The 72,089-nt window shown below is 34.1% G+C and overlaps 3 protein-coding genes across 4 annotated transcripts; 2 read left to right on the top strand and 1 right to left on the bottom strand.

The window, feature by feature from the left end:
* The first annotated feature begins 33,079 nt into the window (after positions 1-33,079).
* Positions 33,080-39,129, top strand: LOC133676701 (transcription factor-like protein DPB). Its single transcript, XM_062098423.1, has 9 exons — positions 33,080-33,486; positions 33,823-33,905; positions 34,045-34,088; positions 35,471-35,533; positions 35,657-35,803; positions 35,891-35,959; positions 36,075-36,173; positions 38,145-38,215; positions 38,534-39,129. Exons 1-9 carry the CDS (start codon positions 33,239-33,241, stop codon positions 38,772-38,774), a joined length of 1,065 nt encoding a protein of 354 aa, XP_061954407.1. The 5' UTR covers positions 33,080-33,238; the 3' UTR covers positions 38,775-39,129.
* Positions 39,130-49,118: 9,989 nt separating this feature from the next.
* Positions 49,119-50,234, top strand: LOC133676958 (uncharacterized). The gene is made up of 4 exons (XM_062098781.1): positions 49,119-49,277; positions 49,368-49,485; positions 49,573-49,635; positions 49,769-50,234. Exons 1-4 carry the CDS (start codon positions 49,193-49,195, stop codon positions 49,869-49,871), a joined length of 369 nt encoding a protein of 122 aa, XP_061954765.1. The 5' UTR covers positions 49,119-49,192; the 3' UTR covers positions 49,872-50,234.
* Positions 50,235-54,352: 4,118 nt separating this feature from the next.
* Positions 54,353-61,230, bottom strand: LOC133677242 (ABC transporter B family member 1). Of its 2 annotated transcripts, XM_062099155.1 has the most exons (10): positions 60,638-61,230; positions 60,468-60,522; positions 60,185-60,360; positions 59,872-60,072; positions 59,482-59,741; positions 59,069-59,385; positions 58,667-58,890; positions 57,069-57,442; positions 56,221-56,935; positions 54,353-55,843 (listed from the first exon to the last, which is right to left on the bottom strand). In XM_062099155.1, the coding sequence occupies exons 1-10, from the start codon at positions 61,121-61,123 to the stop codon at positions 54,593-54,595; spliced, it is 4,059 nt and encodes a 1,352-aa protein (XP_061955139.1). In that variant the 5' UTR covers positions 61,124-61,230; the 3' UTR covers positions 54,353-54,592. The 2 variants fall into 2 exon arrangements, with proteins under 2 accessions (XP_061955139.1, XP_061955140.1); XM_062099156.1 differs by lacking the exon at positions 60,638-61,230 and having other exon boundaries at positions 60,185-60,378; positions 60,468-60,496.
* Between the last annotated feature and the right edge of the window lie 10,859 nt (positions 61,231-72,089).

The raw sequence follows: 72,089 nt of genomic DNA, 5'->3' as shown, positions 1-72,089 counted from the left end.
GATTTCTAGGCCTCCCACGAGTAGCACTCGTCCCTGACTGGGTAGGCCTGATAGGACGATTGAGTGTCACCGATTGCTGCTGGCTCTGAACCTCAATCCTCTGACCATGGGCTCCCTCAGTAGTTCTACGAGGACAATCCTTCTTCCGGTGACTCGTGTCCCTACAATAGTAACAACCTCTTCCTACATGCGGGCACTCTCTCCATCGATGCCCCTCACTTCTATAAATATAACATCTCCCCAGCATAACAGAGCAATCTCCTGGGTGTCACTGCTCACACCTCTGACAAAATGGATATACTGGTCCCTTTTGCTCTGTAGACCCTCCAGCAGTTTTGACTCCATGTCTAGACTGTCCTCCTCAAGCTCCTCTTCCACTGACTTCTTTAGATCCTCCTAAGCTCCCTCCTGGGTTGAAACTCCCACCCCTTCTCTGGGACGGTCCTGATGATGGCCCGCTCTTCCCCTTCTTTGGGAGAGGAGGTCTTCCAATTATAAACTCAAAATCTCTCCTCTTAGCTCCCATTACCTGACTCTGCTCGACCACTGGTTTCGGGGTATCCTTTATTACCCTCTCCATACCCTGAGCAGCACGTACCAATTCCCGTACCGACTGAAACTGCATGGCTATCAATATCATCCTCAATTCCCGCCTCAGTCCATCACGGAACCTCTCGACCTTGTGGCGCTCTGTGGGAAGGTAAGTGGAGGAAAAAACTGCTAAATCCTGAAATCTCCTCTCATACTCCAGCACTGTCAAATCTCCCTGCTTCAATTCCAAAAACTCATGTTCTTTCTCCCTCTTATGCTCCCAAGAATAGTACCTCTCCTCAAACTCTTCACGAAAATCCCTCCATCTCAATACCTCCCCTGATCTCCTTTCTCTAATGGTCTCCCACCAAGAGTGGGCACTTTCAACCAATAGTTGAGTCACACAATCCACCCGTAGCTCCTCTGGCACCTGCATCTGATTTATAACTCTTTCCACTTTCCTCAGCCAATGCCCAGCAACCTCAACATCCTCTTCACCTCGGTAAGTCATACAACCCATCTCTCTCATACCCTTCACCCATTACACTATGGTGATTATTCCCCCTGATCTAGGAGTCGTATTGGAGGCCCTCGCTACCATTCCTGCTGTCACAGCTCTCACTATATGTTCCATAAGAGCAGGATCTGAAAATAGGTTTGATTCAGCTACCGGTGCCACTGGTGGAGGTATATTATATCCCCCATGTATGTCTGATCCCTCGGGCATGGATACATCTGCCTAATAGAACGATGAATCATCTCGAAGTCTCACTGACTCGCCCCCTTCTAAGTACACTGATGCTGCAGGTATATGAGAGGAGGTGTCTGCCAAAGGATCCTAGTCTGGATCACTTTCATTACGAATACTCTGGCCACTTCCCCGAACTGGGGATGGATTAGTCTTGGCTCCTTGCCTTGTTCTCACCATCCTGAAACACATTCCAAAACCATATAATCATTCCTATCCCCGGAATAGCAACCTGAGCTCTGATACCAAATTGTAACATCCTCCATTTCAGGGATAAAACCACAATCTCATGTTAATAGAAAAACAGAGTAGTAATATATATATATACATATTCATGGTCTTCGTGTTAACATCTACCGGAATTTCGACGGAGTCCCCCCTATACCGGAAGGTCCCAAATTACTGACATGTAACCTGTTTACATTTCTAACAGTTCGCATCTCATAACTTAATTCCTGACCCAATTAACCTGAGTTTCAATTCCACAATTATACTCACACCTATCAACCATAATATTTATGATATGCATGATATAACAAAAATATCATTATGGATGGATAATTTAAATAAATATAAATTCATAGACATGAAATATGGTTATATAAACTACAACGTTAAATTCATCCAATCAAGTTTAAACATTTATTATACAAATTAAGTTATACAACCATTTTTATGTTTACAAAATACAAGGGTATACTCCCTAGAACCTAGACTTCAAAAAGGGAACATAAGCTAGGATCTACTCCTGTCGTGCATGCGATGATCCTGAAACAAAATACATATTATTGCAAGGTGAATATCACCATAAATATAACAATATGAATATCTAATAATTTCAACAGGGTAACATGCATTCATATTTCATTTACTTCTCCCTTCTAGTTTTTTTTTTTAAAAAAATCTCTCTTCCTTATTCGAACTATTAATAATCGTTCCCTCTGCCACTATCAACCTTCATTCCAAACCTTATAAGATCAATGTGATTACTTTTGCTTATCACATTACCGATACCAATTACACTGGCATCGTCATCACCACCCCATAGGAGTCGATATAAGGCGATCCCTTTACCCGGAATCCTAACATACACTAAATGTATGTTGGCCATTCCATGGTGATCCCCTTACCCGGGATCCTAACATATATTGAATGTATGTTAGCCAATACGTGGAGATCCCCTTACCCGGGATCCTAACATACACTAAATGTATGTTAGTCCATTCGTGACGATCCCCTTACCCGGGATCCTAACATACACTAAATGTATGCTAGCCAATACAGGGTGATCCCCTTACCCAGGATCCTAACATACACTCAATGTATGCTAGTTTATGCCTCAAATCACACTTCTCATATTTTCTTTGTCAGTGATAATTTCATCACTTGGCAATTCACATAACAACTTTTCACCTTGAATACACATGCATTCAGTAATTCACATTTCACATCAAAATATATTAAATCATGGAATTTAACTAGGAAGTATAGGTGTGAATTACCTACCTGCAATAGAAGCTCTACTCGTGCTCCCCTGCTGCTGCTATTGCACCACGTCTGTGGTCCCTCCTGCGCAAATCACAGGTTTATCTCATAAATTTTCCTCACTCAAGAATATGTTTTATAATAACCATATCAACAACCAATAAGTCTTTCTTTCAGTAATTTCTTAGTACTTTATGTTTTTCTCATTTCTTTGTCCAATCCTAGTTATCATTCCTTTCTTTATATTTGGAGTATCACTGTCCAACTGTTACTGCCTCATTTTTGAACTGTTACTGTCTGACCTCTCCTTATATTTTTAACTATATCTGGAGTTATAGAACTTCGATTCAAGTGAAATTTATGGCGTTGGAAAGGTAAGACATGAGGCTACAAGTTTTATGTTTTGAGAATAACCCAGTTCTACCTCTAAGATAGTCAAAATTGCTCATTAACAAACACTTGGACTGTTATTGTCCATTTTTGAACTGTTACTGTCTGACCTCTCCTCAGATTTTTAACTATATCTGGAGTTATAGAACTCCGATTCAAGCGAAATTTCTGGAGTTGGAAAGGTAAGACATGGGGCTACAAGTTCTATGTTTTGGGAAGAACCCAATTCTACCTCTAAGGTAGTCAAAATCCCTCATTAATAAACATCCAAAACTACAATTTCTATGAAGGAACTTGATCCTAATTCCTTCATTCTCTTACCCAAAATCTCTTTGAAGGTCAATAGACGAAACTGTCCAGATTCATCAACCTTTCCATTTACACACAACACATGAAGTTCTTTACTTTAACAACTCTTTTTTTTTTCCTCAATTCAAGTCTAAGAACTCAATATATAAATTAACATCCAGGCATCAATTCATAATCGACTTGAAATGACTCATAAGACCAGGTTTAGAATATCTTACCTGATACGAATCAAGGGTTCGAACCCTCCTTTTCTTTCTAATGACAGCCGACCCTCCCCTCTTCTCTTCTTGTTCAATTTTTCTTGTTAATCCCTTTCCCACTAGGGTTTATTTTACCTATAACCCTCAATCTGGGATGGGTTTTTTTTGAAATTTTGGTGTTTCTCTCTTGATTTGTAAAAGTAGATATAAAAACTCCCTCTTTTCTTTCTTTACGTAGCTGCAGATCTGTTTTTGGTGAGAATATGAGTATTTATGCTCTATAATTATTCTTATTTGCATTTAGGCCCCATTTTCTTTAAGTGTATTCGTTCTTGCCCCCACTTCTTTTTATTTTAGTTTATTTTCTTTAATTTAATCTAGTTTTGGTTTTTTTTTCTCGGGATTTACAGTCGAAGTAATAAATAACCCGGCAAGACTGGGATCGAACCACAAGGAGGTGAACTATATAAATTATAAATAATAATAATGATGATGATGATGATTTAAAGAGGACTTGGAGATGTAAGATTAATGTGAAGACTAAACAATGATAAAAACAGTTGTCAATGTTAGAGGATTCACTAATGGTATTTCAAATAAGTATAATATAAACTCTTTTTATTACTCAACTGGAAACCACACACAAAGGAGGTTCGAATCAGATGATTTATCATTAATGACTCATTATAAAGTGTTAACATGATCTTATTAATTATCTTATTTAAGTAACACCAATATTTTTAAATATTGTCAAGTATTCATGATGCTAACTTATGTGAATAACAAATCAAGTTCTTCTCATAACAACGATGTCGGCCGAAGACTGTGAATGATCAAGTATTTGATGTACCAAGTGTTATACAACATAAACCTAGATAGTCATTTAACAAGCAAGGTATTAATAATTAGTAAGATAAAAAGATAAGACATGTTAATAGCAAACTTTCTTGGATATAAACATTGAAGTCCATATTGAGTTTATATTATACCTATTCTAACCATTAGTAAAACCTTTTCACCTTGAGATAATTAACTTAGTTAAACATAATAAAGAAGAAGAACATAAATAAACTAGAAAAGAACATAGTTATGATGAAAAGCATAAACAAGAGATTAATGAAAGCAAAACTTAAATATTACAAAAATACAAAGAAAGAAAGCAAGAATATGATCTTGATCTGAAAAACAAGATGATTAAATACATGGCAAATGCCTTCTTTTATAGGCTAAAATTCAGAACTATTGATTGGTTGAGAAACTATTTAGTTGGTGACCAACCATTTACATGTTGGCTGATTATTGATATTGTTGGCTGGCCAAAACGTCATTGTTAACATCAGAATTTGAGCACATAGTCCTCATGAAAGATGTGGGAAATTGTCTCAGCTTTTCAACCAAAAAGAAACCCAGAACTCATTTGAACTTTTAGAACTCGAGATAAGCTGAAAACCGAACAGTGTCCGAGCTGCAGGACAAATTCTGACTTCTCCATTGTTGCTAAGATTTGAACTTGAAAATGGCATAATTGAGTCTTGGACTCCACATGAAAGTTTTAGAGTTATGCATCTTCTCCTTATACAACTAGTCCATTTACCTAGACTCTCGTAGACTATTAGGTTTCCTAGTGACCATAATAGTAGATAACGACTCATGAACCCTCTAATTATAACTTTATGATTAAACTCATAACCCCATCAATTCTATGAGGCAAATCCGCCATTCATCACCATGCATGTCATGACAGGATGACGACTCCACTAGGGTCAATGTTTAGATTTGTGAAGCAACCAACTATAAGCTGAGAGTTTATTCAATAATGACGGTCACACTGTGCCCCCAACGATACCTTGTAAACCCCCATACTGCTTTCACGAAAGGTGATCTCTAGGCATATCATAGACCTTTTAAGGTCAGATAGTAAGCCTACCCCTCATGTAGTGAGTTAGAACTTGCGTTTAAGATATGAACTTCCTAATAATTCATTTTGCATCAAGGTAAACCTAATCAAAATCCCGAACACTGTAGGATTTTCTAATCTAAGACCATGACTTCAATGACTTTTTCCAAGTATAGGCCAAAAATGATGCAATTAATTAAAGGAAATCATTGCCCATGGACCAAAGTTGGGGAATTATTGCACATGACCAAAGTAAATTGCTTCATGGATAATATAAAGAAGCTTGCATTAGTATTGGATTATGTGTTGAGAGAAGGTATGGTAGAATTGCCCATCTAGAAAGGCTCCTAGTACAAATTTCTATAGTCAAGGCCAAGGTTGTTAGAAATGCATTTTTGATAGGCACAAAAATTGCAAAATAAATTTGGATTGTAAAAACGGATCGTAAAATCATAATGAATTTTTTCAATATATAATTTAAATAACTTTTCATTAACTGACAATTAACAAACTTAAAACAAACAATCTACTAGTGTGTCATGTAAACTAAAACTAGCTTCATTGTCTTCATCTTCCTCATTATTCCTCAGACATTCATCAATATTACTATCATCAAGAGGATTATTAATGTCACTATTAGTACCAACACTAATATCATGAACATAAGTGCTACTACTAGTACCAACACCAATATTGTCAATATTATTTAACTCAAAACTCCTTGAATTCTCTAGATTGTCATCAATTGGAATCTCCAAATCATCTCCAATACCATAACTCTCCATTTCAGCATCATTAGGAATTTTTTCTTCATCATTTTCATCTTCTTTACCATTTTTTCTCTATGTCAATGACACCAAGCAAATCAAAGTTTGATGAACCATCATGTTTTTCTCCCTCGGTTATCCAATCATCATTAGATGAAAGATCATCTAAAACTACACCAAAATCATCAGTTTGCCTTTTTTACTTGGTTATCATTCAATTTCATATTGCACATTACAAATACCAAGTCATTCATTTTTTTATGATACAAGTGATTTCTTCGTTTTGTATGAACCTACATAAACAATTCAAATTTATAAGATTTTGATCAAATATTTTAACATTTAATATAATAAGATAAAAAAAACTCATCATTTCAAATGCACTACAGTTATGTTCACATTTATATGAAGTACAAGTCAAGTTTAGAACTCAGATTGCAAACCTTTGTAATTTTGGACACTTATCCCTATAAGAATCCCACCATTGAGTTGGAGTTTTTTTTATCCCTTGCTGTTTTGACAGCCTTAATGCCAAACAACTCTTTTGCATCCTTGAATGATTCAAGTTGTAAGTCAATTTTGCATCTTTCAATTGTATCAAACACCATCCTTTCTAAGCATTGATATATTCAAATTTTAATGTTGGCATCAACCTTAAAATTGAGATTATAATGATAATGAGAATTCAAATAATAACCTGTTGCATGTAAAGGTCTATGGAGTGAAGTTCCATCTTGCATCAACAATATTCCATATAGGTATATAACTATAAAAAACAATAAAAATATCATTACAATCTAGGAAAATCTTAATTGAAAGTATCTCTCGAAAGATATTCATATTAATAGAGGACACCATATGAAATAAACAATTAGCAAGATATATACTTTTTTTTCACATAATAAAAATTCACTTGTACCTTTTTATTTGCTTGATCCGTTGCTTTATATATAAAATTCATAGATGGTTTCTCATCTGAATCAACTAATTAAAAAACTTTAATTAGAGGATATGCTGCCTTAATACATATAATAACATCGTGCCAAAACTTGTTATCCAAAACACAGTTTTGAATTCGTTTCCCTTCTTTTATTCTTGAAAACCTACATGACCTCCATTATGTGGAAGTAAACATAGTCATCAGTTGTATTTTATGATCATTCAAACATCCTAGATTCAAATATGTAGTAGCAAACCGAGTAGCAACAAGCCTAATCAAATCCATTCCTTTCATAAAGTGCCTTAGCATGGAAATAAGAATAGTTCTTGAATAAATATATGAGGTGATTCTCCTCCCTTTAGCAATAGTTACATGATAAACCTCTAGGTTCTTCTCAAAATCTTCCAATATCAAGTCAATACAATGGGTAGCACATGATGTCCAAAACAACGTCTTTTTTTTTCCATCAATAATTGTCTTGTTGCCTTATAATTTGCAACATTATTGGTGATTACTTGCACAACATTTTCCTCCACAATGACATCCAACATCTTAAATACCTTATTAGCAGTCTTTGACATATTTGAAGTATTCACCGATGACAAAAAAATTGTCCATTTAGGACTATTAACCAAAAAATTATAAATACAACGTCTTTTTTTTATTTGTCCATCCATTATACATTATTGAACAACTTGTTTTTTTTTCATTCTAGCTTGTAATCCTTAAGCAAGTTCATTGTTTGATCCACTTCTTGCTTCAAATACTTCTCTCTAATATAATGGTAAGATAGAGGCTTGAAACCTAACCCATGCTTTGCAACCAATTCAAGTGTCTTAAGAAAGTTATGGTTTTTTACACAATTAAATGGAATTGTACTAGTGTAGAAAAAGCTTGTAATTTGTAGACATGCTTCTTCTCTAATATCCTTTTTTAGTAATTGATTCAAGGTTTGTGTACTTCCACTCCCACTAATTGTTCCTTTTCCTTTATCCGTGGAGCTAATTTGTTTCATTTCATCATCATCATCTTTTCCAATATATTGATGAGCCTTTCTTTTCTTTTCAGTTGCCTCTAGATTTTTCACCAAAACACCCAAAATCATCTGCTTAACATTTTCTAGTACTTGTTGGCATTGATCAACATTCTTACGAGTGCAAGCCAAATGATACTTGAAACAAAAAATACCTCTACTGATAATTTTTTGACAATACTTGCACTGAACTTTTCTAAAATTCTTATCAATATCTATACCATGTTGCCATCTCACACCAAACCTATTACCAGAAGAATGTTTTTCTAGATGCCATATGTTTAATAAATCAAGAATCAACTCAAATCAGCCCTGTAATCAATCCAAACATTATATGATTATAATTAATTTTTTGTTAAAAAAGAAGTACCATAATACATGTGTTATACATAACAATTCATATAAATCAGAAACATGCATAAAGAACTCGCAAAACTAAAGCAATAAGATGATAAGATTATATAATAGATAGGAATATGGCAATATAAGCATGCATCCATACTGTGTTAAGCATGCTGAGGGTGATGATAATAGATCCACTAAAATCTGACTACTCTTTTGGGGACATGAAGTAGAGATCACAGCAGCATGACAACATTAAAGAATCTTACACTGGTAGATATGAATATGGCAAGGGCATTTTGATTTCATATGCAATTAAAAGTCATAATCTTGTGTCTTGCTTTGTATGTTAAGCACATGTATCATCAAGAAAATGAAAAGCAATTAGCTAAGAGCAACTCTGTAATAATGAGCCAAACCGATGAATCCCTATATTTATTGGTCAATTATGATAAGATCCCCTATATTTATTTATGTCTTCTTGATCAATGATTCCTAATATTAGTGAAGAAAGAGAGCTTTAAATTATTCCATATTTTAGCGAGAAAGAGTAGGGTAATTGATCAACAACCTATAGTCTGGACAGTGCTTTGAAATTTACAAGCTATATATATATATATATATATATATATATATATATATATATATATATATATATATATATATATATATATATATATATATTGAGTCTGATGTGTGGCATAAACAACATCCTTCTTAATAGTTTAAACTTAGCTAGTATGCAATCATTGTGATTTAAGAATGGAAGACCAACGATTGAGAAAGGACTAAATATGAAAAAAAAACCCTAGACTAAGGGGCATCAAAGAAAACATTTAGGAAAGCTATGTGAAAGCCAAAACATAGAAATCACCCACGCGTTTAAAAGTAAGTTAAGGCTAAAGGTAGGAAAATTCAAATCGAGTCTCGGAAGGGAAAAAAAAGTTTTAATTGAGAAATGGCACAACAAATACCAAAATTCGATGTCGAGGGCAAGAGTTCAAAAAAAAGAAAAAAGATATTAAACCCTGAGCATGTTTTTTGGTATATATGATAAAGCCTCTCATGTTTTCAAATGTTTAAATTGGTTATCCATTAAAGAAAAGTTGGATTTGTTTTATGGCCTTTGTTAAGATAATTTTAATCTTTTAGGTGAACATAGCATGTCATATTCTTCTACAAAGACAATAAGAGAAGGAGAGTTAATGAATAGTTGATGGTGATCATGTATTTGAAACCCTTAAACACTATTAAGCCTATGAATTTCCCTTTCTTTTGTAGCCATGAATCATAGTCTGCAATATGTGTTTTTAAAAGCTCTTTTTAATCAAGGAAGCAATTTGAACTCATAAATGACGCTCTCAAAACTTAAAGAGCTTTTCCATAAGAGTCATGGCTGCATGAACTAAGTAACTGATTATTATCCATGCTTATAAAATGGATGCTTAAAAGAGATAAATTTTCAATAGAACCTCTAGTCTTTGCTCAAACCTCCTACTGTTGAAATCCATAGATGGTCACCTCGTCACATACCATCAAATGACATATCCAAAATTAGAGATTAAAATTGACATAAAGAACCATAGGAAAACTATTTTAATCTTATAACGGATCAATTTATATTTTTAAAACACAAGATAATAAAATGATTACATGTGTTAAGTAGGGTATGTTGGGTATTTGACCAAAAAAGCTTTATTTTCAAAAATACTTTCAACATTGATATCTTTATGATTTCATTTCAACAATTAGACTTGAATAGACATGATCTTTGAAAGGTACGAGTTAAACAAGAGAAAATTCTTGAACAAAAAACCATGGATCGAGTTTACAAAATCCTTGACGAAAATGATATCAACACTTCTCGACACTCCTTGAGAAGTGGGCTCGCGTCACCAAGAACACATTCAGATTAACTGAAGACAATGCTACTCAAAGACTGTGATATCCCACATTGAAAGCGAGCGTCCAGAGCCAAGGCTTTATGAGTAGTGTTGGCCGCTGACCTATTGTACTCGTTTTGGGGTGTTAGGCTCAGAAGTGGGCTCGCGTCACCAAGAACAAAACCGTGAGGGCGGTAAGGCCCAAAGCGAACAATATACAGCAAGTTGGGTCGGGCTATTACATTTTGGTATTAAAGCTCAGGTTGTTATTCCGAGGACAAGAATAATTATATGGTGTTGAAATGTGTTTCAAGATGGTGAGAACAAGGCAAGGAGGTAGGACTGATCCATCCCCAGTTCGGGGAAGAGATTAGAGTCTTCATTATGAAAGTAATCTAGACTGGGATCCCTTGGCAGACACCTTCTTTCATGTACCTGCAGCATTAATATACTCTAAAAGGGTCGAGTTAGTGAGATTTGAAGATGATTCGGTGTCTCATCATGCAGAGGCATCAATGCCCGAGGTATCAGACAGATAGGGGGAGATAATATACCCCTACTAGTGGCATCGGCAGCTGCATCAAACCCATTTTCAGATCCTGCTTTTATGGATCATATAGTGAGAGTTGTGGCAGTAGGAATGGCAGCGAAAGTTTCTTGATTCTTGTTGGGTATTACAGGAGATTTATTGAGGGGTTCTCCACTATAACATCACCACATCACCTTTGACTAAGCTGACCCGCAAGGAAGTCAGGTTTGTTTGGAATGAAGAGTGTGAGGCAAGCTTTCAAGAACTGAAAGAAAGGCTCACTTGCTACTGTGCTAGCCCTTCCCTCAAGGACATAAAGGTTTGTTGTATATAGTGATGCCTGAAAAGGGGTCTAGGATGTGTTTTGATGCAACACGGGCGTGTGATTGCTTATGCATCGAGACAGCTAAAGTCGCATAAAGTGAATTACCCAGTTCATGACTTAGAACTTGCAGCGGTGGTGCTTGCCTTAAAAGTATGACGACATTATTTGTATGGGTCACAAGTTCAAATCTTCACGGACCATAAGAGTTTAAAGTATTTGATGTTAGAGAAGGAGCTATATATGCGACAAAGGAGATGGGTAGAGTTGATAAAAGATTATGATTGTGTGATTGACTACCATCCTAGTAAGGCTAATGTAGTAGCTGATGCCTTGAGTAGGAAGGGAAAAATACAAGGGTATACTCCCTAGAACCTAAATTACAAAACATAAGCTAGGATCTACTCCTATCATGCATGCGATGGTCCTGAAATAAAATACATATTATTGAAACATGAATATCACAAAAATATACCAACACAAATATCCAACAATTTAAAAAGGCAAACATGCATTCATATTTTATTCACTTCTCCCTTCTGGTTTTCATTGGAAATTCTTTCTCATTTAACTACTAAAATCGTTTCTTCTTCTATTATCAACCTCCATTCAAGATTTCATAAGATCAACCATTATTATTTTAGCTTAACACATCACCGATACTAATTTCACTAGTATCGTTATCACCCTATAGGAGTCAATGCAAGGTGATCCCCTTACCCAGGATTCTAACATACACTAAATGGATGCTAGCAAATACATAGTGATCCCCTTCTTCAGGATCCTCACATACACTAAATGCATTCTAGTTCACGCCCTATATCACACTTCTCATATTTCCTTTGTCAGTGATAATTTCATCACTTGACAATTCACACAACATCCTTTCACTTTGAATATTATTCAAAATATCGACATCATTACGCAAAATTTCCTTCCTTCCCATAATATCCAACATTCGGTGATTCACATATCACATCAATAACATATTAAATTATGGAATTTAACTTGAAAGTATAGGTGTGGATCACCTACCTATAGTAGAAACTCTACTCGTGCTACTCTGTTGCTGCTGTTGCACCACATCGATGATCCCTCCTGCAATCACAGGCTCATCTCATAAATTTTTCTCATTCAATGATATGTTTTATAATAATCATATCAACAACTAATAAGTCTTTCTTTCAATAATTTCTTTCTTTATATTTTATGTTTTTCTCATTTCACCCATTAATGTTGTCATTCTTTATCCAACTATAGTTATCATTCATTTCTTTACATTTGAACTGTTACTGTTTAAATCTTGAACTGTTATTGTCCAACTGTTACTATCTAGACATTGAACTGTTACTGTCTTGAACTGTTACTGTCTAGACATTAAACTGTTACTGTCCAACCGTTACTGTCTGAACTCTCTTCAGATTTTTAACTATATCCAGAGTTCTAGAACTTTGTTTCTAGCAAGATGAGTCTTGTTGGAAAAATAAGACACGAGGATACAAGTTCTCTACAGGAAGGAGAACCCAGTTATGCCCTTAAGACATTCAAAATTGTTCATCAACAAGTCAGACTTACTACCCTATAGAGTTTGTCATGACCCAGTCTCAGTTGATAACCCATAACTAGAGTTCTATAGCTTAAAATTGAGCAAGACCAATTTCCTTAGCTAACTAACATCAAAAACTACAATTTCTATGAAGGAACCTGGTCCTAATTCACTCATCCTCCTATCTGAAATCTTACCAAAAGTTAGGAGACGAGTCTGTCCAGATTCGTCACCCCCTTCCCTTCACACATAAGTTTCACAAACTACCTTTTCTAGGTAAATTATCATGGTTTCACGTTCCCAATCACATACCACACATGAATTAACTTAATTTTAACAACAAATATTAATTTCTCCAATTCAAGTCTAAGAACCCTAATCTATAATTCAACATCAAGGCATCAATTCATTATCGAATTTGAAATGAATTATAAGATCATGTTTAGAACACCTTACCTGGTACGAATTAAGGTTTTGATCTTCAACTAGTTGAAGATTTTCAACTCCTTTCTCTTTTTTTCTAATGATAGTCGGCTCTCATTCTTCTCTTTTTGTTCAATTTTCTTATTAATCTCTTGTCCACAAGTGTTTATTCCATCTATAAACCCTTAATCTTGGATGAGTTTTTGAAATTTTGGTGTTTCTCTCTTGATTTACAAGAATGGATACAAAAACTCCCTCTTTTCTTTCCTTATGGTTGCTACAGATTTTTGGTGAGAAGAGGAGTATTTATGCTCTCAATACTTCATCTCTTAAAGTTTTATCCTCGTGCAAATAAATTCACCTACCCATAACTATAAGCCCATTAAATAACATTTGAAATGTTGTCTCTATACCCTTATTTACCCTCTCCTTGATCTCCTTTACTTTCCCATCTGCCTGTTGAGCCACCAAGACCTTGTCTCGAAGCATAGATCGGATCTTTAACTGAGCTATAGTGATCCCTCAGGATCTACACTTAACCGCAAGCCCATCTTCTTCAATTCCACTATACTTCCTTGTTCTTTTATCTTCATGTCATGCATTACTGTTTTTCCCTTTCTACTCAAGGCATCAATTATTACATTAGCCTTGTCAGGATGGTAGTCAATCACACAATCATAATCTTTTATCAATTCTACCCATCTCTTTTGTCGCATGTTCAGGTCCTTATGTGACATCAAATACTTTGAACTCTTATAGTCCGTGAAGATTTGAACTTGTGACCCATACAAATAATGTTGCCATAATCTTAGGGCAAACACCACCGCTGCAAGTTCTAAGTCAAGAACTGGGTAATTCACTTCATGTGACTTTAATTGTCTTGATGCATAAGCAATCACATGCCCATGTTGCATCAACACACATCCTAGACCCCTTTTTGAGGCATCACTATATACCGGGCTAGCACAGGAGCAGAAGTGAGCCTCTCCTTCAGTTCTCGAAAGCTTGCCTCACATTTTTCTGACCAAACAAACCTAACTTCCTTGCGGGTCAGCTTAGTCAAAGGTGATGCTATAGTGAAGAACCCCTCAATAAACCTTTTGTAATACCCTGCAAGACCAAAGAAACTCTGGATTTATGTCACATTAGTAGGTCTCTCCCATTTCAACACGACTTCAACCTTTCTTGGATCCACAAATATTCCTTCTGTTGAAATTACATGGCCCCAAAATACTATTTCTTTGAGCCAGAACTCACACTTATCCAGCTTTGCATATAATCAGTTCTCCCTCAAAGTCTGTAGCACAACCTTTAGATGTTGTTCATGCTCCAAATAAGAGTTTGAATACACCAAGATATCGTCAATAAATACCACCACATATTGGTCCAGGTAAGGCCGAAACACCCGATTCATCAAGTCCATAAATATAGTTGGAGCATTGGTTAACCCAAAAGGCATCACTAAAAACTCATAATGCCCATAACAGGTTCTGAAAGCAGTCTTCTGTATGTCTTGCACCTTGATTCTCAACTGGTAGTACCCAAACCTCAAATCTATCTTAGAGAACACCCTAACACCCTTTAACTGATCAAACAAATCATCTATTCGTGGAAGTGGATATTTGTTCTTCACCATCACTTTATTCAATTGACAATAATCGATGCACAAACGAAGCGTTCCATCCTTTTTCTTTTAAAAAAATTATGAAGCTCCCTAAGGCAAGTACTAGGATGGATAAAGCCTTTATCTAACAATTCCTGAAGTTGGACCTTCAGTTCAGCCAATTCCATAGGTGCAATACTGTAAGGAGACTGGGCTATAGGAGAAATTCCTGGAATAGTTTCTATGGAAACTTTAATTTCTCTAATTGGAGGTAATCCAGGCAACTCTTCTGGGAACACATCTCGAAACTCCCTCATAATAGGAATACTAGCCAAATGCATGCTACCCTTTTCTAAATCTCTTACATGGGCTAACCAAGCAAAACAACCCTTTTCTCATTAACTTTCCAGCCACCAAGACTGAGATTACACAACTTGGAATTACTTTTCTTTCCCTTTTAAACACTACTCTTTTATCACCTATTCCTTGGATTGTCACCGTTTTGGTGAAACAATCCACTTGTGCCTTATGTTAAGGCCAATCCATACCCAAAATCAAGTCAAATCATATAACTCTAACGGTATAAGATCTACCCTTAATTCTAACCCTTCAATATATAGTTTTACCCCTCTATATGTATATTCTCTCCTAGAGGTGTACTAACTGTCACTCCTACACCCAACTTAATAGATAACACATGCAGGTTATTCATAATTCTATGAGCTACAAAGGAATGACTAGCTCCAGGATCAATTAAAGCATAAACTTGTATTGTATCTAACTGTAAATTACCTGCCACCACATCAGGTACAGCACATCAGGTATAACTCCCACATCCTCATGGGTCATGTGATATACCGACCCTGAGTCCTCCCCTCCTTGCTCTAGGCCTCCCCCAAGTAGCACTAGTCCTTGACTAGGTACTAGAACGATCGACTATAATTGATTGTTGCTAGCTCTGAACCTCAGTCCTCTAACCATGGGCTCCCCTGGTTGTTCTACGGGGACAATCCTTCTTCCTGCGACTCGTGTCCCTACAATAGTAACAGCCTCTACCTACATATGGGCACTCTCTCCATTGATGCCCCTCTCCTCTACAAATATAACCTCTCCAGCATTGGGATGCAATCTCCAGGATGTCACTACTCACAACTTTGACAGAATGGATACACTGGTCCCTTCTGCTCTGTAGACCCTCCAGCAGTCGTGACTCCATATCTAGCCTGTCCTCCCCAGGATCCTCTTCCATCAATCTGTCTAGATCCTCTGGAGCTACCTCCTAGGTGAAACTCCCACTTCTCCTTTGGAACTATCCTAATGACTGCCCATTTTTCCCTTTCTTTGAGAGAGGTCTCCCAGTCAAAAACCTAAAATCTCTCATCTGAGCTCTAGTTGCCTGACTCTGCTCGACCACTAGCTTCAGAGCATCCTTTATTACCCTCTTCATACCCTAAGCAACCCGAACAGACTGGAACTACATGGATGGCTATTAATATCATTTTCAGCTCCTACCTCAGCCCTTCACGAAACCTCTTCACCCTATGGCGCTATGTGAGAAGGTAAGTGGAGGCAAAAGTTGTTAAGTCCTAGAATCTCCTTTCATACTCCAGAACTATCAAATCTCCCTTCCTCAAATCCAAAAACTTTTGTTCCTTCTCCCTCCTATGCTCCCAAGAATAGTACCTCTCCTCAAACTCTTCACGAAAGTCCCTCAATCTCAATACCTCCCCCGATCTCCTTTCTAATGGTCTCCCACCAAGAGTGGGCACTTTCAATCAATAAGTGAGTCACGCAATCCACCTGTAGCTCCTTTGGCACCTGCATCTGATTTATAACTCTTTCCACTTTCCTCAGCTAGTGCCCAACAACCTCAGCATCCTCTTCGCCACGGTAAGTCATACAACTCATCTTTCTCATACCCTTCACCCACTATACTATGGTGATTACTCCCCCTAATCTAGGAGTTGTACTAAAGGCTCCTGCTGCCACAACTCTCACTATATGATCTGTAAAAGCAGGATCTGAAAATGGGTTTGATGCAGCTGTCGGTGCCACTAGGGGGTATATTATCTCCCCCTATCTGTCTGATACCTCGGGCATGGATACCTCTGCCTGATGAGACATCGAATCATTTTGAAATCTCACTAACTTGCCTCTTTTAGAGTATATTGATGTTGCAGGTACATGAGATGAGGTGTTTGCCAAGGGATCCCAGTCTGGATCACTTTCATTATGAAGACTTTGATCGCTTCCCCGAACTGGGGATGGATCAGTCCTGGCTCATTGCCTTATTCTCACCATCCTGAAACACATTTTAACACCATATAATTATTCTTGTCCCCAGAATAGCAACTTGAGCTCTGATACCAAAATATAATAGCGCGGCCCAACCTGCTGTATATTGTCCGTTTTTTGCCTTACCACCCTCACAATTTTGTTATTCGTGACGCAAGCCTACTTCTGAGCCTGATGCCCCAAAATGTGTACAACAGGTCAGCGACCATCACTACTCATAAAGCCCTGGCTCTGGACGGTGCCTTCCAATATGGGATATCACAGTCTTTGAGCAATATTGTCTTCAGTTGATCTGAATGTGTTCGTTCTACTGTCTATCAAAAAGAGGCATTTGTTATTGCCAGATTCTAAACATACCTTCGATGGATTTCATTGGATCATCATTTGATTATGTTTCTTTGCCCCTAAGCTGATTTGAATATTGTTTGCATTCCCTCCCAGGATCCACTGCAATGCCTCGGACTGCTCAATTGTTCAAAGAGTGTCGAGAGTGTTGATGTTATTTTCGTCAAGGATTTTGCAAACTCGGTCCATGGTTTTTTGTTCAAGATTTTTCTCTTGTTTAACTCGTACCTTTCAAAGATCATGTCTATTCAAGTCTAATTGTTGAAATGAAATCATAAAGATATCAATGTTGAAAGTATTTTTGAAAATCAAGCTTTTTTGGTCAAAGACCCAACATACCCTACTTAACACATGTAATCATTTTATTATCTTGTGTTTTAAAAATATAAATTGATCCGTTATAAGATTAAAATAGTTTTCCTATGGTTCTTTATGTCAATTTTAATCTCTAATTTTGGATATGTCATTTGATGGTATGTGACGAGGTGACCATCTATGGATTTCAACAGCAAGAGGTTTGAGCAAAGACTAGAGGTTCTATTGAAAATTTATCTCTTTTAAGCATCCATTTTATAAGCATGCATAATAACTAGTAACTTAGTTCATGCAGCCATGACTCTTATGGAAAAGCTCTTCAAGTTTTGAGAGCGTCATTTATCAGTTTCTCGATCGTTGGGTGGTAAAGGGGAATATCAGTGATGATGACAATCCATTTCTTTTCACGATCTGATTAGACGATCTAAAAGGAATTTTTAGAGAAGAATATTGAGAATACAACGATGAGATTTTATGTATGTTTGGATGACTTAATAGTTCTAAGAAGTTTGATATAATTGAAGAGTATGGTTCAATTGAAGGCAACATCATAATTGATTAACAATCTAAGATGAGGCTAACACTAGAAAGCCTTTTGATGATTGTTGGCAGGATGCACACAACCTATCAGAGGACAGTTCTTGAGAGAATCAAAAAAGTAAAATGATTATTTCAAACTCCTTTATAATGAATCAAGTAACACCACACTTTGAGACATAATCAGGCTTGATGAACAACGAGAGCGATAATCGTTGTGGATAGCCCAAGATGGGCACTACACTTGCATTTAAGTAGGGAATTGGCATTGGTAGACTCAAATGAGCCACTGAATTAGAAAAACTGAGAAGGCTTTGGATAGCAAACGACACCTTATGACGGTGGAGCATATAAAAGGGGGCGTATATTTCAATCCAGGTAGGGATACATGCATGTCATGTAACCCCAAAGCATTACATAAATTTTTTTGAATCTTTTAGAAAAAAAATCCTCGATAAAATCCAGCAAGTTTTTAAATCTTAGAAAGAGTAGGTCACTCATGAAAATAGTTCAGCTTTTGAATTTTAAAAAGGGGAGGTCGCCTAAAAGAATAGTTAATTTTCTGAAAAATGGGCAGGTCGCCCGTGAAAATAAAGTAGTTTTAGAAACTTAGAAAGGGCAGGTCGCCTGCAAAAATAAACTATTTTTTTCTCAAAAAAGAGGCAAGTCACCCATGAAAATAGACCAGCATTTGAATTTCAAAATGGACAGGTCACCCTAGATAATGAGATCAATTTCAAGGAAGCATGAATGTTTGCTGATTTTTTTTAATCTAAAAGGGGCATGTTGCCTGTGAAAATAGACTAGTGTTTGGATTTTAAAATGAGCCGGTCACTCGAGATAATAAGACCAATTTTAGGGAAGCATGGACGCTTGCTGAAGTTCTTTTGGAATTTAAATGGGCAGGTGGCCTAGGATAATGAGACCAATTTCAGAAAAGTATGGACATTTGCTAAAGTTCTTTTAGAATTTAAAGGGATAGGTTGCTCATGAAAGTAGACCGGTGTTTGGATTTTAAAATGGGCAGGTCACCCGAGATAATGAGACCAATTTCAAAAAAGTATGAACACTTGCTGAAATTCTTTTGGAATTTAAAAGGGAAGGTCACCTGTAAAAATAGACCAGTGTTTGGATTTTAAAATGGGCAGGTCACTCGAGATAATAAGACCAATTTCAGGGAAGCAAAAACACTTGCTGAAATTCTTTTGGAATTTAAAGGGGCAGGTCGCCCGTGAAAATAGACTAGTGTTTGAATTTTAAAATGGACAGGTCACCCGAGATAATGAGACCAATTTCAGAAATGCATAGACATTTGCTGAAGTTCTTTTGGAATTTAAATGGGTAGGTCGCTTGTGAAAATAGACTAGTGTTTAGATTTCAAAAATGGGTATGTTGCATGGGATAACGAGACTAATTTCAAGGAATCATGGATGTTGCTGAAGTTCTTTTGAATTTTAAAATGGGTAGGTCTCCCATGAAAATAGAGCACTATTTGAATTTCAAAATGAGCAAGTCACTTGAGATAATGAGATTAATTTCAAGGATGCATGGACATTTGCTGAAGTTTTTTTGGAATTTAAATGGGTAGGTCGCTTGTGAAAATAAACCAGTGTTTAGATTTCAAAAATGGCTAAGTCACTTGGGATAATGAGACCAATTTCAGGGAAGCATGAACACTTGCTGAAGTTCTTTTGAATTTTAAAATGGGCAGGTCATCCGTGAAATAAACCAGTGTGAATGTGTATGGGTAGGTCACCCATGAAAATAGATCAGTGTTTGGAGTTCAAAATGAGCAGGTTGTCTAGGATAATGAGACTAATTTCTGGGAAGCATAGACGCTTGCTGAAGTTTTATTGAATTTCAAAATGGGTAGGTCGCCCGTGAAAATAGACTAGTTTGAGTGTGTATGGGCAGGTCGCCTATGAAAATAGAACAATGTTTGAATTTCAAAAAAGGTTGGTCGCCCGTAAAAATAGACTAGTGTGAGTATGTGTAGGCAGGTTGTCCGAGAAAACAGACTAGTTTTGTAACTTTAAAAAGGACAAGTCACCTATGATAATGAGATCATTTTCTTTTAAAAAGCAAAATCTTTAGAAGAGTGGATCGCTTAATAAGCCCGAGAGACAAATTTTTTCTTTACAAGCTCATTATGCAAATCATTGATGAGGTTTTGTTCTGTAAGCATTCTTTAGAAGAACTCCCCATTACCATTTGCCACCAGCCTCCAGCAACCCCACAGATCCCATACTTCCTTTTCTTTCTGCTTCACGCCATCAACACTGTTGGAACCAAGAGAACAACTTATACCTTTTTTAGCTTCTTCATCCCCAGCAAACCACACTTACAGACCAAGCAAACTATTGTCACAGTAGACCATCCCCAACATCAGGATCAACCCCAAGGTTCCTTCTTGTTGTTGCCACATACAATTGTGACAACAACACCACTATAATTTTTCCCTTAACCACTGTTACTACCAACAGGAGTGAAGATCATCAACGCATTAACCACCACATGTGATAGCCCAACATAGCTAGTAACTCTTTTTTTTTCCATGTTAGCCGCTTGTAGAAAGGAAGAAGAAAAAGGAACTAAAAATCAATCTGTAGAAATTTTAAAGTGAAATAAACTACTTTGTAAGATTTGAAGCTTTTGCAGTTAGCGGTGACACTCTTCGCCAGTGCCGGAAGAAAATGAAGAAGAAGACATTCCTAATCCACATGTTTTTCTTGTCTTCACCAGCGACGACATGTGGGCTTACGCACCTCCAATGGTGGTGGTGCGTGAGATCCACCTGTTGTCATTGTTCCTGCAACTTAGAGGCCTCCCAATACTATTCCAGAATTCATAGCAAATTGATTTGTCAATTTTTGCAATTGTTTAACGTGTTGTTTGGTTTATTTTGAATTTTGGTGATTTGTAAATTGATAATTGTGGGTGTGTGAGTAAAATATAGTAAAAAGATAAGGATGTGTATGTTTATATTTTTTATATATATGTTTTTGAATGTTCAAAACAAAAAAGACATAAAGAATTAAATGTTTTAATTCCATACGACCAAGTGTCTTAAAAATACCAAAAAAATCATATTGCGTAATATGTCCATACAAAAATTCAAAATATGTATTTTGCATGCATTTTAGGATTTGATAACCAAATTATTAAATTCATGAGCATCTGACCAATATTTCAATAAATCACCATTTTTTTAATTCATGAGAATTAATTGTTAAAAATCCTGGTATAGAATACTAGACCTACAAGTAAGGCTGGAATTTGAAATATTATAATTGACCAGAAAATTCTCAAAATTATTCTAAATATTCATCAATTTTAATTGGGAGTAGTTTTCACCGTAATACACAAATTACAAAGAACTTTTTTCTAAGAATTCATTTGGATACACAAGTCCATAATAAATTCTTAAACATCGAATTTATTCATACGAGTAAATCTCAATCTTAAACTACAAATAGACTAGCGACCAAAAAACCATCAAAACCTCTAAACTACATTAAACCACAAAGCAGCTTATTTCAGGTAGGGTGTGCTAGGGGTGCTAATATATTCCCTAAACACAACCAGTCCTTTACCCCCGAATCTTTGACAAGACTAGTACACCCGGGTTTTCTAGCAACCCTGAACCAAATAACTAGGTGGCGACTCCAAATGACTCCTGGTGCCGCACATCCACGTGCAACAAAAAGTATGCATTCCAAGCAAAAAAAAAAAAAAAGGTTGTCTTCCAATTAGAAGATTGAGTTTGGGTGTATATGCGTTAAGAAAGGTTTCCTAGACATAAAAAATCAAAGTTAATGCTTAGAGGAGTGATTAGTACTTAAAAGTGCATTTTTATCAAGGTTTTATATCATCATTTTGCACTTGAAGTATCAATAACTCCTTAACTAAAGCGTGTTTTATAATAACATATCTAATTATATAAGATACCTTTAATTTATGGTAAATGTTCATCTTAAATGCAGGCCTATCACATAAATGAAAGAATTGATTGATGAGTTGAAGTACTGAAATTGAAAGGACAAAAAGATGGCCAAAGAGATGCTGGTGCAGTCCAAACTGGAACATAGTTCGGTAATTGGGTCATATCTGGAGCTGTAGATCTTGGATTTAGGTCCATTTTATATGGATGGAAAGCTAAGACATAGGCCTACAACGTTCATGTGGAGCCCAAGATTTAACAAGGCCATTTTCAAGTCCAAATTGTAGCAACAAAGAAGAAGTCCGAATCTGTCCTGCAGCCCAGACACTGTTCAGTGTTCAGCCCATATCTCGAGTTCTAGAAGTCCAAATGATCTCAAATTTTTACCCTGGAAAGATGAGACAATTTCCTAGAACTTTCATGATTCAAGTTTGTTCAAATTATGACGTCATCAATGACGTTTTTGGCAGACAAGAAGATAAGAATTGTCACCAAGTCAAGATGTGGCCACCTACTCATCAATTAGTCAACAAATCAATAGTTCCGAATTTTGGCCTATAAAAGGAGGCATTTGCCATGTATTTAGGCATCTTGGTTTTGAGATCAAGATCATGCTCTTGCTTTCTCTCTTTGTATTGCTTATGATTTGCTTTCATTAATATCAAGTTTATGCTTTTCATTTCCTTTCCTTGTTTATTTATGTTTCTTTCTTTCATCATGTCTAGCTAAGTTAATTATGTCAAGGTGAAAAGGGTACACTAATGGTGTAAGAATAAGTATAATATAAACTTAACATGGACCTTAATGTTAACAATTTATAATCTGATTGGAACCTCCTTGTGTGTGGTTTCCAATTGAATAATAAGGGTTTATATTATACTTGTTTGAAATACCATTAGTAGATCCTCTAACCTTGACATTTGTTGTTATCATTGTTTAATCCTTACGTTAATCTTTCATCTCAAAGTTCTCATCAACTTCTTCCTCTTCTTCTTCACTATTATTATTAACACTATTATTGTTGTTGTTGTTGTTATTATTATTGTTGTTGTTATTGTTACTTTTGTATTATTGTTATCTATAATTTATACAATTAACCTCCTTGTGGTTCGACCCCGGTCTTGCCGGGTTATTTATTACTTCGACACTCCTGCACTTGGGAGAAGACATCAATCTTTTGGTCGTGTCAAGTTCTTGGCGCCGTTGCCGGGGAGGTAAATTCTTGTACAAATTATAGTATTTATTTTATTTTCTCTTTTCTCTTTTCTTGTATCTAACTTTGTTTCTTTTGTTTTGTTTCTCTTTCTTTTATTTTCTTCTTCCTTTTATTCTTCTTACACGTGCATGAGAGTGTGGTCACGTACATTAAGTGGTAGACTTTGTAGGGTATCCTCATCATTTTCAAAAAATATGGCTGAAGAAGATAACCAATCACTTCATAATGAGAATAATGAGAATATTCGGGTTAGAACTCTTAGAGACCACATGAATCCCACAAGGACAAGTGCACCCTCATGCATAGTTTTTCCTCCTGATGCATCTCATTTTAATTTTAAGACCGGCATTATTCAACTTTTACCATCTTTTCATGGCTTAGATTTAGAAAATCCATACTTGCATTTAAGGGAATTTGAGGAGGTTTGCAACACGTATAATGACTCAAATTGTAGCATGAACACCATTAGATTGAAGCTTTTTCCTTTTTCATTAAAAGATAAAGCTAAAACATGGCTACAAAATTTGAGACCTGGATCCATTCGTGCTTGGGATGAAATGCAGCAACAATTTTTAAAGAAGTTTTTTCCATCTCACAGAACGAACTCTTTCAAAAGACAAATCATTACTTTTTCTCAAAAACCAGGAGAAACATTTTACCAATGTTGGGATAGGTATCGAGACTTACTTAATACTTGCCCCCATCATGGTTTTGAAACATGGAGATTAGTTTCACATTTTTATGAAGGGTTAACTCCTAGAGATAGGCAAATGGTTGAATTGATGTGCAATGGAACTTTTGAGGATAAAGACCCTAACGAAGCAATGGAATACCTAGACTTGCTAGCTGAAAATGCACAAAATTGGGACACCACAGGTACTTATGAGGCACCAAGTAAAACCCAGCCTCATACATCTAGTGGGGGTATGTACAACCTTAGGGAAGATCATGACCTCCAAGCCAAGTTTGCATCTTTAGCTAGAAAGGTTGAGGCACTAGAATTAAAAAAGAGTGGTCAACTAAAATCTGTTCAAGATATTGCATGTCAAATCTGTGAAACCAATGAACATTCAACCAATGACTGTCCAACCTTGCCTTCTTTTAAAGAATGTCTCCATGAACAAGCCCATGCATTAAACAATTTTCAAAGGCCCAACCATAACCCATATTCGCAAACATATAACCCTGGTTGGAGAAACCACCCAAATTTTAGTTGGAAGAGTGAGAACAGTAATGCTCAAACTTCACAGCCATCGTTTCCAGCACATCATAATTTCCAAAATTCTCATGGATATGCACCTCCTTATGCCCCCCCTCCTAGAAGAAATCTTGAGGAAACATTGCATGTATTTATGGAAAAGCAAGAGGCAATTAACACTCAACTTGCTCAAAGCATGACAGATTTTAAAGATACTCTTGCAAAGTTCACATCTGCTCTCAGTTTCCAAGAGAAAGGTAAGTTTCCTTCTCAACCACAACAAAATCCAAAGGGGCAATACAATGTAAATGCAAGTAGTTCTGGAAGCCAACACATGGATCAAGCCAAATCAGTCATCACTCTTCGTAGTGGTAAGGTTATTAAAAAACCCATTCTTGAACCTTGTGAGAATGATGATGAGTCAATCTCTGAGGGTAAGGAAGGGGTTGAATCTGATCATTGCAAAGAAAAGACTGATTCTCCGCCAGCACTTCCATTTCCTCATGCCATGACTAAACAAAGGAAAGTCAATCACAACTCTGAAATCTTTGAAACTTTCAAACAGGTAAGGATCAATATACCTTTGCTGGATGCTATCAAACAGGTTCCTTCTTATGCTAAATTTTTGAAAGATCTGTGCACTGTGAAGAGAAAACTGAATGTGAAAAAGAAAGCCTTTTTAGCCGAACAAGTAAGTGCCATTCTTCAGAACAATAATGCATTGAAATATAAAGACCCTGGTTGTCCTACAATTTCATGCTTTATTGGAGAACATAAAATTGAAAGAGCTTTACTTGATCTTGGAGCTAGTGTGAATTTACTTCCATATTCAGTTTTTCAAAGTCTCAATCTAGGTGAGTTAAAACCAACTTCTGTGACTCTTTTACTTGCCGATAGATCTATAAAAGTGCCTAGAGGAATAGTTGAAGATGTGTTAGTACAAGTCGATAAATTCATTTATCCTGTGGATTTTATTGTCTTGGACACACAACCTGTTGAAGCATGCAATTCATTTCCTGTTATTTTAGGGCGTCCATTTCTTGCAACTTCTAATGCATTGATTAATTGTAGGAATGGACTGATGAAGCTATCTTTTGGAAACATGACATTGGAGATGAATATTTTCAACATTTGCAAACAACCTAGAGATGATAATGATTTACAAGAAGTAGATTTTATTGAAGAATTGGTTTATGATCAATTTGAATCTACTTTGAGTAATACTGAGTTTGATGATTTGCAAATGATTTATTCTCAGGAAGAAATCACGGATGAAAAAGACACCGAAAATGTTGATGCGAATCTTTTGTCAAGAGCGACAACAGATTCGATATCTGACATCACACCAACCGATGATTACTTTCCTGACAAATCCTTACTTTCTCTTAGTTCAATGCCTTGGTTTGCTAAAAATATCAATTTCCTTGCCTCAGGAGATTTGCCAACTCATTGGAGTACCGAAGACAAAGGTAAGTTTTTGAACGAAGTGAAGAAATTTTATTGGGATGACCCTAACTTATTCAAACATTGTCCTGATCAAATATTTCAAAAATGCATTGCGGACAATGAGGTAAGTAGTGTCATTAAATTTTGTCATTCTGAAGCATGTGGGAGTCATTTCTCATTAAAAAAGACCATAGCAAAAATCTTTCAAAATGGATTTTATTGGCCCACCATGTTCAAGGACACACATGCATTCTGCAAAACTTGTGAAAATTGTCAAAAAGTTGATACTGGTCAAAAAGTTTTGCTTTATAATTCTCGACTCCATTTATTTCCTGGAAAGTTAAGATCAAGATGGAGCGGTCCATTTATTGAGAAACATGTGTATCCTTATGGGGCCTTTGATATTGAGAATCCAAAGAATGACAATGTTTCTAAAAGAAATGGACATCGTTTGAAAACTTACTTTGATAATTTTCCTAGTGAAAATGAATCCATTGGTTTGAATGATCCTGTAGATAAAGGTTGATTATTTTGTTTTTCTCACATTGTTTTTGTGTTTCCTTTTGGTGTGACTCTTGTTTTGCTAGTCTCTCATCCCGGTCAAATGGCGGATAACGGTACTCCGTGACTTAAGTCGGTTCTTTCAGTTTCCCATAATAACTGATATTTGTATATATTTGTGCAATTCTTTGCTCTTTCTCTCTTCTTTGAATCTCTTCTCCAATTCTCATTTCAAAATGGACACCACTCTTGAAAAATTGAAAAAGTATTTTCCCGCTCTGCCTTAGAATGCGATTACAAAAATTTACCGTGCTAGGTGTGCAAGATTGAAGTTGTTGATGAATCATGGAATTCCTGAAGATATTCGCTGGCTGATTGAAGCAAAGGTCCGATTATTAGGTGAGTCCTCCAATTCTTTCATTTCACACATGCCTGGAACAGGTAAAAGCACTTTTGCAAAGAAACGTCGTGCAAAACGACTAAAAGTCTGTCACAAATGTGCCAGATGGACTTGCAATGCATCATGTCGTTCTTTAGGAATGGTATCTATCAACCGTGAAGATAAAATACAATTCATTAAGGATGGCCTGAGTAAGGGGTCTTTAGATAATCTTTTGTTGACCCTTGAGACGCATCCTAGTGGAGATGTGCATCGTGCAATTCATGATTTATGGCCCCATTTTCATAAAGAACATGATAGACTCAGTCTTGGGAATCTGACTAAAAAAGACCCTGTTTGCCAGTTTTTAAGAAAACTGGATGGGAAGCCTATCCCCGACCCATAGAGGGCGTTTAAGCCGTTCTTGGACGTAAAACCAAGGGAAGATGTGAGCCACAATCACAACTACTTGTACATACACATGCTTTTCAAATAAATGAATAAATAAATAAAGAGAGAGAGAGAGAGTGTGTGACTCCAGCTGGCCTACATATAGGTGGTATGATTGCATCTTCAATTTCTCATCTATAAAATCTTCCCTTCCTTTCCCTCATTTCTACTCATCCCTTACATTAGACAAATATAGAAGCGTGTAGAAATGGCAGGTTCCTCAAGTTATCACATAAAAAATATTTGTGTTTTCGGTGGATCCAGTCCTGGGAAGGAAATAGCTTTTTTAGAAGCAGCAAATCATCTTGGTCAGGTACTAGCTGAGAAAAAGATTCATTTAGTGTATGGAGGAGGCAGCCTTGGGTTAATGGGGGGTGTGGCAATAGCTGCATTTTTAGGAGGTAGTCAAGTTTTGGGGGTCGTCCCCGAAGCTTTAACAAAAGGGGACATCATTGGAAGAACAATTGGCGAGGAACTACAGGTCTCCACAATGTTTGATCGAATGAATACAATGTTTAACCATGCTGATGCCTTCATTGCCTTACCAGGTGGTTTGGGCACATTGGAAGAGATCTTTCATATTTCCTCTTGGGCCCAACTTCACATTCACCATAAACCTATAGGTTTGCTCAATGTTAATGGTTTTTATGATACTTTGTTGTCTTTTCTTGATCAAGCTGTGGAACAGGAATTTCTAACATCTTCGGCACGACAAATCATAATCTCTGCTGCTACGGCTGAACAATTGATCGACAAACTACAATCTTTCACCCCTGTAATTGATCCTTCCATGAGTCGCATCAATTGGTCAACTACAGGAAGCCGTAAAAAGCTTAGATTGGATTTGAGCCTTCGTTTGTGAATCCTTGTGTCTTTTGGTTTTATTTCTAACATATTTTGTTCTGTTATTTCTTATATTTGTTTAAGTGTGTTTCAGGTTTGTCAGTGTTCGTTGTTTCAGGTGATGTCTTCTATACTCTATCTTTCTACCTTAGGACATTGAGGACAATGTCTCGTTTTGGTTGGGGGAGAGGGTAGTAGTAATTAAAAAAAAAAAAAAAAAAAAACTAACCAACTAACTGTTTTTGTTTAAAAACCATTGGGCAAAACTGTTATTACTAGGATGGTAGAGTAAGGGGGAATGACTCTTGAGACGCATCTTAGTAAACATTTTCTAATGGTTATTTGCAATATTCATAACAAGGCCTATTAGAATACTTCTTGAAATATTCAGGTTTACAAACTCTCGCATTGCTATCACTTAATTCTGCTCATATACTCATTTAACAAGTATTCGTAAACCTTCATTTTCACACACACACTTTAACATATGATTGTGGGTTGCACATTGGATTATTACATTATTTATGTTCTTTTGTTAAAGGTAACAACTAAGGGATAGGGATAGTCTATAATTTGCAAAAAAGAAAAAAAAAAAAGAAAAAAAAAAGAAAGAAAAAAAAAATGATGATAATAAAAACGTAGATAAGTTTGATTTCGTAGCCTCCCTAACCTAAGCAATTAAGCCCGAAGGGGTGTTTTAACACCTAATACCCTAAAGTCAACTGACTTGGGAGTTATTGGCCCAAAGCTTGTTACATGGGTTAAGGAGAAAAGCTTAAGGGAATCAAACATTGCACTATCTACGTATCAGTATCTGCAACCCGAGTTACTAAGCTCGTAGGGGTGTCTCAACACCTAATGCCCTAAGATCAACTGGTCTGGGAGTCATTAGCCGAAAGCTCGTTACATGGGTTAAAGATGCATTGTGTTTTATGTATAGATATTAAAAAAAAAAAAAAAGAGTAAAATAAAATAAAATAATCCCAACCCAAGGAAGTTAACCTTAAACATTAGAACAAAATATTGTTTTCTTCCAACAAAAGCCCCATCATCTATGTTTCATACATTGAGCACAAAACAAGGAAGGTTTATTAATATTTTGTTTAAGAGGTATTGAGCAGATATATAAAATTTAATGAGAGTTTGTTTATCTGGATAGATTAATGGAAGTTGAATGATGAATGCCTTGCTTTGTGGATTTTGCAAATTGTTTTTCTATTTTAACGCTTTAATTACTAGGGACTAGTAATAAGCTGGTTGGGGGGTGTGATTAGTACTTAAAAGTGCATTTTTATCAAGGTTTTATATCATCATTTTGCACTTGAAGTATCAATAACTCCTTAACTAAAGCGTGTTTTATAATAACATATCTAATTATATAAGATACCTTTAATTTATGGTAAATGTTCATCTTAAATGCAGGCCTATCACATAAATGAAAGAATTGATTGATGAGTTGAAGTACTGAAATTGAAAGGACAAAAAGATGGCCAAAGAGATGCTGGTGCAGTCCAAACTGGAACATAGTTCGGTAATTGGGTCATATCTGGAGCTGTAGATCTTGGATTTAGGTACATTTTATATGGATGGAAAGCTAAGACATAGGCCTACAACGTTCATGTGGAGCCCAAGATTTAACAAGGCCATTTTCAAGTCCAAATTGTAGCAACAAAGAAGAAGTCCGAATCTGTCCTGCAGCCCAGACACTGTTCAGTGTTCAGCCCATATCTCGAGTTCTAGAAGTCCAAATGATCTCAAATTTTTACCCTGGAAAGATGAGACAATTTCCTAGAACTTTCATGATTCAAGTTTGTTCAAATTATGACGTCATCAATGACGTTTTTGGCAGACAAGAAGATAAGAATTGTCACCAAGTCAAGATGTGGCCACCTACTCATCAATTAGTCAACAAATCAATAGTTCCGAATTTTGGCCTATAAAAGGAGGCATTTGCCATGTATTTAGGCATCTTGGTTTTGAGATCAAGATCATGCTCTTGCTTTCTCTCTTTGTATTGCTTATGATTTGCTTTCATTAATATCAAGTTTATGCTTTTCATTTCCTTTCCTTGTTTATTTATGTTTCTTTCTTTCATCATGTCTAGCTAAGTTAATTATGTCAAGGTGAAAAGGGTACACTAATGGTGTAAGAATAAGTATAATATAAACTTAACATGGACCTTAATGTTAACAATTTATAATCTGATTGGAACCTCCTTGTGTGTGGTTTCCAATTGAATAATAAGGGTTTATATTATACTTGTTTGAAATACCATTAGTAGATCCTCTAACCTTGACATTTGTTGTTATCATTGTTTAATCCTTACGTTAATCTTTCATCTCAAAGTTCTCATCAACTTCTTCCTCTTCTTCTTCACTATTATTATTAACACTATTATTGTTGTTGTTGTTGTTATTATTATTGTTGTTGTTATTGTTACTTTTGTATTATTGTTATCTATAATTTATACAATTAACCTCCCTGTGGTTCGACCCCGGTCTTGCCGGGTTATTTATTACTTCGACACTCCTGCACTTGGGAGAAGACATCAATCTTTTGGTCGTGTCAAGGAGATGGTTCATTCAGAATCCTTGAAGGAGTCAATGCCTACAAAGTGAATCTACAAGGTAAGTATCTTATTAGTGTTACATTTAAAGTTTCTAATATTTCTTTGTTTAATATGGGTGATGATTCAAGGTCAAATTTTTTTAAGAAGAGATAGCATGATATGGTACAGGCTACGACATTAAAGAATCCATTAGAAGTGTCTATTGGGTCTATACTAAGGCCTAAAATGAAGTGGATCCAAGAGGAGTTCAATGGGCAAACTCAAAAGGCTTGAGTTAAAAATGTTCAAATTTGCCAGTCTAGATTTTTGTTTACTTTTTAGGTCATATCTGAAGCTAAATGAGGATTGTGAACAAGATTCTAATTGAGTTGGAAAATATGCATCTGTACCTTTCCAATGATGTGTTTAAAGTTGAGCGTAGAATCTGCCAACAAAGTGTGAAAATAGAAAAAACATTATTTCCTTAAGAGTTATAGATTTCATTAATTACAAGAAGTCCTTAATGTTATTGGGAACTTATATGGCAGCCTTTGACTTACTTGTTTTACAAGGATTTCATATCAAACAAAAAGAATTAATTAATAAGAAAGTAATTAATTTCTGATTAATTAATTCTTCTTTTATAAGGCATCAAACTTTTGTAAGGATTCTTCAATAATTATTTTTCTTAGCTATTTTTCACTATTGTATGTTGTAAAGGGCTAAAAATAAATTTAGACTATTGTTTTATTTATTTTATTATTTTTAAATTTTATTTTTATTAGTTTGATTTGTGTTTGACCCATTAGCATTATAGTTTTTTATTTTCAAGAGTATAAATACTCTTTGTAAGGATAAAATATTGACTTGATAATACTACTGCTGCTAAATTTATTCAAGTTATGTGAGAGAGATTATTGCATTCTTTGGTTTTTTAATGAACTAAATTAACTTATCAAAGATTAATTGACTTTGTAACGTCTTTCTTATACTTCTTATTCACGAAATGGTATTCGTAGGGTAGAGGTTTTTATTCCAATAATGTTGGTATCTTAAGACAGATTTTCATTATGTCACACTCCTATCACACATGTTTTACCTTTTAGGGATTTTTTGTCAATCTTATTATAGGTTATGTAACTACGTGATCACGAGGTTCACATCAAAAAAGTTATAATATGAGATCCAACCATTGGATCAAGCTCAAATTTTTATTAGTAATTCTACATACAGTTTTCTTATCAAGAATCATTTTGTCGTTCATCAGATCTCACAAAATTAGGCCTAGAAAATGTTATTTAGGTCAATTTTGTTACTTTTCTTGATTTCTTGACTTTATTATTTTATTTCAGATTTTATATTAATTTTGTTTATACTTTAGAATTCTTATTTGTTTCATAATAAATATAGTGTTTTCTCGCCATTTTAAAGATTTTGTGAATCCCTCGAGAAGACAAACATTATTAGCCTTATTTTTCAAAAAATGAAATTAGAATTCATATCTGTAAGTTGTTTGCTCATGAAATTATGTGTTTTCTGAGTTGTTTTTGTTGTTATAGCTTCTATTTGTATTAATAGGTTGAATAAATTAACTCGAGTTGATCTAAAATAATATTATATTAAGATTTTTTAAAAAAGTTAAAAGTATATTATTTTTTGAAAAGAAAATCAAACTGATTTTTAACAACGTTAACCTGTTAATAAATTACCAATTAAATTAAGTCAGATCAACTCTACTTTAACACAACAAATAATTATAAGTTTTTTTTTAAAAAAAAAAACACCTTACCAAACCCTGAAATTTCCCTCTTTTCCGCATCGTGTGTTGTGTTGAGCTTAAAAAGAAAAATAAAAAAGGATTCCCACTTCCCACACCTGCGCTCCCCTATTTCGAGCGTGTTTGGCAGTGTGGTTGTGGGTGCTTTTCAAATAACTTTTCGTGCCAAAATGCATGCCAATGATGTTTTTTTATTTTTTAAAAATCATTTTTGACATCAGCACATCAAAACGATCCAAAACATACAAACCATATTAAATTTTAACGAAAAACAAAAACAAAAAATTTTTAAATTTTTTGGGAACGCGGCCGCAGCCGCGTTCCCAAACGATGCCTTCATCAGATCAATTCCGAAAGATCACGTCTGTTGTTTATCACCCTTTCCCCACCCCTTCCAAACTGTAACTCACCATTCTCATCACTCTCTTTTTCTTTTTATGATTGTTTTTAATTTTTGTTATTTATTTTACTACATACATACATACACACATATAATCTAAATGGTTACTGGTGGGGGCCACCTAGAAGATGGAGACAGGCACCCGTCGTCGGCTGCTACTAGAGGAGGAGGAGGAGCCACCACCGGGTCTTGGGTGTCTGGCCAATCGATGTCAACTAGCGGCAGTGTGGGGTCTCCATCCAGCAGGAGCGAGCATGTCATGGCCACTCCCGCTAGTGACAACACTTTTTTAAGGTTGAACCATCTCGACATTCACGCCGATGATGCTGCCACTCAAGATGCCGCAGCGTCAGTCTTCTTCTTCTTCTTCTTCTTTTTCTCATTATGATTAGTGGTTGATTAATCACGCTTTCATGTTATAAAATATAATTTAAGAGAAGGGTTTTTATATTTACGTGTATATATTATTAAATCATGTTGTTCTTGTTTTGATTATTGAATTTGTTATCTGTTGGTTGCCATTGTATGCCAGCCAGCTAGCCATTGTATAATAAACAACAACAACAATAATAATAACAACTTTCTGCCTCAATTTTAGGATAGTCTTGAAATTGTGAATTTTGATTTAATTGTCCAAAACGGGATTCGATTGCGAGGCTTAAAGTTGTTTTTATCCATGATCAGTAATAAGAAGAAAAAGAGAGGTCAACGGGCAGCTGGTGGAGCCGATAAGAGTGGTAGAGGACTTCGTCAATTTAGTATGAAAGGTATTTGCATTCATCATTTTCTAATATGTCTCCTTTTGTAAATCATCAGCACTTGTGTATGCTTGTCTTCTCAAAGACAGGATACATTGCCATACCCGAGCTGACTTCATGATTTTACTACTGTTTTGCTTCTCTACAGTTTGTGAAAAGGTGGAATCCAAAGGAACAACCACTTACAATGAGGTCAGGTGGTTTCTTGAAGTCGCTTCATTTCTTTTTCATTTCTTTTTCTTTTCTTTTCTTTTTCTTGCATCAGGCACTTGTTTTCCAGGAAATGCCTTTTCTTATGTATAGATGACCTACTTGCAGCACTGTAAATTTCCCTTACATCAAGACGTCTAAATGTTACACATGGAGCATTGGCTATTGTTCTTGTTTTGTTTCGATAAACAATTAGCATACATATGCTCCACCTTGGTTTCCAGTAACACAGAAGTAGGTTGTTCTTAGCATATAAAATGGGATGAGAACTTAGTCATTCCCAACTGTGCTTACTAAGTGCTTGATTTATTTATATATACAAGTGACAACCTGGAACTTATTTTTACCATGTAATGGCATTAGATAGATAGCATTTGAAGTATGCTGGTACTTCTGCTCTATCCCAAATGTTTTATTGAACTTTAACATGTTACTTTTTCTAGATACTCTGGTGCTTCCATGCACCCTTTTATGGTTATCAGGTAAAGGCATATCTTTGTTGAGGTTAGTTGGGAGATTAGGTTTGAAATTCAGAGGCAATACCACTAGAGATAGTAGGGTCTCAGCTCATTGATTGAGATCCCCAGAAACGTACTTGTTTTGTATTGGAGCTGTCAAAAGAAGTCTTCCTTTATTCTTGAATGAGGATAATATATGAACTACTCGATGTTTAATGTCCTAGAATGAATGACATTGCATAGTGGTCAGAGTATTTATAAAGTTCACATTGGTCAATTGAGCGTTATGTATGAGAGAGAAGTTGAATTTTTTGTCACATTTGTTGGCAATACATAAAAATCTATATTAATCACCATTTCAGGGGTTGATCATGGCGTAGTTGTTGGGGGCTATGCACTCCACCACTTTGCTTTGGTTGTTGATTGGAGGGATGGGAAGAGAGATGGAGTCTACATTCCCCATTTAGCAGGCCATAAAGAGAATATCTGGAGATGCTGAAAGATTGTTTCTCCCTTTCACTTCCAAGTTGAATTTCAGACCTTTAAGCACTTAAAAATGTTTCCCTAGTTCTCCATGTAGACAAATTGGATTGATCATGAATTGACTTTCTTGATGATGGTAGCCAGGAACAGTTATACCTTGTCAATATCCTTCTAGATCTTTATGCAATAGTTGAATGCTTTCTTGGTGACCTGTCACGTGTACATACAAACATTTTGTTGATTAAGAATTTGTTTTTATCTGCTTTGATTTTATTTGGCTTGCTCTATTAAAGTTTCTGGAATAGCTTTAAGTTCTAATGTTTCTTGTACTAGAATTGATGCTTTTTCAGGTCTTTGTATATATATTTCTATGATCATCACAAGTTCCTGTACCCATAACTGAGAGTTTTAAGTAATTCGCAGGTAGCAGATGAACTTGTTGCTGAGTTTGCTGACCCTAGTAATAGTGTTTCTACCCCAGATCAGGTTATCTCTTTTGTCAACTAAATTTATTGCCTTTTTTTTGTATATATCCTTGATCGTAAGTGAAAACTTAAAAGTTGACTGTGCGGGTCCATTTTATTTTATTGTATTAATTTCATTTGGCAGCAACAATATGATGAGAAAAACATACGGCGGAGGGTGTATGATGCTCTGAATGTACTCATGGCATTAGACATTATATCGAAGGATAAAAAGGAAATACAGTGGAAAGGTCTCCCCCGAACTAGCCTCAGTGATATTGAAGAATTAAAGGTATGTGTTTTTCTTGTGTATCAACAGAAGTGACTTTGGACTTTTAAGATCTAACATGATCTTCTCCAACTCCTTGAATATGATTAGGCTGAGCGTCTAGGATTGAGAAATAGGATTGAAAAGAAAGCTGCCTATTTGCAAGAACTGGAGGAACAAGTGAGAATAGCTACACTCGTATGGTTTGAATTTTAAGCTAGATACATGCACTTAGGCATTTTTCTCTTTGCTACACTCATTGGTGTTTTTAACTGAAATGTCTTGTCCAATCAAGTTCATGGGCCTTCAGAACCTGATACAGCGAAATGAACAACTGTACAGCTCAGGAAATGCTCCTAGTGGTGGTGTGTCATTGCCTTTCATTCTGGTTCAGGTAAAATTTTTCCTCAATTTACTTTGCATATTTGGCCATCAACTAGTTTAATTTTAAACATCTTAGACTGCAACGAAAAAAGATGTAGCTTCATGGTTTTAGCTCAGCCACCCTGTTCAAAATTCAATAGGATTCTCAAAATTCTCTAGTTTGTTATTTAAGCAATAGCGTTTTAACTCTCTTATTGTCCATCCATCCTCAGGGTTAAAAGTAATTATTAACGTTTTACTTTAGATGAGTTTCTCAAATCTGTAGATTGGTTCCTTTTTCAGCTGTTATTCTGTTAATATGTTTTGTTTGCACTGCAGTCACCAGTTGCTTAACTTCATCTAAAAAATTTAGTTTATGTATTGCATATTGCAGTCAGCAGATTCAGTACTCAGCAATCATTTACCTTCATCATTTAGCCAAAATTTTGATAATTAGGTGTCTATTGGAATGAACCCAAACATTCCTCTTATTTTACCAGGAGAACAAAAATACACCTCCCTAACTGATACTTTACACTTCTCTACCATGCAAATGGTGCTATGGACCTTGATCAAGCAACTCTTTAATATCCTGATTGTTGGTGTGAAATGGATGGCTTAGTTGAATTCACAGGATATTAGGGACAGTACAAGTCACGTCTAAAATTTCCACTGTATTAAAAATCCTCCTTTCAATTAAAAGTACACCATCCAGTTTGGTTTTTGTGTATTCGCTGTTCACTTGTGAGATCATTAGGTTCCCTTTTTTGCACTCTTGTTTGGGAGAGTAATAGTTGGAGAATTCATTTGTTGTCTGCATTTGTGTTTCCCTTCTATTTCTTCCCATGTTTCATATGCATGTAGACCTGATTGGTAGGACAGGTTAGGATAAAGAGATAATGCAAGTTTTCTGCTTTCTGTAGCTGGATTTAAGCTTTATAGGATTAAAATGATATTTTGGAGGTTGTTGCAAATAGATCAGACAAGGTGTGAGGGAGACACAGTATTTCTTTGCACACTTGCATGTGATAAACACTAAAATTAATTTGAGAAATCCACGCTGAATATAGTAACTGACTGGATATGGAGGAGGATGGTGGAAGGAAGAGACTTTAAATTTGTATGTTGAGAAGATTGAGAAGTGCCAATCCCACATTGAATAGGTTAAAGGGAGGTAACCCCTGTTTTCTATGAATATCTGTCAGTTAAAGGTTTTGCAGTTTGGAAGGTTCTTACAGATTAATGGTTTGATAATTATGAAGATTTGTGCAGTAGATTCCAGTCTCAGATGAAGGAGAGGCCAGTGTATAAAGGGAGCCATTTTTAGTGGTTAGCTGCAAGTAGGTGGTGATGGAATTTTGTTGAGGCAGAGCATGTGTGAATGCGTTCACATTTTTTATGTGAATTACACATTCTGCTCCAGAAATCTGAAAAAAGCAAAGCCTCACAATAGATAGCCATTCCTTAAAGGGTTAGGAATTGTTATTGAGGACTTAAAAATTCAAGTTCCATCACCTTCTAGGTCCTTTTCCACTATCCTTTTGCATTGAAGATTCCCTTGTGGATTTTAGGCTTTTGTCTCGAGCTTTTCTTGAGCTGCATTAATTGTTGCGTGACTGTGGTGGACTAGGGTTTCAAGCAACAGAGAAATTATGTTTGGCACACCAAAAAGAAACATCAAGTGATCTTGGGTATTGGTAGAGTTAGCCTCCCATATGAGCAAAAATAATAATTGTCTGCATATGTTCTAGTTCACAATTAATTTTAATGAAAAAAGTAATATAATATCTGTAAGTTGGAACTGTTACCTATGCATCTGAAGCCATTTTTTGAGTTTGTAAGGCAAGCTATAAACAGATTTATAGCATTTTCCTTACAATGTTGGAAATTTTCTCTGGAAATATGCTTTATGGTTGGAAATATTTTCTTGCATTGTACATGAATATGGCTTTTTTTTCATCGTGCCTTTTTTTTAAAAAAATTTCCCTATTGGTACCTGTAGACACGCCCTCATGCAACTGTTGAAGTGGAGATATCAGAAGATATGCAGCTCGTTCATTTTGATTTTAATAGGTAAGAATGCCCTTCAGCTCTTCAATTTTCTCCCTCGTAAAGCTAGTGAAGTTTGTTGAGTTGCTACACCATATGATTTTGAAATGGTTTAGTCAAAGCACAGCATTGTGGCAGACTGGACTTGAAATCTGCAAATAATCAAATTATTTATAAGAGATGTGAAGGGGCTTCGGATAAGTTTTCATCATTCATGCCTAAAGAGATACCACTTTCAAATTAGCAACTGAGCACTTTTGGACCTTGTTATTCTCCTTGTCCCCGATCAGTGAAAATTAGAGTTTTTCCATTGACAACACTTTTATTGTACTCTGTTTGCAGCACTCCTTTTGAGCTCCATGATGATAATTATGTTCTCAAGGCAATGAAATTTTGTGAGAGACCCCAGAGTGATAATATGGCTGCACCCAATCCAGCGGCTGATGGAGGTGAAGGTTCTAGCATGTCCATCATGTATCAACCACAAATCCGTACTTCCCCAAGGACAAACAATCCCGTTAGGCTTCCTACCTCTCCTCCTCTTCCTGGAATAATAAAAGCACGTGTTAAGCATGAGCATTGAGTCGTGCTCAATCATCTGAGCCATGGGCAATAACGTCAGCTGATTCTGTATATTGTGTAAAGTAGTTTGCTGGAGATGGGCTCCTCCCGATATTATCCCCATTCACAGTTTGCCCATGTTAGGAGGAGTTGAGATAACAAGCAGATTGGTCCATTTGCTTTGAGACTTCCATGGAACGCTTGGTTTGGTCAGGTTATCAGCTTTAGAATTCGCTTTTGTAATTTTTTTTATCATTTTTCGTGTTATTTTCTTCCCATTATAGGAAAAATTAAGTTTAGTTTGTTAGGCTACGTAGGATTGTCCAGGCTTACACACAATGATAGAATTAATTCAATCGTCAAGAATTTAATGTTCATTTTATGTTGCATTGCACTTGCTTCATCCCTGTTATCATTCTGTTATCCAGTTTTATTTGTATTTGTATTTTAATTCAATGGCAGATATATACCTAAAAAAGGACGGCAATGGCGCATATTGTGATGGAACATGTAAGAAAGTGATCTCCACTTTTTTGGGTTGGCCGAAGCACAGATCCCTACGATTTTATGTTTATAATAGATCTCGAGACTCATTGTTTCTTCTTTGGAGTCCACGGCGACGGTTTAAGCGGGTTAGGTTCTGTTTGTGTCTTTCTCCGATTTCCCGAGGGCTTATCTTTTCCCAGCTTTATTCCCTTCTCAAGCCTGCCGGTCAGAAACCATATCAGTCTCGAGAAGGGTTCTGTTTCTCTTTGTTTCGAATATTGTTGATGGTGCATTTGGTTCCTTACTCTCAATTGTTTTATTTTTGTGTCCTTTTTAAAAAAATATATATATATATTGGCCGAAGTTAACTTCTCTTTGTTATCATAGGTTCAACTGCCATCACAAATTGTTTTAAACTAGTTCGAGGCCTGTCCAATTTGATTATCATCTGTTTATTCTCATTTTTTAATCAAATTTATTAATACTACTTAGATATTTGACTCTGTTGCATGTTGGATTAAATTTTGTTTAATATTAAAAATAATATTCAATTATTGCTAACTTTTTTTATAGCAAAAAAAAAAATTAATCTATTGTCATAAGATAATAATAATAATCTCACAAAAAATAAATCAACATAAATTATAAAGTCTATTTTTTAATTAGCTCGATGTTAAAAGATGAAATTAAAAAAACAATCAATTAAAAAAACAAAAAAATAACCTCATAAAAAGCAAATTAAAACAAATCATGATACCTAATTCTCAATTAATAAAATATCAAAGGATAAATTTAAAAAAAAATCAATAATAAAAGAGAATTAACTCATAAAATCTGTGACTCGAGTTCTGAAATTGTGATAATGCTATAAAAAAAAATTAAAACAACTCATCAAGTTTAATCTCAACAAACAAAACATTAAAAATAAAATTAAAATTAAAAAAAAACTATTGACGATGCACCATAAGTTTTATAATTTTCTCAAATTATACAACTCTATCATATGCTATTATATAATTAAGTCCATCATTTGCTATTAATTACATAATAAATTTTATATATCATGGAAGTAAAGTCATAGCAAACATAGAGTTGTAGGGTTCTTTTTTATTTTATTATTAATTTTTTTTTACAGAAGAAAGAATAGGGAAAACTACACTTTGTTAAACATAACACCTACTGCATCAGATTGGAGAGCATCCTTTAAACCGGGGGAGGAAAATCCCAAACCTGATCTATGTTGGGCCTGCTAGAATCAATACGAGCAAAAATATCAGCACAATTATTTCCCTCCCTCAATTCATGCATGAACTTGAAACTGAATAATAGCCTCCATACTATCAGATTCCACAAGTTTTTGGCAGCTCAGCAAAAATGATACTGGAGGGGCCATTAAAGCAAGAAAAATATGTGATCCATTGTCCAGAAAGCTCTCGAATCAATCATCCTATACCAGCTGCTCCCGAAGTGGCAAGAACACTGCCATCTACATTTAATTTCCACCAGTCTACATCGGGGACTTTCCGGGACACCAACTCAGCAGCACGAGAAGAAACAGACCCTGTAGGCAGCGAAAAAGCCAAAGAATAACCACGAATGAGTTTGCTTTACTTGTCGGACCTGCTCTGGCATATTAATTAGGACACCATCAATAACTACCTTATTGCATGCCTTCCATATGGTCCAACAAAAACTAATACTAACAAATAACCAAATTCAGTAGCGAGGATTCCTGCCACCATTGCTCTTACATTCCAGCCAAACCATAGTATCACCCTGGAAAAAATTAGGAACTTCAGAAGAAGGTAGGAGCTTCATCCAAAGCTGTCTAGCCCAATAGCTGTCAAAAAGAAGATGAACAGACTCAACTTGACAGCCACACCGAGCACAAAGTGAAGTCTGAGAAAGGTTAATTTCTGTGGAAACGGACTTCATTGGTTAACTGTCAATTCCAAGCAGCTTGAAATAGAAAAATTATATGCTTTTGAGACAGTAGTCTTCCAAATCCTGGACCAGCTTTTACTACCATAGTTCGGGGTAAATGTGTTGGAAACTTTGGAATTAGTTTATAAAATACGTAATGGGACTTTTAAGATCAAAATTATACTTGAGGTTCACTCATATTTAAAACCATGTTGAATTTTAAATGAAAAATTGTTCTCAAATAACATTTAAATATCAAATGTTTCAAACCCAATATATTTTTATGAATTAGACGATGTGTTTATAAGCGTGTTTATAGGCTCATAAGTTTGAGCTTAAGTTTGGTTTATAAAAGAAAATTTACTATTAAGTCCCTATTTGAAGATTTCTTTTAGTCCATAAAATGTCTTAGTATATGAATTAATACGATGAGAAAGATTATTGTTATGAGTAATTTATAAACTATGAACATTCATAAATATTTTTTACTATATATGAGCATTCATGTATTATGAACATTCATCATAATTAATGAATTATAAAGATTTATGAATTATAAGAAATTAATGTTTTGGTTTTCAAGTCTTATAAATAGGTGTTTTGGATTGATAAAAAGTCAGATGAAATTTCTTGAGTTTATTCCTTTTTTTGTTGGTTTTTCTTAGACTTATTCTTTTATTATTTCCTTCTATTCTCAAGCTTATGTTCGGTCTTGGTGGAGAGATATTGAGTATAATTTCTTTCTGTTTATTGAACTTTATTTAGGAGTGCATTTAAATAAATTGGTATTGTTGAAATCTTATGAGGCTTATTGAAGAAAATCCTTTTATATCAATTAAGGAGCAATAAAGTCTTATGGTCAAAGGTTTAATCATTGACAACAATAAAATTTAAACTTGAACAAATTCTAAAAGCTTCAATAAGTAAGTACTTTACTTGTTTTTACTTTAAGTATTATTTGAATATATGCTTTAGTATGCATACTAGATTGGCAGCCCGCGCTACGCTACGGGTCTAGCCAAGTTTTTCTCAACATAAAAAAAGGATGTTGAGGCGATGATAGCATTTTTAAAGAAGAAAAATCTGAGACTTGACTTAACTCAATAAGCGCGGTTAACCAAACAATATGATTTAAAAAAATAGGCAACGACAATAAATAAGTTAAATTAAAATAAGTTAAACTAAAAAAAATACAATGATCAACTTGAAAAATAAACACTTGTCAATGTTATGGAAAGATATCCTCTCAATATTTGATAACAAAACAAAAATCAAATGAGAATGTGATAACCCCACAGAAAGAAACAAAATTGAAGCTCAATTCCCAGCAAATCAAATGTTGAAAGATGAAATTATAAAATAATAACTTGAGTCCGCCCAAGTCGACCTGTCAAATACACTAACTAGTTTGAGATCAGGATGACCTCGTAGAAAAAAAATTGAATAAAAAAATGAAGCTCAAATCTTATACAACCCAATACTGAAGAGCGAAACTGAAAAAAAAAATTCAATATAACCCGGGTTAACCCGTTAATCTTGCAATCCAAGACATGAGATCAAGAAAACCCTTCAAAAAATAAAGTAAAACTAAATCATGAATCTCAATCCCCAACCAACCTTATATTGAAAGATGAAATAAAAAAAATTATAAAAGGACATAAAAAACACCAAAAGTTAACTCAACATAATCTTTGAAACTCATGACTCGGGTCATGAGGCTGAGGCTAACCCCATAAAAGAAAAACATGAAAAAGCCACGAAGTAAAATCCCCAATCAATTAAATAAGGAAGGATAAAATAAAAAAATAATTAAAAATAATTAAAAACAATAATAATCAAAAGAATGAGCGTCAAATTTGAAATAAAAAATTAAATTAAACAAAATATGGAGGGATGAAATTGAAAAAAAAATCAATTGAAAAAATAATTATAAATAAAAAGAACGAGGATTAAGTCTGATATAAAAATTAAATGAAACCAAATAGTAAGGGAAAAAAATAAAAACAAAATCAATCAAAAAAAGAATTCAAAACAAAATAAATAGCAATCAAAATAATGATGACCAAATGTGATACACAAAATAAATGAAGGGGACCTTTATATTTTGGCAAGTCAGCACGATTCTCAAGGAGAAGAGAAGAAAAAAAGAAGAGAGAAAAAAAACTCATCAGAGCCCAAAGATGCTTCACCTACACTCACCGAACCACCATGAAGATTGAGGCGTAACGCTTCAAACATCGTCACAGAATTTACCATTCGATTGCCAAAATTCATCGTAAGCTTTGTTTGAAGAATGAGGATGCTACCCACACACCAACCTATTTTCCTTGCCCATTGACCCCAATCCCCATGCTTGTATAATTTTGATTTTGGTCCTTCAACATTAATTGTTTTAAATGAGTCAAATTCTATTTTATTTTTTAAAATTGAGCATCAACCGAGCACTGTAAATCTCCCCTGATATTGCAAGATCCTAGTATCAAGGCAATCAAAATAAAATATCAAGTTAAATCTTAAATAAAGCTAATGAAAAGGGATCGAATTGAAAATTAAATTAAATTTAAGAGACTGATATAAAAATAAAAAGAACATGAATTTCCTCGTTGACTATGCAAATCAATCCCTGAATTTGGGGGGGAAAGGTGTTAAACATGTTTTTTACCTTTAAATTTGATCTTTGAAACTCTAATTATTCTAAATAAAATAAATTGAATTTTGTTTCAAAAAATATTTTCAAACCTATATTTTCTCGACACCTTAAGATCTCTATACATAAGCATTGAAAATAAATCACCAAAACCATTTGCAAACCAAAAGCAATGTCAAATGACCAAATAAAAAGAAAAATAAATAAAGGAACCAAAGCATACACAAGCCTAGAGACCAAAACAAAAGAAAAACATTGTTGTTGTTATAGTGTTTTGTGTCGAGAGCTACAATTCTTTCATTTTTTTGTAATTAGGAGTTAGTTTCAATCTCTTATGTATGATTTAACACTTGCTTTGTATGTATACTAGTCTTTTGTTATGATTGCAAGCTTAGAATGAAATTGTAGCTTTGCATGATTATGAACTAAACATTAAATGATCGCATATCTAGTTACTTGTGACAAATTGGAAAACAATAGGAAGTTAAAAATCATACCCACCTATTACTATATACTAACTAGAGAGACTTTAAGAGATGGCTACATAAAATGCTGCTTCATGTGACCACCTTGAACTTGAAAAGGTTCTTTTAAAAAAATGCATCAAAGTTGTCAAATAATGAATATGATTGATTATATTATTATGGTAGCTTTGGATGGTGGAATCATGGTGATTTCATGTGTAAGAACCACATCTTGAATACATTGGACAATAAAAATATAATATGTATAGTTCAATAAAGAGTGTAAAGGCACTTTTGAAAACTTTGGACAAAAACTTCAAGGTTGAAATTTTCAGTATGGAAAAGTTCAAAGTCGGTAAATTTTTAGATTTTAAGATGGTTGACTTACGAATCATTATGAGTCAAGTTCAAGAGTTTCAAATCACTTTGCATGATATCTATGCTAAAGAAATGCTTATAAGTGAATCCTTCTAAGTGACTGCAATTATTGAGAAATTTTCACCATCTTGGAAAGAATTCAAAAATTTGCTTAAGCATAAGAGCAAAGAAATAAGATTTTAAGACCTCATCTTGAGGCTAAATGAGGATAATAAGTTGTCTGGAAAAAAAAAAAAAAGCCAACTCTTTTGGTATAGCCTCTAAAGCAAACTTTGTGGAGCTAGTGGTGAAGTTCCACAATAAAAACCAAAAGCCAAAGCTTGTTAATAAGGGAAAAAGTATTGTCAAACCTTTTAATTGATCTTTTTTCTATAACAAGACAAGACACCTAGTCAAAGGTTATAAAAATAAGGCTCAACAAAGTAACCCAAAAAAAATAATGATTACTGAAGTCAATATCAATGAGGTTGATTACCTTGTTGATAAAGTTTTGGAAATGAACATGTTTATTATTGTTTTTGAAGTCAATTTGATTAAATGTCTTAATTAGTGGTGGGTTGAAACTAATGCAACTAGACATGTATGCATTAAGAAAAGGATATTCTTCACTTATAAAGAAGTGAATGATGAATAATTGTACATGAAGAATTCATTAACCTCCAAGTTATTAGGTGATGGGAAAGTTATTTTGAACATGACTTCTAAAAAACCAATAAGCCTCAACAATATGTTTCATGTTGTTGACATTATAATGAACTTAATGCCTGGATTGTTGTTAAGCAAAAATAGTTCTAAGTTGGTCTTTGAGTGAAAAATTTATATTCTCTAAAGATAAAGTGTTCGTAAGAGAGGGGTATTTTAGTGATAACCTTTTAAAAATGAATGTAATGACTATCATAACCATGGATAATAATAATAATACATATTCTTTTTATTTGCTTGAGTCTTGTGATATGTGGCATGACAATTTAGGCCATGTGAATTATAACCTATATAAATGTTAATAAATCTTGATTTATTACCTTGTATGACTTTTTAGAAAAACATAAGTGTGAGATTTGTATAAAATCAAAATTCACAAAAACTTATTGTCATTCAATTGAAAGAAGTAGTGAACCTCTAAGTTTAATTCACTCGGATAATAGTGATTTAAATTTTATGCAAACTAGAGATGAGAAATAGTATTACATTACTTTTATAGATGATTGCACGATGTATTGTTATACTTATTTGCTTATAAGCAAAAATGAGGCTCTTAAAATATTTAAACATTACAAGAATGAAGTTAAAAACCAACTTCATAAGAAAATATAGGTAATAAAAAGTTATACAGGTGGAAAATTCTTTTTCTAAAATGATATTATTCACCAAACTACTACTTCTTATTCACCTCAACAAAATGACATTGCATGATGTAAGAATACACTTTAAAAGAAATGATGAATGTCATGTTAATAAGTTCGAGAGCACCTCATAATTTGTTGGGGGAGGCAATTTTAACTATCAATTATATAATTAATAAAGTACCCATAAAAATGAGCCCTAAAAATGTGAATTATGTATTTATCAAATAAGCTTACAATAACACTGCATATCAATTTCTTGTAATCAATTCAAGTATTGAAGATATTCATCATAATACTATCATGGAATAAAGAAATGTTGCATTATTCGAAGAAGTGTTTCCATAGAAGGAAACACAAGAAAATTGTTCACTTAAAAGAACAATTGGGGCTAGCTTAAGTAGCCATCATCTATTAGAAGATGATAAAGTTGAGTTGATAAGAAGTGAAAGGGGAAAAAAAACCAAAACATTTGGTCCCGATTTTCTAACATACTTGTTAGAAAATGAACCTTAGACATATTCCAAGGCAATGTCACGTCTTGAAGCTTCTTATTACAAGAAGGCATTCGATAATGAAATAGAATCCATTATAAATAAACATACATGAGAACTAGTAGATCTTCCTCTCGGTAAACCATTACCCATAAATGGATCTTCAAAAGAAATATGAAAGCTTATGGTAATTTTCGCAAAGTTAGACTTGTTGGGAAAAAAGTTAGATAACAAGAAGATGTAGATTATTTTGATATATATTCACTTATATCAAGAATAACTTTCATATGAATATTAATATTTATAATAACTATTAAAAAGCTTGAAATTCATTAAATGAATGAAAAATACCTTTCTTAAATGGTGACTCAGAAGAAAAGGTTTATATGGAACAACTCTAGAGGTTTGTTGTTAATGAACAAGAAAATAAAATCTATAAACTTGTCAAGTCATTATATGGTTTGATGTAAGCTATTAAAAAATGACATGAAAATCAATGAAGTTGATAAATGTATTTATATAAATACAAAGATTAAGGTTATGTCATTATATGTTTTTTATATTTATGACATGCTAATTCTGGTCAACAATAATCACGTGATCAAGTATACTAAGAAAATATTAACTCATGTAATGATATAAAAAGCATTGTCAATGTCTGTAATTTTTTTATCCAGGTTGTAGTGAAGTGGGACCATGACCATAAGCCAAAAACAATTCCAAATGATAAAAGAATTTGAAACTAATTGTATTGTATGTAAAATAGGATTGATACTTTAATAAATAAAAACAAAAACAAAATTATACTGATTTGAAGCAACATGAGGATTTATACATAATGTTTTGGTTAAATCTCATTTAAACAAAGTATACGAGGATTATAAATTAAAGGGGAAATTACCTTTAGCATCCTATAATTTAATTATAATTACACTTTCTTATAAAGTTTTAAAAAATTATAATTTACAATCTAGAACAAAAACAATTTTTTAATATAATAAAATAACCACAATATCCTTGTATATATTTTAATAATTAAAAACATTAAGACCCCGTTTGTTTACTGGAAATTAGTTTTATTTTAAAGTGAATTCCGGAAAAGTAAATTATTTTTCGATATTTGGTAGTGTAATGAAAAATAAGTTGGAATACACTTTTTAGTGTTTGGTTATGTCATGGAAAATGAGCTGAAAAATAACTTATTAATTTTTTATTTTTTCAAGTTTATTAAAATAATGAAAAACAAATCTTACAAATTAAAAAGTTGAATGAGAATGAAATTAAAAAAAATATAATTTCATAAATTATCTCAAATAAAATAAATAATAATTAATCAAAATAATAGAGATCAAATCTAACAAATAAAAAAATTGACAGATGAAAAAATTAAAATAATAATAATTATCATTTTATAAATTATTTCAAATAAAATAAGTAACAATCAAAAGAATGAGGACCAAATTTGATAGATAAAAAATTTCAATTAAAAAATGATAAGAGAAAAGAAAATAACAATTATAAAAATAAGAACCAAAGTTAATATAAAAATTAAATTCTAAGGGATGAAATTAAAAAAAATATTCAAAACAAAATATATATAGCAATCAAAAGTTTGAGGATCAAATTTGATATAATCAGCAAATAATATGACATTTCTAAATTTTCACAACTTTCGGAAAGTGTTTTCTGTCCAAAATTAAAGGAAAACATTTTCTTGAAAACTAAGCCAAAATTTTTTTAATTGGAAAGTATTTTCTATTGACTAATTTTTCTAATGGTAAATAAACATAAAAAAAAATTTAAAAAATTATTTTTAAAAAATTATTTTTTTGCCAAACAAAGGAGTCATATATGTCAAACTACTTTGTCTCTTCAATTCTATCTCTTTCTTCGACAGATAGTCTAATTTTTCCCAAATCAAAGAATAAAATTACTATTAAAATTGATTTGTGTTTCAACGTGATTGTTTTGCTCTCTCTCTCTCTCTCTCTCTCTCTCTCTCTCTCTCTCTCTCTCTCTCTCTCGTCAACCTTCTACTGAGACAAGGGGTGTCAGGATTCTTAGCAGAGATTAAAACAATGTTAGAGATAGTCCTTGAAATTTTAGTTAAGTTATATGGTTCTTGTGTAGAAGGAAATCATAGAATTTTAGTTTACAACTACCTGGAGAATAATAGCCTTGCACAATCTCTTCTCTTCTAGGTGATTCTTGAATATCCTTCTTCTGAATATCTAATATCTTTATGGAGGTTGTTTTTGGTAGTTTACACCTGGAAAAATAATTCTGACTTTTTATTCCCTGAATCAAATGACATTTGAGGGCTCAAGTATCTATTGACTTTCAGGTTTGTTTGAATCATAAGGTAGCCCTATTTTAGTCTCTCTCTCTCTCTCTCGCCAAATTATGCAACTAAACTCTTTCAATGTGTTGAAAGGAAAACAAGTTGCTTGTGCTTTTGTAGTTTGAAAAGAAAAGGAGAAGAAATCATGTAAAACGACGTCGGTAAAATGTTATACACTCACCAAAGTAATTTTTTATGCAAATGGTAATTTTTTTAAACTCGGACTCCACTATAAGATAGGAGGGTAATTTTTTCTATTAATCAATAAAGGATGAGCGGAGGCTAAAACGACGTCGGTTACAGTGTTCGCTATAAAGAGCAGTTCAATCTCTCTTTCCCCCATAAATCAAAACCCTAAAAGAAAATGGGAGGCAAGTGTCCAAGCAGGAAGGTGAAGAAGAGAAGATACTCTCACAAGACGGCTCGGCGCTCAAAATTTCTACTCAAAGATATCCTTATTATTAATTTGTCTTAATATATATATATATATACACATATTTGTTCTCTTGAAATTCCTTGACTTGATAATTTTGATTCACGCGACGATGCGGTATATGAGGAGCTGCAGCAAAAGCCTGACGGGGAGATGAAGGAGGCAACGTTGCCTCTTGACGAGGATTTACCTGGCATGGGCCAATATTACTGTCTGCACTGCGAGTATGTAAAAGATTTTTTTTTGCTTTTTTACAAATTTGCTGCTCTGCTTTGGTTGCTCAGCTTTTCTTTTAAAACTAATTTGGGCAGCCGTTACTTTGCTAATGTGAGTGTGAGGGACGAGCACTTCAAGACCAAACGTCACAAGAAGCGGTCAGTTTTCCTCTGATGTCTTGTTTATTCCTGGAGATAACCAAGAAGAACCTCAACAGATTTGTCTACTTTAATTGTCTTTAAAATAGTGGATAGGATATATATAGTCTGATGTTACTTTTGCTGAATGCAGTGTAAAGCAAATGATGGGACCTGCACCGCATACTCAACTTGATGCTGACTTAGCTGCCGGGATGGGTGCCCCAGATAATGGTCTTAAGCTTATGTCTATGTGATCAGCTTTTGGTTCGTTGCTGATGCATATGTTTAGATGACAGATGAGTTTAAGCAGGCCTCCATTGGATGGAGGATATTTGTTTTGTAACAATGGTTTTCTAGTGGCAGTTTTATGTATTGCTGCTAAAGTAATGGTAGCTAGCTTTCTTCACGGTCTACTCTGCTTATTATATACATCTGATAGTTTGATAGTTGTGGGAAATAGGGATTTCAACCTTACATTTGAAGGGAAGATCAAATACCTTTGCCAATTCATGTTATGTGGATTTACATCTGGGTATATTGATTGTTTTGAAGATATAACAGAACTGTTGAAAGACAATGTAAAGTGTTAGCGATTTTGAATTTGCCTGTTTCATCTACTACTGAGTCATAATCCACTTCCTAAGGTCCTTGTTGGAACTAATTGGGGTTTCCCAGCATGTTGCCTTTAACTGTTTTGCAAGTGTTTTCTGTTTTTCTGGCCTAGCTTATTGTATGTTTATGGCCAGTCATTAATTAGCCAAGTTCAGTGTATCTGGCAAAAACAAAGGGAAGCAAAAATTGCTATAGATGATAAGTTGGCTGTTATGTTTCAGATGGATGACACAGGTTATTGGTTGACTACCATTCAAGTAAGTTCTTTCATTTTATAATGGTTAATAACTTGACAGGGAATTCTAAACAGAAGGTATTAACTGCGTCAGCAGAAACTGTTTTCATACACCACCAGGTCTGAAAGTACCCCGTTGTGCGACTTTTTGTGACTGTGCCGGGTACCTTTTCTTAGAATCTAATATAAGTGGTTTATGTATTTTTACGAGTTGGGATCATACCTCAACTTCCTTTATAGTCCCCAATACCTAAAGCCTGCACTTTGAGATGTGTGCTTTAATTTGCCTTGGTGTATCATTAAAAAGAAAAAAAGGCACTTAGAGATCACAAGAGATTTTAAGTGAAATGGGCTAATTGTGTGTCGTGGAGTTTTGCCCCAGTGGAGATGGTAGAAGAGGCGAAATTTTAGAGGGAGCAAACCCTTCACTGATTATTAAGCTGCTCGTCAGCCCCATTCATATGCGCCCAACTTTAGTTTTAGGATTTTGTTAATTTGTTGGAACGTGAGAAACAGGAAAGGAAAGTATAACATTTTCAAAAGCAATCTGCACATGAATGTGAATTCTTCACTTCCGGTAGTTGTCGGCTAAGTAGGCAAAGTGAATGTCTCGTCTGCTTGTGAAACTTGAACACAACCCATAACTTGTTTTGCTGGTTACGTAACTGTTAGTAACGAATCGCTAATAGAAATAGTGGGTTATAACCAGCCATTTATATGCTATAACGATGGCCTCGATTATTGACATGAATACTTTACATCCACATTAATAATTACATCTTCTTGCTCTTCTGCATGATCTTAACCATTCTCCCCCAGTTCATCTTCAAGAAGCTCACCAAAGCAACAACCAACACCAAACTCCACCTTCCTCCAAGCCCACCAGCTCTTCCAGTGATTGGTCACCTCCACCTCTTCACTCTTGCCTTGTACAAATGTTTCTACAATCTCTCCTCCAAATTAATATGGCCCTCTCCTCTATCTCCGACTGGGCCCTTCGCATTGTCTTCTCGTATCATCAGCATCCATGGCAACAGAGATCTTCCAGATCAATGATCTTGCCTTTTCGTCTCGCCCAACATTTGCTTTAAATTTGTTTATGAGTTACCTTATGGAACCTCGGGATTTATCACTGCACTTTATGGTGATTACTGGAAATTCATGAAGAAACTTTTTGTGACTGAACTGCTTGGACCAAAAGCGCACACAAAATAAGAAAATTCAATGAGGGGCAACAAGAATAAATGCCTGGAGTTATAAAAGATGTTATTTTTCCAAAACTTTTACATCGTATTCTATTTTTTCAAAACTTTTACCAATCCGTGTTAGCTTGAAAAAAAAAAAAACTCAATTTTGACGCTCCTTCTCTCTCATGTCAAGCACTTTATTTATGTTATATTTTGTTTAGCCAAACCAGTAATCCACCCATAAAGATTCCAGTCTCGTTCTCTTTCGTCCTCCTCAAGTAGTATGACATGGACGCTAGATGCAAATTTTGATTCCTTTTTGAATTCCCGCATAGCTTTACCTCCTCTGCTAGTACTCTACGACAATTGCAAGAATTTCACCTCCACTTTCCTAATTGAAAGTGTCAACAATTTTGTGAAGAATGGATAGGTGCAAGGGAGGCACCACCAATAAACAACGATTTTTAAAATTTGGTTTTGTTTTCAGCTATTTTTGGCTTTTGAATTAATTACTTTGTTTAAATTCATAAAATAGAAAACAAAGGCAGTAGATAATGGGTTATTAAAACATAGTTATTACTGATCATAGATTTGAAACCATAACAGAAGCATTCAAAAGAGAGAATGTGTTTAATGATGGGGTCATTAGAATTTATTATGTGTTTGCAGCAACAGATAATCAACATTTGGCAAATTGCCTTTGGAAAGGCATTGAAGAGCATACGGAGCAGAAAAATAGCACAAGAGCCTGCAAACAGGACACGTGAAATGCATCTGCAAATGTTTCAGAGCTCAATTTCGTTTATCAAACAAAAAGAAAGAAAAAAAAGGACTGATTCTCCCGTCTTTGGTGATTGTCAAATGATCTGCAAATGAAGGATTTTCTCGAACAAAATATTTCCTGGAGAGGACGTGAACGGGGATAGCTTCCATAATTATAAAAAATATCAAGAAATTTGTGTTTAGCAGTTATCCCTTACTTTAAAACCGGAAAAACAAGTTAAAGCTGTGATCAAGGTTTTTTTTTTTTTCTGAATAAGCAAATGTCCAGGAGAGAGTGTCAGAGCAAATTGTTGCTAGCTAGCATTGCCCTTTTCTGTAAGGTGAAAGCTAGAAATCTAAATGGCATACATATGCTATATAGCCAATTAGGTATCATCCCTTGAGTTTATAGGTTGACAGTAAACCTCTTTCAATTGCATGAATTTCTTATTTTATTTGGGTTTATTGCGTTTTCTTTCAATCAATAAGGGAAAGGTGGAAGGTCACAGTATTGGTTTCTGTTAGTAGAAACAGCAGCTTTGCCCCTGAAGATATGAGCTACCAAAGTCCTATCATTTTTATAAGGTTAGGTAGAACTCGGAAATCTTGATAACATTAGGTTTTCTTTTCTTTTGGTTCTTAATATTTCTGTCTCATATATACTTTCTGGTAGTGCCTTTCGGTGGATTGCTTTTGTATTCAAATGCAAGGTGGGTTGGGTGTGTCTGCTACATCCACTGTCACACTAAGAAGACCTTTGCAGTGAAGTAATAATTGTAAGACCAATGGACACTCGAACGGTATAAGAGGAAAAAAGAAATCTTTACAGAGAACAGCGCATGCTGCAGCCAGATGGATGTATCACCTGAATCCTGAATGCAAAATCATTTTGACCTCTTTATGAGCAGTTCACTGTAGCAGAGCCGAGAAGATTGCTATCATATCTTTCAGGTATTCTTGTCCCTTCCATTGTTTTAAGTATTTGCAACTTCCAGTTCGGACAAGAAGCAGCAGTTGTAGACTTGTTGTCAGCACTTTACAGAGTGTCATCACCCAATGTCACTCCACAAGCAAAATACAGATCTTGAGCACTTGAAAATAAGTGCACCATTAAAGCCCGTCTGTCGCCACTTAACATCCATATGTTTCTTTAATGCAAAGAGATTAGGTATGACCCACACAAAGAACACAGAGACGTAGCATCCCATGAAGCCATGATCTAACGCTTTCCTCTCCCTTGCTGTCATTTTCCAAATGCCATATCCTAAACTTTTCTCTAACGCTTATCCACCACCACCAGCTTCTACTAATGGTTGAAGGTGCATGATTTACTGATTTCATTCAGGTCCATTTTTTGGAGTATTTGTCCTGTTTCTTCTTTCACTCTTGCTTCTATCTTGTCCTTCAAAACTCAAATGACACAAACGCAACCCCCCTCCATGTGAACTTCGACGCTCAATAATTTCGTTCCCCACAAGCCAAATCATAAATAGATACGCATCCTATTGAGCTCAAGATTGGATGATTTTGAATCGCCAAGAGCTCATCACCTTAAAGTTTGGGTTGTGATGTATAATTTTCCAACACGTTATTAGTATTGAGGTCTACATGATTCATTGCCATTCGGGTCCTCCTTTTCCTTTTTATCAGTGTCGGAAAGTGATGGAATCCTAACATTCAGGATACCCCTTGCGGCGTAATTACAAAGACACAGCTCATTGATCATTGTAGCAAATATAATCAGGATTCCATGCATGATTCCATTACAAGTTCGGACACATTTGTATTCGATATTACATGTCCTCATCGTACATCAACACGCAGGGAATGCCTTGACACACCTCTCTCAATTATTTTCCAACACTGGGTATGTTTCTGGCCATTATGCGTCTTTTGTTAAAGCATGGGCGACAAACCAAATGCTCAAAGGATGCTTCCATGAATTTTAATCTTGCTGGAGTATTCATCGTTGTCATTTCCTTAGAAAGATTCATAAGATTAGCAAATCTGTGGTAAAAAAAAAAAGATGATACACATACTATACCACTATACCATAACATTAAAATCGAAACAAAAACCCAAAAAAATCACATGGGGTTGTATGGGATGTACTCCTGTTACTGGTGTTTTCTCTTTAACCATACTAGCCTTCCTTCTCTCCATCATCTTTAGGTCTAGTTCAGGAACTTGATCCTGATGTCATTCCAACGACTTGGCTATGTGTGAACCTTTGTAACTGTATCATGCGGGCATAAGACCCATCAGGATAATTTTTCAATAGATGCGAGTGGGATCCTTGCTCTGCTACTTTACCATCATCGATTACAGCAATGACATGGGCATTCCTTATAGTTGATAACCGATGAGCAACAACAATTGTGGTCTTTCCCGAGCAAGCACGGTCCAGAGCTTCCTGTACAGACGTCTCAGATTCTGCATCTAGTGCACTTGTTGCTTCATCAAGTAGCATAAGCTCAGCCTTCCTTATTAAAGCCCGGGCAATGGCAACTCTTTGCTTCTGTCCACCGGATAACTGAACTCCCCTCTCCCCTACGAATGTTTTGTACCCATCTGGCAATGAAGATATGAACTTATCAGCATTGGCCAAAGTAGCGGCTTCAATAATTTCAGCCTCAGTTGCTGACTCATTCCCGTAAGCAATATTTTCATAAATGGTAGTAGCAAACAGGCACGGCTCTTGAGAGACTACTGCAATGTGCTTCCTCAGGGACTTGAGATTATATTTCCTAATGTCCTTTCCATCAATCATCACACGCCCGGATGATGGCTCATAGAATCTCTGTATGAGAGCAATGACAGAGCTCTTGCCACATCCACTAGGACCCACAAGGGCAAGAATTTTCCCAGCACGTGCACGAAGATTAAGGTCACGGAAAATTGGAACATCAGGGCGAGTGGGATAAGAAAAGTCAACGTGCTTTAGTTCAACTTCTCCACGAAGACGGTCAGGAACTGGGGTGGCATCTGGATCATCAGGTTCAATTTCAGTTTTGCGGTCAAGTAGGTCGAAGACTGAGCGCATGGCTCGACCACCCTTAATGAAGTCAGGTGCCAAGGTTAAAGTTTCAGCTGCACCATTGGCAGAGACCATGAGGACCATAAAAACTCGAATTGTATTAGAGAAATCAGAGATTCCATGCTTCACAAGCCAGGATGCATACCAAAGACCAAGAGCATAGGAAGCATAAAGAGAAAACTGTGCTATCCCAAATCCACTTCCTGCAATCTGTCCCTTCCAAAAGCAACGCCGTAAAGGTGTTTCAAGATTGGAAGAGAAAAGACCCACTATTTTTGCCTCTGAATTGAAGGCAGCAACAGTCCTCACATTGGCTATGGCCTCTCCAGCCAGTTGTGTAGCCTTCGAATGGGCAGCCTCTAGGTCTCCCGAGAAACCATTCATGAACATTTTCTGTTAACAATCAGAGCCAAAAAAAAAATTTCAGAAAAATTTAATTAAAGTGAATTATTTCACACACCTAACATAAGAGATGAAAATTTTAGATCACATCTGGCTTTTACAGAAAATGAAAACCACATTTAACGTATGAAACATCATAAACCCATTTGGATTTGTCTATGAATGTATAGAACTCTTCTGATGAATCATAAGATGATCAAAAAAGGAATCAATATTTCTATCTCTAAAACATATCATTTCCCTCCTACATAATTCTTTCAGTATTGTTACCAAAAGCCAAGATCGAGTGAACAATTTACTGTTGACAGTAGCTTCTCAATAATCTGATTACAAGTGACATTACTGAAGAACTGGTCAGAGAAACAAACCTGTAGAACAGTGGCTGCAACAACCAAAGGGAAGACAGCAATGAGGACAAGAGCAAGGCGCCACTGCAAAATAAACCCTGCAGTGCAAGCAACTAGCATGAGTGCTGTATTCTGTACAATCACTGAAATTCTGTCTCCAATGGCTGATCTGACATTGTTTGCATCGAGAGCCAATCTTGCTGCAATCCTAGCACTCTCATTTTCTTCCTGATCAAACCATGCCATTTCATTTTTTAGCACTGCTGTCAGCATTTTCTCCCTTACTCGTTTTGTAAGGTTTTCTCCCACAATATCCCAAAAGGAATGCTGTAGTGTATTGAATATCAGTGCAGCTGATGAGAGCCCGATTAGCAAATAGCAGTATTTTGCAATTTCTCTGCTCATATAAGCATGGTTCGGATTATAATAGATGCTGAGTACAGCACTGAGAACATATGCAAAGAAGGCGCTAAGGGAGCCACAAATAACAGACCCAATAGAACCAACCAAGGCATAGACCCATTCAGGAGAATTCATCTTTGCAAGGCGCCAGAAGGAACTAGCTTGCTCCTTGAAAGCAAGCTTTTCAAGTCGATAATTGGGGAATGAGGCATCGAGGGAGAGACTAAAATCAGAGGTAGAAAAGTCAGAAAGCCTTCGTGAGTATGGTGATCGGCCATATGAGGAATTACGGGTGATTATTGGTGAGCTTACAGAGTTCCTGGCACTAGAAGGCCTGCAATAAAGAACAGCATTAAGTGGCAAACTAAAGGCTTGTCCATAACAACATTTGCATGTTTTAGGAACAAAAGACATACCAAATTAGAATGATCAAATATTCAAATGAGGAATAAATTGATGGAACCTACCTTGCACTGCTCTTTCTGGCATTGTTTAGAGCTGTTTCATGTGCCATCTCCTGCATTCTGATGAGCTTAGCATACACACCATTTTCTCCTTTAGCAATGAGCTCATCATGAGTTCCTATTTCACTAACACTACCCTGCTGGAGTACAGCGACAAGGTCAGCCTTGCGTATGGTGGAGAGCCGATGGGCAATGACAAGAGTAGTCCTACCAATCATGAACCTGTCAAGGGCCTCTTGCACAAGCTTTTCTGACTCGGAATCCAAAGCACTTGTTGCCTCGTCTAAAAGCAAAATTGCTGGGTTTTTCAACATAGCCCTGGCTATAGCTATTCTCTGCTTCTGCCCTCCAGAAAGCTGCAGTCCTCTCTCACCTACCTGCAATTTTCAAATCATTTAAAACAAGTGCTGTATGCTCTGTTGAATTTCTACATGACTTTTTATCAATTGCCAATGATTCCAATAAAAGTAGAAAAAAGAAACAAATAATTGAGAAATCATATTCCAAAATAAGACTGGATTGGAGAAAAATATTTGATAATTCTATTTTCATGCAATTACTCACCAACTGGTCAGAGCATAATGTGATTACCTTTTCAGGCATAATTGTATCAGCATAGGGACATTGACAGAATTTTCCTTTAGTTTATTTCTTCGAATTTTTCCCTGGGTCCGTTGTAAATTAACACTTTCTTGCCAGTGATATGCTAATGTTAATTCTTTTTTTTTTCCCTTGAAAGATATTGTGTAGCTTATAGTTTGCTGATTAACTAGTATTCAAACAAGTAATTTCTTCATGAATATTATTTCATTCTTCTCTCAGCTATGTCTTCCCACTTGTTGTCTTCAAGTAATTATCTACCTCCAACGTCAACATCATGGAGATTCTTATTGGCCTTCTAATGTAGTGGAGTTTTGTAAAGACTCGAGAATTCTTTATTTCCCTGGGGATTAGACTGACATATTTAATGATGACATCATGCCTTTCGTTTATTTTTATTTTAATATTGCCTTCTTCTTGATATATCCTCTCTCCAAGTTTATTTCCTCTTTATTTCTGCATAAGCATATAAAACCTTACATTTGCACATGCAATGTTGACTATATCATGTTACTTCTATCAAATGCATGCCTGACCAAAACGCATTCCCACATTGACTTCTAATAAGAAATCCGACAATGTTAGGCTGAGTTTGTTGACCAAATAAATCATTCAATCTTTTAATACTGTACTGTATAGAAGTGGCAAATTATATGGCATAAAAAATAAATCCAACTACTGTGATCTCCACTGGCCACCTGTCAGGATCTATCATTTCATTTCACATTCTTGAACGAACTAGTTTCCCCACCTGCCACAAAGTCAAGTATTTTACCTTGCAGAGGGTTAGTTCAGTTGTTATTTCTTTCTTAAAGGATTTGATTCAAATTTACTCAAGGGATTTAAGTTCAATTATTCCAAATGTGTAAAGAAAATAGATAATTATGACAGCAAGTTAAATAGGTACTTAACAAGGTTAGACAACCTAGTTGGTTAAGTACCCATTGTCAATTTCTTACCCCCAATATTCACAGGCCACAGCATATTTAAAACCAACTTACCTGAGTGTCAAAGCCATCAGGTAGCTTGATAATGAATGAATGGGCATTTGCAACTCTGGCGGCTTCTTCGATCTCAACTTGATCTGCATCAGGCCTTCCCAGTAGTATATTTTCCTTGATGGTTGTTGCAAACAAGGCAGGCTCTTGGCTAACAAGCCCTATCTGTTGTCTCAACCATCGCAGCTTTAAAGTCTTGATGTCATGCCCATCTAGCAGTACTTGTCCTGCAAAAACTTTGTTTTATTAATAGAACACTTGTGCTAAAACTTTCAGATCCACATGTACTTTACTTCAGTTGGCAGTTATACATTAATTCTGTCAATTTAAACATTGACATTTTTCACAAGATGTAATTGTCTACTCTAGTTTATTTACCAAGAATGAAAATATAGCACAATTTACCTGAGTTGGGATCATAGAATCTCTCAATGAGTGAGACTACAGTGCTTTTACCAGAGCCACTGCTGCCAACCAAAGCTATGGTCTTTCCAGCTGGGACATTAAGTGAAAAATTGTTCAGAATTCGAACGTCGGGCCTTGATGGGTATGCAAAATCTACATTATTGAGCTCCACAAGCCCAGTAACTGCCTCTAATTCTATCCCAGATTCACTGTTTCGATCAATAGCCGGCTTATGATCAATTATTCGGAAAATTTTTGCAGCTGCAACTTTTGCTTTGGCAAATGCACCCATGCTAGGGATAGCTTGTCCTATACCTCTGCCAATCAAATAAAAATTTAGCCAAATCAAGATTTGATTTGATAAATGTATCAAAATATTATACTTCATTACATGAGTGAAATCAAGGGCTTACAATCCTCCAATCATGACTGCAAACATGGTAGCTATGGCTAGACCTCCATTGGTGTAACGATGTCTAACAAGATAACCTCCATACCAGAGAAGAAGCGCATAGCAACAGAAAACTACAAAGTAAGTTGCACCTAATCCCATTCCCTTAGAAAATCCACTCTTGTAACCGATCCTTTGAGCGACCTTCAAAGCCGACGAGTAGGCTTGTAATGCTCTTGATTCCCCAACAAATGCCAAAACAACCCGAATTTGGACTATTGTCTGCAATTTGGCTTCAAATTAGCAAACACCCATACAATACAACCGGGAAAGATTCTCACGAAGTAACTTGAGCTCCAATCTTCTACAATTTGAAACTAAATCACAGAGTAAAGTTGCAATTTTTTGATACCTGCTCTACAATGTTTCCAGCCTGTGATAAAGCTTCTTGGCTCTTGCCAGAGAGTTTGGCTAATGTGGTGGTGTGGATGGCTCCAATCACAGCTATGAGGGGAACCACTGCCAGAGTAACCAGTGCCAATTGCCACACAGCGGTGAAACCCACCACAAATCCAGAAACAAATGTTGCCATATAGTGAATAAAATTACCCAGCTGCACAAAAACCAAAAAAAAAAAAAAGACGACGTAAGACAATTTTAGACAAAAAGGGGGGGAGGGGGTAATTAGGAATGATGAAACAGAGTTGTTCTTGTTCAGTTTTTACCTTCTCACTAATGGCATCTTGGACCATCACTGCATCAGTGTTAATGGCAAAAACAACGTCTGAGGTCCGAACCTCGGTGTCAAAGTACTGAATGTCCTGGTTTAACGCTGCTTCTAGGTACTTGATCCTCATCTTTGTTGATTGCCTCTCTCCAGTCCACATCCAACATGATATTTCTGCATCCAAAACTCAAGCTTTCTTTCAATTCCATTATTGTTCATTAGCATATCCAAACAATAGAAACCAATATCAAAACAAACTAGGCAACTGCAACAGAACCTACCTGCCCATGACGATGCCCAAATGGCAGCACCAACGATAAGAAAGTAAAATGCGTACTGCAAAACTCAAAACCACAAAGTTACATTATTGTTCACATTTGTCAATATGTTAACATGAACAAGGATGCTGCTTATTAGTACTTTTCATGAATTGTTTGTTTGAATTAAGTACCTTCAAAACCTCTTGCATCATCTTATCCATGTTATTGGCGTTAGAGCCAAAAGAGTTAACAAGATCGGCAAAGAACCGAAGAAAGAGAGGCAAAGAACATCCGTGGACAAATGCACCCATTGACCCAATTCCCATCAACACATAATCTAAACCATCAGCAAATCTAAACAGCTCTCCAAATCCAACTAGAGTCACATCACCCGGCTTCTCTCCTTTGCCACCACCACCACCACTACTAGAAGTCCCACCTTTCTTTGGCTCTGTACTTTCCATTTCTCTTCTCTCAACTACACTTTGTTGTCGTTGCTGTTGTAGTTGGTCCGTTGAGTTTGTGTTTAATGTTAGACTTGGTGTTGTTGGTGTGATTTTAAAGGGGTGGGAGTGAGAAGAGGGATCAGGAGGAGGCTCAGACACGAGCTCAAGGCCTTGCATTTCTGACCATTTCCATTGTTCAATCGTCTTTATCTCTAGAGACTCTTGTGACATTTGCAAAAATTATCACTTGCTAGCTACCTAGCTTTATTGAACAGACAAACCCAGCTCCTTCTCTCCTCTTTATTACCTCGCGCTATCTGGCTTTTGTGCTTATGTTCTTTTATTTTCTCTCTCTCTCAAGTCTTTTCTTTTTTCTTTTCTTTTCTTTTACCCTCTCTTAAGTCATGTTTCTTACTTGATTGTTACTATTTCTTTGTCTCTCATCTTCTTCTCCTACCTTGTATCCAAAGCAGATACTGGTAAAGGGCTTTTTCTTTCTTTTGCCTTTTACTCTTGTATTTGTTATTCACAAGTCATCTTTCACGCATTATACATTATACTACATGCTTCACCCGATATTTACTGCGGGTTAAAAAAAATTAATATATATAGGTTTTTTTAACATGTTTGTATAGTTCAAAAAATCAAAAAGAAAATAAAAAAAATTATGTATACTCATAATCAAATAAATTAAGCACTATGTGTGTTAATTTATAAATAAAAAATTATAAATAATAACTAAAAATAAAACTAGAAAAGCAAGTGGAAGATCACAGAAGCAGTGACAAAGAAGCAAAAAGGTTGTTGGTCCTTGGGACCTAAGAGACGTCGAGACTATCATAGCTTTCCAAACACAATCATATCATCACCCATTCACCCCCTTCAAATTCTATGGCTCTTTGAATTTACATAGTAATAGTTGACCAATGCCAATCTTCTCTTTTTGTAGATATTAAATAATAATATCTTTAATGACATAGGAAGAATTAAAAAAAAAACAATTTTTAGTCACTCATTACACCAAACAATCTCTTGTGAGAAAAAATAAATTTACAAGAAAGCCTAAACATAGAAAATAAAAAAAATAAAATGAACAAGAAAATGTTAGAAATAAGGAAGTCCAATGATTTATAAAAAGATATTACCATAAGAATAAAATAAAATTTTTTGAGAATTTTGATAACATTCAATAAGCTATTGGCATATAGTAAAAAATTAAAAACGCCAAAACCAATTTTTGGGTTTCCCATGTATTATAATATAAAAATACTACCAAATATTTTATTACAATTATAAAATGCATAACTAAAAACTAATTTACTTGAAAACTATATGAAAAAGGACTCTCTTTTTCCTGTTTAGAATACATGCCATCATGCATGGTAAGAGACTAAAATTCATGAAGATGGTAGCATGGCCTGAGCCCAGAAAACTAAAAAGAAATGACGTCATCATCTTAACTAATGGGGGGCAAAGGCAAACAACATGAGATTGCTTTGGTTTTACTTTTGGGGTAAAAAAACATATAGAAAGGGACAGATGCTGCTGAGATTAGTGAGTGAGAGAGAGAGAAGGGGGGGGGGGGGGTTGAGAGTGGATTCTCCACCCGACAATCAACAGTGTGTGTGGAAGTTGGCGGTGGGTTTTTGACTACGCCACCAATTCATATTCGTAGTGGAAAACCAATAAGAATTTTAATTAAAAGGAATTTTTATAATAATATAATGAATTACATTATCAAACACGAAGTTATGCCGCAAAGTATAGTGGGAAAGAAGAAGAAGAAGATTTTCCATGTCCATACTTTACCTTACCTCCCTCCATCACCTCACCTCTCTCAGGCTGTCTCTGGCCTTTAAATCCGGCGTCTTTTCCTGGAAACTGTAGAAATCCACTAGACGTTAGCTTCGACTATTAACCTAAACGTTTATTGCACGATATTATTAGTTGATGAAGATTGAAAATACAGAGCTTGTTCGATCTTTTAACTCTTGTCTAACAATCTTAACCTTTTCATACACGGATTCTTCAAACAGTTTCACATGATCAACTCACTGGGACTATTTCAAACTAGCACAGTCATTTGCATCCATTCAAAATCCCTTCCTTAATATAAAAAAAAAATGGATTTATTTATGAATTGTTCACACTCTACAGCTTAATTTGTCTTATATTCTTCAATTTATCATTATAATGAATTGGTTTTATTTTTAAATATACGTTGAATTTCTAAACAATCATTATAGCAGGATTTTTAGGTCAATTTATCGGGATCAATCATGTGATTTGCATGTGACTTAAGAACTTAACATATATTTAAATATAAAACATCTAAAGCATGCTCTACTAATTCTAGTGGGCTTGTTTGAAAATCTCTTTTGAAAGATAGATCAAAATAATTTTAAATACAAGGGCAAATTTAGTGGCCAACCTTAATTCTTTTTTTTCATCTTTTACCCTTGAAAATATCTGGATTCCACGTCAGTTAAATGAACCAAAATTATCTTGAATTTTGAATCAAACCGAACCTAGCATCTTAACTTTAATTTCTTTTATTTGAGCATTATGAACTGGTTTATAGTAAAATATGGGCCCCTCCATATAGGTTTATGTCACTTCATTGTTTTTTTAATTGAAAAAAATCACATATTCTCCTGACACATGTCATGTTTCTAGCCTTTTATATGCTATAAAAATTATTAAAAAATATTTTTTCTATTAAAATATTGCTCAGGTCAAAACAATTAAAATTTAAATGATTTAAAAGATAAGTTGGAAAAATACCATGAAAAATACTGCAGAGACAAACTTAAAAACCTATTCATTGCTATAGTAAAAAGATTTTTTTGTCCTTATAATAAAAAATTAAAGGCATGTTATCTAAAGGTATTTTGGTTTTTTTGCATGACTAAATAGTCATTTGCTATTTGACTTAGAGCATTTGTAATAATTTTTCTGTTTTGAAGCAGTAAAAGTTACTTTTCCTCCGATTCAAGATTTGTAAAGATGTTTATTTAGGGTGTTTAGTTTTTTTATAAACAGTAAAAACACATTTACCCTCAAACTTCAAAAAAATAAATTGTGGATCTAGGAGATTTTTTGTTCTTCAAGGAGTTTTCTTTTTTTGAAACCAAGGGCAAATTAGCCCTTTCAAGTTGCTTAGTTAATATTAAAATTAAAAATATTATTGACATCTAATGACAATATGTCAACACATGGGAGGTGTCTACACTTTTTTAGTGACATGTGCGACATCTCTAGTGGTTGAACTTGTTATTTCACCGTGTTGTTGAAAGTTTCATCATGTTTTTTTTCTCTTGATATGACATGTGTTGGTGGTGATATGGTAGTTTATCGCTAGTAATTTTTTTTTTTTCTTGTTTTCTCTCTCCTCCTCTAAAAAGTGTGGGTTGATCCTCTTTGTTTTTTATATTTCAATTTTAATCCTTATTCTTTTAATTTCTAGTTTTTTGTTCTTGGTCTTTTTTTAAAAAAAAATTATATTCCCAGTTTAAACATTAAATTTTAATTTGTCATATATTATTTTTTTTATTTTTTTAATTTAGTCCTTATTCTTTTGATTTCTTATTCTTTTCCTTGATTATTTTATAAAAGTTTTATTGATGTTAATTTCATCCTTCAATCCATGTTTATATTTCTTTTTTCAATATAATTCTCATTCTTTTAATTCTTTTCTTTTGTTAAAGTTTTTTTTTCAATTAACCCTCCAATTGGAAATTTATGGTTTCCATCTTATTTATTTTTTTATTTTCATTTTTACCCTCATTCTTTTAATAACAATTTTTTTTATTTTTTTAGATTATTTCGTGTAATTGGTTTTTTTTTACTGGTTTCATTATTCAACATTTGATTTGTTGCGGATTGAGTTTTATTATTTTTTCTGAGTTATAAATTTAAAAAGTTAATGCAAGCTGTCATATATTTTTTTGGCTTATTTTATTTTTCTATTTCAACGTTCAACATTAATTGTGTTTTTTTTAAAATAGGCCTTCTATGGGGTTACTCTCGGCCTCATAATTAAGGTCACTGAATTCAAAAGTTAACACGAGTTGACTTTGATATTTTTCTTAGGTCCTATATAATTAATTTATTTTCAATTTCATCCTTGAATATTTAATTTTTTTAATTGGTCTTCGGGCTTTTTTCTGCTTTTTTTTATGTGAAATTATCTCAATCTTATACATATGATCGCGGGTTTAACATGTTAGCTCAATTTGACTTATTTTTTAAATTTATTTTTCAAATTAATCACTCAACATGTTTTTTATTGAGTTTTTTGCTTCGTTGTTTTTTTTTGTTTTACGGTCAGTCACGAGTTTTAGTGGATTTAACAAGTTAACTTTGATATTTTTTATATATTTTTTAAGTTAATTTCTTTTAAATTTCATCCTTCAACATTTTTCTAAAAAAATTGACCTTCATGCTTTTTTTCCTTTTGCTTTCACTTTCCTTTCACATTTATTTTCTTATGTCAAATATCTTAATTTTAGTTATTTCTTTATCAAATATCAATGTATTTAATTAGATTCATATATAAGCATCTTGATTTATAATTCAGAATTTTTTATATCCAATGACCCAATGAAAAAGCCTATATATTTTTTTATTAAAAAAAATATCCAACCAACGACGAAACACAAGTCACATGGCTAGTAAATAATATTGGTAATGGGATTTAAACCAGCCTATAAGAGCATTTATAATAAAAAAAATCAAGAATATAGTAATTATAATATTTTATATAAAATTCTTATACAAATATATTTTTTTTATTTAAATCTAATCATAACTCAGTTTACCACCTTTAGTTGACACTTTATAATATATTACATTTTGTAATAAAACATTTGTTTTCATATCATTTTTATTTTAGGTAACAAATCTTTTCCTTGAATTATAATAAAAGCTCATATCTTTTCATAGTAAAACTATTATTTTATCTTAGCTTGCAAAATCATTTAGCTTTATTTTAAGAGAAAAATATCTTTTTTATATGACCCATTAGTCATTACAAGAAAGAATAAGATTAAATAGTCTTTTTTGCATTTTTTGCTTAGTATAATTATTTTAGGACAACATAAAACATTAAACTTTGGTTAATAAACTTTTTAGTCTTTAACTTAATTTTAAAACAGTTAAATTACATTATTACCCTTGAAATTTAATAAAGTTTTGCCTTTAATTTAGAGTTTCTATTATCTTTTCATTTGATTATTTGATAGTTGTTGTCAGCCCTTGAAGTTTACATTATTACCCTTGAAATTTAATAAAGTTTTGCTTTTAATTTAGAGTTTCTATTATCTTTTCATTTGATTATTTGATAGTTGTTGTCAGCCCTTGAAGTTTGTTGTCCTTAAGATTTCATTTATATTCTCTTTATTACAATTTTTTATTTAGAATAATTTAAGAAATTAAGGATTTTTTTTATCAAATTTTATTTCTATTTTTATAGTTATCATTTATTGTAGATGGTTTTTTAATTTTTTTTTGTTTTTACAATTTCATCATTCTTGAGTTTTTTCGTATCAAATCTAATTCTTTTTTATTTTTGCTATTTTGTTTTTTACTCTGCAAGATTTTTTTAGATTGATTATTTTATTCCATCCTTTAATATTTAATTGACTGAGTGTTTAACTTCTTAGCTAAGCCTGAGTTTAGAATTTAAAAGGTTATGGGTTTAAAAGATTAACCCCAGTTTACGAAGTTGACACGAGCTTTATTGGTTTTTTCCCCCTTTTTTTTAAGCTTTTTTTTTCATCCTCTGACATTTTGTTATTCATTTTCTATTATAGTTTTTAGTTGTTTTAAAAATAACAAGGGTTACTTCATTTTTTTTATTGGTCTTTATTAAATTTATCTTTTTTAAAATGATTTTTGTTTTTAAATTAAATTATTTGATTTCATCCTCCAACATTTAATTCTTTAGGTGTTGAGCTTCTAGGTTGATCTTCTAGGTTTCATCCACTAAAAATTTGTTATCTTTTTAATTTATTTTCTATGAAATTTTTATATGGTTTGAAAAATAACAAGTATTAACTTAGATTTTTTCTTCGATATTAGTTGTATCTAGCTTTTTAAAAAGAAAATTTATTTTTTAATTAAATTAAATTAGTTATATGAAAATAAACATAAAATGCTTGATTCATGATATTTTGTTTTTATTTATTTTTTGGGTCACTATTCTAATAGTAGATGTTCCTCTCTTTTTTTAGTTATTAAATTTTTAGATTTTTTTATTCCTTTTAAAATATTAATATTACATGAATATTTTTTTATTTTTTTAAAAAATTTAACCCGGTCTCCAACGCACCACAGGCAATTTATATATTTACACCGGAAGGAAAAAGATGATCCATTGCAGCAATCTTTAAGTAACAGTAACAATACAGAAGCCAGTGTAGTGTTTATGTTATATTATGAAAGTAGGTAAAAAGTGATCGTGTAAACTGGAGCCAAATTTGTCAAAGGGAAGCAACATTCCCGGCTTCTGCTAAAAGAAAATTCTACAGCTAGCTAGTGTCTACAAGTTCTTTCATAGTTATGAAACCGACCGGATGTAACAGGTTGATTAAGGTTTTGAACAGGTTTTAAATGGGTAAAATATAAGTTTGTAATTAATCCGGTCAAACCGGGCATCCTGGTTGGTCACTCATAACTTAAGTAAGACTTAATTTGTTTTTATATTATTTTAATAAACCTAAAATACATAAAAAAATTAATTTATAAATTCTCAGCCTCATATTTTTTTTATAGCTTATATTTATATAAATTATTTCTAACTAAATATATAGTCTACATCCATATATATATATATATATATAAAGTTTTTTAACTTTTGAATAATTATATGTAACATATATCTACATAAATTGTTTTTAACTTTTTGATATGAGATAATTATACTTTACTTTATGTTTCATAAATTTTTTTTATAACCTACAATTACATGCATTGCTTTTTAATTTTTTTGATGTGGAATAAGTATATATAGCTACATAGTTGTTTCTTAAATTTTTGGTATAAGATAAGTACAACTCACAGTTCTTTTTTATAGTTTATAGTCATATAAATTTTTTTTAACTTTTGAATATGGGATAATTATACATGTCTCAATTTTTTTTTTATAGTTTATATTTATATCTATTGCTTCAAAAAAATTTCGTATCAAATATTACAACTTTAAATATATATATATATAATTTTTAGGGTTAATTCAGGTAATTTGTACCACCAGTAACAGTATAATAATTATGTGTTTTTTTTCCCGTGAGCAGTAATAACTCCTCCAGCATTGTAGTAAAACATTAAAATAAAATCACCAATCGTGTCAGTCATATTCAACAATTTTCATCCATCCTTGTCCTGGAGAGCTACAAACTTAACATGGTAGACAGTACATCTTATATTTAGTATTAAAGACATGTAGAACAGAGAACACTTCAAAAGATAAGAGCTTGTCAGGAATTCGTGGACAAATCTTCAAATCTTGGGATTCTATAGATTTATTTATTTATTTATTTTTATCATGAAGATGACAGCAAATTAACCCATATGCAACCATTTTCTTCTCTAAAAACTGAGATGCTTTGAATTTTCTCCGTACTGTTTCACACCGTCAAAGGCCAACTAAAATAAGATTGTTTTTCAGAGAACAGGGTGCGATGTTGCTCTAATCATGCCCGTCGAGTTTTATAACTCAGTGACTCAGCTCTTCTTCTTCTTCTTTTCTCTCTCTCAGTTTTGGAAGTGTAATAAAGGAAACTAACATATCTGACGCTATGAATTCCTTTAAGTGGCAAGACATATTTTTACGTTTTCGTATTCCTTTTCAGTGGGGATTGTGTAAAAATTGTGAAATTAGAGTCTATTTATGAGTTATGAGAGGGAAATGACATGAGAAAAGAGAGAGCGGTTTGATATCTTTCTCTCTTTTCACGCATACTGTACTTTGTTTTTTCCTCTGCAAAGACATCTTTGCTGACCAAAGGGTCTCTCTCCTTTGCCCTCAACCCACGGGCAACTGTCTACTTCTGCTGCAGCCTGCGAAGTACTTGCTTCTTTAAAACGTTGATTTCCCCCTCTTTTTTGTATAAATATGTCATAAATATGAGAGAGTGCTCGTCAAGCAAGAGCCAAGAGCCTCACTCCTTGTGACCAAGATTCAAATCATCTAATTGCATGAATAAAACTCCTAACCTATCTTTAATAGGATTCGAAAATTAATTTCTGTTGTTTAATCACTATCTAGAAACACCATTAAACAATTTTTATTAATAACATATAAGTATTTTCATGAATATAATAATATCACGTTACCAATTGGATACAGGACATATTAAACTAATAATTATTATCCTTAAATTCTACAAATATTTATCATAATAGGTATTTGTTTTTCATAAAAATGCTATGTATTTTGTATTTTAGCCTAAACTTCAGAGGGAGTATCAAAAAAAAAATTAAACTCTAGATTATGATTTTCTAATGTATGACCATCAAACATAGGAGAATGATAAATCTCCTAAATGTAATAATTAAAATGTGATAAACTTGGATATAAATGACTTAAGTTGGATTCTAGTAATGACCATTCACAATCTATAAAAGGGTGAATTGGATTTTAGTGGTTTACTTTTAGATCAAGTGATGATGGATGCCTAGAATCTAAAAATTCAACTCCAAAAAATGCTTTGTTCGAGTTAGAGTCCATTATAATTTATATACCAAACCAATCAATTATTGAGGATATTCTAACTTGGTGTTCAAGTTAGTCAGAATATTATGACATCATCATACTAAAAGTATTTCTAAACTTTCTAGTACAGTTAAATATCCTATGAGTCATTATATGTATAATCATCATTTGTTAGAATCAAATATGTCATTTATAAATCAATTATATACTATATCGATTTCTAATAATGTGCAAAAAACCTTATCTGACCTGATATGGAAAATAAATATGACCAAAGTGATAAAATTCTTTTAGAAAAAATAAAACACAAGAACTTGTTGATCCTCTATCAGGAAAAAACTAGTTGGATATTGATGAATTTACATAGTGAAGTACAAGAATAATGGAATAATTAAACATTTTAAAGTAAGACTAGTGGTGAAAGGTTACAACTAAACCTATAAAATTGTTTTCATAAAGACATTTGAACCTGTAGCCAAAATAAAATAGTTTGAGCCTTACTATATTTTGTTGCGAATTTAGATTGGACATTATAATAATTTATGTGAAAAACACTTTTGTTCATGGTGAATTATTTGAAGAAATGTCTATGGATATTTCACCAATATAAATGATACCTAAAAGATATAATAAAAGATGTGTAAGTTGAAAAAATCATCATATAGATTAAAACAATTTTCTAGACTATGGTTTGGAAGGTTTGTAAAATCTATGATAACTTTTGTCTGTTATCAGAGCAATTCATATCACATATTATCCTTGAAAAAATAGTTAGGTAATGTTATAACCTTTATTGTATACATATATGATATAGTAGTGGTTAAATGACATGATCATGAAGAAAGGAAGGAGGGCCCTATAAAATTATTTGTCTAAAAGATTTAAAATGAAAGATTGAGGTTCTTTGAAATATTTTTTTGGAATTGAAGTGTCTCAATCTCATAAAAGAATCTTTTTACCTAAAATAAAATATGTCTTAGATCTTTTACAAAAGACATGTATGCACATATTGACTAATTGATACATTCATTAAAGAAAGTCTAAAGTTATATGTTGAGTCAAATCAAATATCATATGATGAAAAAAGATGCCAAGGTTTTATTGGAGATTGATATACTTAGCACACAAGAGACAATGACTTGAATTGTGCATTAAGTATTATTAGCTAGTTTATACATGTCCAGGAGAGAAACATATGAATTCAATTATATGTGCTTTAAGATATCAAAGTTCTAGACTTGTAAAAGAAATATTGTTTATTAAAACATAGGTTGTTAAAGTATAGATGCAAGTATTGATGCTTATTGGATTAGAGCAATAAATAATAGGCGATTTACTTCTAATAACTTTTACCTTCATAGATGATTAATTTGTTATGTGAAAAAGTAAGAAACAAGTTGTTATTACTCATTCAAGTATAGAAGATGAATTCATAGGTATAACTTGTTACCTATTTTTGACCCCACAAAAGAAATCAGAAAAAAAAAAGAAAAAAAAAATACAAGAGGATATACATGAAGAAAGCCTAGAAGATTGTTAAAGTTGGTGATGAAGGACCAAAATGACAAGTGGAAAAGTTGAAGGACTAGAATGTACAAGATTAGTAAAATTAGCGACCTAATTCTGATTGACAAAAGACCCATTCAGTGAAAATATTTTTATTTGGGGTAAAGAAATACAATTTGCATGAGTAAGAACTCAATGAGGATTTTGAAGGGAGTTTCATTAAAAGAAATTGAAGTTTAAAGGACTGAAATTGAACTTTGAAAAGTTTAAATGGTCAAATCAGGGGCTTCATTGTCAAAACTTTAAAGTTTAATAGCTAATTAGGGGTTTGATTGAATAAATTCAAAACCAAGAACTAAATCGTTAAAGGCACGAGACTTTAAGAGCTGAAATTGACCAAATTAGAAGCCAAATTGAAGAAAATTAAAAGTTTGATGGTTAATTAAAGGTCCAAATACACAAATTAGAAACTAAGGACCAAGATTAAAATGACGCTAAACTCTAGGGTTGATGAGTGAGTTTGATAGGGGTGAAATTGCATGAAATTAAGAGTTTAAGAGACAATTAAGAGTGTAATTAAAAGTAATTGAAAGAACAAGAACTAAAATATATCTGTCAGATAACCCATATGACGCGTCGTTCAACCTTTGTTCATCTTCTTCCTTAGCAGTTCATGATGATCAGGTTGACACATTCCAAGAGCTCGTTGTGGAGTTCTAAACCACTAAATGACATTGGTTTCTTGCAAATGAAAGAGGAACATCCCCTCTACAACCCCATTTCTATGATATTAGATGTTTACATCCCAATTCTTTCATAAGTCCCTAACATCTTGTCCCTAATCAACCATCACTCAATTTTTAGATTATGAGTTGATTAAATTGACACTTTCAATCGAGTGAATGTTGAGCCTTATACCTTTAAATTGAACAAGGTTGGATCTAAAAAAAAGATGTGTATCCTCTTTACCAACTT

This window comes from Populus nigra, chromosome 17, assembly GCF_951802175.1.
Source record: "Populus nigra chromosome 17, ddPopNigr1.1, whole genome shotgun sequence".
Classification (NCBI taxonomy): Eukaryota; Viridiplantae; Streptophyta; class Magnoliopsida; order Malpighiales; family Salicaceae; genus Populus; species Populus nigra.
This window is presented reverse-complemented; position numbering and strand designations above follow the sequence as displayed.

Bases quoted from the DNA above. Each gene is read 5' to 3' on its own strand.
- LOC133676958 (XM_062098781.1), top strand. From the start codon at position 49,193: ATGGGAGGCAAGTGTCCAAGCAGGAAGGTGAAGAAGAGAAGATACTCT. The intron at 49,486-49,572 runs GTATGTAAAAGA...TAATTTGGGCAG, and splicing joins TATTACTGTCTGCACTGCGA to CCGTTACTTTGCTAATGTGA. The intron at 49,636-49,768 runs GTCAGTTTTCCT...TGCTGAATGCAG, and splicing joins ACCAAACGTCACAAGAAGCG to TGTAAAGCAAATGATGGGAC.
- LOC133677242 (XM_062099155.1), bottom strand. From the start codon at position 61,123: ATGTCACAAGAGTCTCTAGAGATAAAGACGATTGAACAATGGAAATGG. The intron at 60,073-60,184 runs GTAAAAACTGAA...GTTTTTGTGCAG, and splicing joins AAGATGCCATTAGTGAGAAG to CTGGGTAATTTTATTCACTA. The intron at 59,386-59,481 runs GTAAGCCCTTGA...TTTGATTGGCAG, and splicing joins GCAGTCATGATTGGAGGATT to AGGTATAGGACAAGCTATCC.
- LOC133676701 (XM_062098423.1), top strand. From the start codon at position 33,239: ATGGTTACTGGTGGGGGCCACCTAGAAGATGGAGACAGGCACCCGTCG. The intron at 34,089-35,470 runs GTCAGGTGGTTT...AGTAATTCGCAG, and splicing joins GAACAACCACTTACAATGAG to GTAGCAGATGAACTTGTTGC. The intron at 35,960-36,074 runs GTGAGAATAGCT...TGTCCAATCAAG, and splicing joins TGCAAGAACTGGAGGAACAA to TTCATGGGCCTTCAGAACCT.